Consider the following 72,089-nt stretch of genomic DNA (forward strand, 5'->3'; position numbering starts at 1 on the left):
AAAGTAGCCTCTAAGTCCTATTGGATTCCTACTATGTGTTAAGCATAAAACTAGATGGTTTATCACCTATTTACTAACAAAATATGTGGAGATGGGGTATTACCTCTTTATGTGTGATGAAGATTTAGAAAGTAATTTGTAACATTTACTTTGTAATGTCGTATAACTCTCATTTTGACTATACATCTATAGATCACACATTGACTAATAAAGTGGGTTTCCTTTGATAAGTTGATGTGCATTTGATTACAAATAAAGCAGTTTGAATGTTGTTCAAAAATAGATGTGCAAAGGAAAGAAATAGTGTCCTTGAAAGACAAGGACACTGTCCAGAAAGAACCACTGGGTCACGCAAAGAGTATTATAGATCTTGGAAAGAAACTCTGATGTGGAGAAGAACATTTCAGCTGGTTTTTCTGGGTTAATGAGCCTTGCCTAACACCCTCCTACTGTAGGTGGCCTGAAACCATTGTTACCAGATATCTTCTGGTTGAATGTGCTTCTCATTACCCAGGGAAGTGCCTAAATTGGTGGACATGAAAAATTGGGTCAGTGCACAGTCATAGAATTTAAAATTAGCTTCCTGCCTCATACATAACCTATTTCAGAGTTCTGTTAAGAAAGTTACTTCCTCTGAGTCAGCTGCTAATACTTTGGCAACATCACACTTCTTAACCAGACCCTAAGAGTATAATGACCCACTAATTAGCTCTCCTGGAGAGTGCTTTGGCATTTCAAGTCTGCACCTAGGCATCTTGCTCATGTTGTTTTCTTTGATTGTCTCTAATGATAGAACTAAAATCTAAACATGACAACTAAGTAGGTAGGATTTCAAATCTTACTTTCTTCTTTTTCAGACTTTGTGCCTCAACTTTTATGAGTATATTCATCATTCTGGAGACCTCTAATGATTTGTGGGGAGCACTGAAATGTTAACAGACTTTTCTCTGAATATTTAAAACTGAAAGTATTTCTTTCAGTCTTTCCTTTAATTAACAAAATCTTCTAAACTAATTTCAACACTTAGCATGTTCTAACTATATAATGTTAAATAATGTTTTTGTTCTCATATGTATCTCTTTGAATTTTGAAGCTGATCCCTGTTTTGTATTATCTTTCTAGTTTGTTGTTTTTTTTATGATTCCAAGTTTGCTTTACTTGTGTTTTGTTTAGTGATCACTGCTTGACAAACTGCTCCAAAATGGAAAATACAACTATATTAATATTTACATATATTTTGCTAGTATATATTAATTAAACAGATAACTGAGTTGCATTGTGATATTTTTATAAATGCACGAAATATACTTTTATTACCCATCAATCACATCCTTGCTTTATCCTACCTTGTCTTCTCTACTAGTACCCTTCTTCTTCTCTAATAATCTTCCTTTTATTTTATGTCACTGTTTTTTAAGATTACACATATGATAGAAATTTAAAATATTTGTTTTTTTGAGTCTGGCTTATATTCCTTAAAATGATGATCTCAAAATTCATTTATTTACTTTATCACATTATGTTATTATTTTTTATGAGCTAATAATATTCTGTAATGTATACTATGTGTCTTAGTTACTTTTTACTCATTGCTGAGACAAAACATAAACCATGACATTCCACCCCTGGCCCCCAGGACTCATGTACATCCTTTATACAAAAGACATTTAGTCCACATCCAAGAGTTGCCAAAGTCCTAAGTTTCAGCATTGCTGAACAGTCCAAGTCCCAAGTCTCCTCCATGATAGATCTATGGCAAACTCTTAACTGTAACCCCCTGTACAAATGAAACAAGGTTAAACATTTCTGAAATGCAAAGGCACAAGATAAACATTACCATTCCAAAAGTTACAAACAGGGGAATAGAAAGCATTGGAAACAAAGCAAGTCCAACATCCAGCAGGACAAACATTAAGTCCTAGAGTGCCACACTCAGCATCTGAAGCAATCTGGTTGCAAGCTCAAAAAGGCTTGGGTGATTTCACCCTCAGGACACCTCTGGTGATTTCAACTCCAGCAGCTTTTCTCTTAAATCTTCTCTGCTCGCTTTTTGCAGCTTCCCTTGGATCATCCACATTCCTGGCTTTCCCAAACTTCTGGGGTCTCCACTGCACCTTTGGCTTCACCCTTACATCTTCACAAATTACCCTCTCAGGGGCACACTGCTTGGCCTCCCAGGCCCTTTGCAATAGAGGTGGAAGCCGTTTTACCCTCAGAATTGGTGCATTTTCCTTGCACCTAAAATCAGCACCTTGTGGATGCCGCCAAGGTTTGCTGCTAGCTGAAGCAGTAGCCAGGCTTTTCTCTCTCTTGGCTGTAGGGTTCAGTTGACTGGAATGCAGGGTTCTGTTTACCTGATTGTGATGAAAAGCTTCTCTGTTTTGCTGCCATTCTGGAACCTCATGTGGCCTCTGTCGCCATTCTGGGACCTCATATGGCCTCTGTCGCCATTCTGGAACCTCACTTGGGCTCTTTCGCCATTCTGGGGCTTGGCACTCTGTAGCTTTTTCCTCTGAGCAAAATTTTTCATCTTTTCTGTGAGGCTGCACAGGGCAGGGACCTGCTTCCTTGGATGCCCCGGGGCCATCTTTCTTATCTCTCTGTTTCTCCTCAGGAATTAAAATCTCAACTCTGTCTTTACAATCCACACCCTTCCTGGAATCTTCCTTCTGGCCAAACTCACAGTATTGTACATTATACTGCTGGGTTCTATGTTCTTGATTTGAAACATATGGCTGGCTAAAAGCCGCCAACAATAGCCATGCCACAGCCTAAACATTTGGTTGCTTTTTAATTTCTTTTTCAAGATTAATCAGTCCATTGCCCTTTGTCTCAGTCTCAGGCAAAGTTTCTGGGCAGGAGCAAAATGCAGACAAACTTTCTGCCAAGCCATAACACACATCATGTGGAGTCCAACAACCAATGCAGTCCTTCTTCCCAGCAGAAACCTCACAAGCCTGGTCTTTACCAGGAGGCTTTCTATCAGCCTTCTGATCTCTGGAGCTCTGACCAGAATCTCCTCTACAGAACAGTCTAAGCTTCTCGAGCTCTATGCATCCAGGCGACATGTCCAAACCTTTCCAAACTCTGCCCACAAGCCATTTCCAAAGCCTCTTGAAAAACATGGCCAGGTATAGTCACAGCAAATGGCCCCACTCTCGGTACCAAATTTCTGTCTTAGTTACTTTTTACTCATCGCTGAGACAAAATACCTGAAGCCCAAAGTTGGGAAAGGAAAGGTTTATTTCTTACAGTTTTTGGAGGTTTCAGTCCACACTCAGTTGCCTTCAAGACAGGCGGGCATGGCTGGACCACAGTTCATTCCAGCTGCTGACAGCAAGCTTGAACTAGCAAAGAGAAAAACACACCTTATTCCTGCCATTACATCACATCCTGGCTCCACCCCTAAATGCTTGTAGCACTAACACCATCAATCCAAGCACTAGACAATGAACCATCACAAATATACAATGCAAGCTCATGAGGCCTGGGGGACACAAATATAAACCATGACACTATGCCACATTTTCTTTATCCGTTCATCCTCAGCTGATTTGTTAGCTTTGCTATTATGAATTGTGTCATGATAAACAAGGATGTGCAGGTACCTCTGTAATGTATCAACTTTAAATCTTTGAGATATGTACTGGTGAGCAGTATAGCTATGTTGTATGGTGGTACTAGTTTTAGACTTTTTGAGGAAACCCAAATTAATTTCCGAAGTGGTTTCACTAATTTAAATTCCTACCAACATTTTCTAAGGGTCCCTTTTTCTCCAAAACTTCTTCATATTTTTCTTGTATTTCCAATTTTTATTCTACTAACTCTTGGGCATGGTCTCTTCTGCTATCTGACCCTTAAGTTTTGCAGTTTTCAACCAAATTTTCTGTTATTCTCTTTATTATATAATATCCATGGGAATTTTTATAGTTTTAACAAATTTAGTTATGATAAATATTCTTGTATACCTAAATATTTATCAAGCAGTTCTTACCTTTTTCCCATATTCAGAATTATTATTAGTTATCCACTAGAAATAGTTGCAGAGATGCCAATGCCTTAAGCTCAATATTTATTTTTATTGTAGTTGTGTATTTTTGGGTGTTCCACTTAACAAATGCATTTTGGTGTAGTATTTTATATGGAAAAAAATTTCCCTAAACCTTGTCTTAATGTTCTTGATACAATACAAATTATAAAATCTTTATTTCTTTTCCAAATAAATATGCTTGGAATTCACTGTGTATTGCCATACCAAAATTCAACATCATCCAGTGCTCATTATTCTTCATTTACAATATGACCAATAGTCTTGAACAAGGTTTCTCTTCCAAACTTGTCTTTTCAAAATTCACCCTTCTGATAGTCATAAGAGTAATGATTTAAAAATGTAAGGTTGTTCTTTAAAGCTTTTTAAATGCTACAATATATTATTATGTATAATTTGAAGTGTAATTTTCTTAAACTGCCAGAGATATTCTGGAAGGCTTTTTACAATGCAAATGTTAATAGTGATCATCATCATATTCAAGGCAAAAGCAAAAACAACTGGATGAATTATGGACCTCTTCCCTTGTTGAGCCAGGTTTTTTTCTAGGATTCTTTGTCTAATATTCTTTCAATTTTTTTTTTCTTTTCCTTATCTGAACATGCTTTCGCTGGCTCATTTCCACTATCTGTCCATAAATCATTGGGAATTCTCTACATTGAGCTACATGGTTTCTTATACATTCAGGTGCCTCATTGTTTTTACCTCCTACTAAGACATGGCATTCCAGTTTGTGCCTCATCTTCCCAAATGAACACCTTGCATATGCTCTAAGCTGTTTTAGATGTGCTCAAATCCAATATATCTGTGTATTTCTTTTTTGAAATATCTTTTCGCCACAGGAAATTCCAGAATATCCGCCAGTTCTCCCTTTTCCAGTACACAGTATAATCATTCATGTGCTTGGATTACAGAGAATCTTATGCTTGATTTTCTCTTTGGATGACTCTTAGGATTCAATGTCCTTTCAAACTGTACTACCAACTCTGTCTCTCATTCCTCCTCTTTGTTCTATTTCCATTCCCTTGACATAGTTACCAGCATCACAACATCATAATAGGCCCAAGTTCTTCCTCATGTTCTCTAAGTGCTATCCATTCCTTCACACTTAAACTTCAGATATGTGTTCAAAATGTTATCTATTAACAATCTATCATTAATGGAGATATATTTTATTTTAAGGTTAATTCAATATTATCATACTTTGTTTTAAGGTTAATTACATATCATTTGCAAAGATCCAACTGTATATGTGCCTTTTGCCTTGTTTCATCTCACACCACTTTCTTCCAACTTGTTCTGTGTTCAGCCACATTGTTCGTTCAGTGTTCATTCCATTACACCTTTAGTTGTGTTGTTTCTTTTGCCTGTTCTCTGTCTCTGTCTCTCTTTCTCTCTCTCTCTCTCTCTCTCTCTCTCTCTCTCTCTCTCTTGTCTATGTCTCTGTCTCTCTCTCTCTGTCTCTCTCTCTCTCTCTCTCTCTCTCTCTCTCTCTCTCTCTCTCTCTAACTTCACTTCTAACATAACTTCATACCTTATTTTGAGTTTGCAGGATTACATTACCAGGGAACATTATTTCCTTAAGTAAAAAATTTAATTGAACATTTGCATTGTCTCAGTTGTTTAGTGATTTTCTCACTGAGTAAATTGCATGTTCTGGCAAGGCCTCAATGCACTTATTCTTGTACTAAGGCTTTATAGCCTTAGAATTTCACTTACAAATTGGCTCCTTAAACAAATACTCTTGATGGCCTTGATATTCGCAAATTTATGCTCATGTTTTTGTGCAGTATATGAGTTGGAGGCAGATTAGTGTTACAGTTATTTCTTAATAGTTACATTGCTATGAGGTACATGTTAAGGAGAGGAGAATGTGTTTACTTCCTGTTACTGGGATTTTTAGCTTTATCACTGCTCTCCTTTCTCCAAATATAGTTAATATCATACTGAGTTCATTTTTCAGGTTTCTGCTAAATAGTGAAGCTCTGATGTGATTATCAGTATTACCATCATCATTATTGTCATCATCACCATCATTATCTTGCATGTACAAGACAAAACTATACAATATACAAAACTATACAATATAGTTTTAATACAATAGAAACCTTTGGATAAAATCCAATTAATGTACAACATAAATGAACTACATCCTATTCTAAATTGAGTGCTAACTTTATTCACAAAACTTACTTCATGTAAGTAATAATTGCAATCTGTAAGTCAACAAAAAAATCCAAAATTAACAAAGCATTCAAATTATTTCTTTGTTTTTAAATGAGGATAATACTCAATTTTTTTCTAGGGATTTTGCATCAAAGTACATGTCTATGTAGCCATTTGACAGTCTTGTAATTGAATGGTATTTATAAACAGATCAAGTGATCATTGTGTACTGAGGCCAGAATGTAAGAGACTGCCTTTGAGATCTGATTCTCTCAGGAACGTAATGCATGACTTTAGGAAAGGCATTTCATCTTTAGAACCTTATAAAAAGGGAATAACAATAGAGCTTCCCTCTTGAATTTGCTCCGAAGAAGACAGATCCCTATAAATGAAAGAATTATCTACCCTATAATTTGTCGTAGTAATGTGTTCTTATACAGTATTGCTGAGGACTACTTCAATGATAGTCACAGCTGTTAGACTAATTGTATATTGGAAAAGGCAAAAACCAACGCAAAAAATGGTTTCCCCTTTGCATAGAAGACCATATTAATAGTTAGGATTGGGTTACTGAACACATCTGCTTGCAGTCTCACTGTTTGAATGTTCACTTTGTGTGCTTTGATCCTGTGACATGAAATACCATTTCTAAGATGATAGCGAGTAATCTATTAACTGGTGATAGCATACTGTTTTTTTTTTTGTTTTTTTGCTTTTCTGTAGTTCTGAATTACTTGTACCATTACACTGTTTTGTTTTGTTCTGCTTTTTTCTCTTTTTCCTTTTAAATAAAATATTTAAAAAAAAAAAGAAACACAGAACTGCCCAAGAATCTTTTGAACCTAGATGATATAAAGTATAACAATGTTTTAAATAAAGGAAAGTTACTTATTCTTAACTGTTTTATCTGCAAGATGAATGGCATTAAGACATTTAAAATTATCTTTAATCTACATATTTTATATTTTAGACACATTGCTGAACTGAGCTGAGATCCTTCCCAGTCTTTTATTTCCTGGGTATCATAATCAGATTCTTTATATTTCCTCTCTAGGCCTTAATTTGTCAGCTCTATTTTTATTATTTCCACTTAGCAGATGAATAATTGGATTCAGGGAGCTTAGGAAGCTTGGCAAAATTACTTCTCTCCAAATTGATTATGGAAACTTTGCAAAATTATACTGGCATTTATTTATTTGTTATTATTTGACCAGGATTCAGTGATGGCATCACAGGTGTAAATGAGACAGAACTCTGATTTCCCTAATTTCCAGAACAGGTGTCTTGTACATACTTTTACCCATGAGCCAAGCAGTTTCTTCATAATCAGCCTGGGTTTTCATAATGACTCTTGATCTTTCCCAAAGGGCTTTTGCCTTTTCAATTTATTTTTTCCATTTTAGACAAACAAATTCATTCTCCCCATGCCAGATGTCCATTGCCTTCTGATTCATTTTTCATAGCAATTTCATCTCATCTTCTGGATCTAGGGACTTGACTGATGTGAAAAATCTTTTCATGCAACCATTACTGTAGATACCTTTTGCCCTCTTATGCTGCTTTAACCAATAGAAAATGTTTCCTTGAGATTGAAAACATTATTACAATATGGGTGGCATATAGTTTTTGCCATTGGAGAAGTGAAGTCTCAATTTTGTGGTCCTTAAAATGGCTTTGGTAGGCTCTAGTATGTACCTGTGGTCTTGGCAACCATAGCTCATGTGGGAAAGGCTTGCCATAGTTTTGTGGTTGGACAGTTCCCAGGAGATGGAGGCAGAATGGAAGGCAATCATACAATAACCCCTCCTGTCTAAAGACAGACCACATCCCATCTTGAAAAGATTCCCTATTTTATCCTTTTCTCTACATAAATATTAGACTTCTTCCAGTTGATTGGAACATAAATTGTTTAGATAAGTTATTCTTTAAGTGTGTTCTGGTCACCGGAGAGGATTCTTGAGAACTTTTTAGTGGATCTATGAGATGTAAGGTGAGATTTCTTCATAAAATTCTATTAAAACTATATATTATAACAAATTGGCTACAGAAACAGATTTGCAAATTCAATAGTCATTGAAGCTATAGTATATATTTGCAGAAAGTATAAAACAATATCATTTTTCTCATTAACTTTTTTAAAGAAAAAATAGTTTTTCCATTAAATGCAGTACTTGCATTAATAACTAATGGATTTATTTTGGATATGTTCAATAGATTTGTAACTATTTCAATTTCTAATATGACAAGAGTTATTAGGGTAGAATCTACATAAACAAAAGTTTTTTATCTCCACTATGAGTTTTGAAACTCAAAATGAGATCTGAAATTGAAAATTTGGCAGTCACTAGTTTACATTTTCTTTAGCTAATTTGAAGTAAATATAATTAATGGATTTGAAAACAAAGTTAGAAAGGAATATTTTTGTGTTTATAAATATTCTTATTGGGGAAGTAAATATAAACTTTCTTTGTACTATTTTTATTCAACTGCCAATTATTCTCTGGAAGTCTATTTTAAAATCGAAAAAAAAATTGTTAAAATCAATACATTGTGTCTATAATAAAACCAGGAGAGTGGAGTCACATCTGCTATCCTAGGATCAGTTATCTTTGTAACTCACAAATATAAGAATTGTATTTCTTCAGATCAAAGATACCTTTGGGGCTAAGTGGAATCTGCAGTCTTAACTCAGGAGCTAAACAGAATTTCACAGATTTTTCCATCATATATCTAATGAAGAGTCAAGGCCTAAAGTGCTAATAAAAGTAATGGCAGGACCACAACAATAGCTAAAATATATTTCCATAATATAATAAAAGTTTGTTTTATTTATAATGTAATAAACATTGTGTTTTACTCTTTTCTTTTACTTTTTTTCTTAAATATTTACCAGTCTTGTGTCACAGTTCCTGTTGCTGTCCCTGTATTTCTTTTGAGACAAGGACTTGCTATGTAACCTGCCCTCCTCTGAACTCACTATGCAGTGCGGGTCAGCCTCAAACTTGCCTCGTTCCTTATTCTCGCGCTTCTTTAGTGCTGGGATTGCAGATGTGCTCCATTATGCCTGGTTTTATTGTTTCTAATTTACATTTTGAAATGAGACCACAGAGAAGAAAGAAACATACACAACTAGTAAGTTGTGAAGTATTTGACACTGGTATTTGTAATCCCAAATTTGTAATCCCAAACACAAGAGATACATTTTATTTATTATTTCTCCTTTCCTAAGGTAAATTGGATTACCAAGATGTGTATAAATCCTTACCTTCCTTTTAATAAAATAAATTGATGAATCCTTTCTCCTTTCCAATCTGTGACCTGAATTGTTTCACGAAATGTAGCTCCATGTTATTCTCTGGAATGCTGAGTTTCAATATCAAGAGTACTTACATGTTTCCTATCACCTTTGAAATCCTACCATGGACACCATGTGAATGAATTTAGAAAAACCTGAAGAAACTGAGAGCACAGGAAACTAATCACCTTAGTTAGATCATCTGGGTTCAGTTAATCTCCAGTCTGTCTAGAAGCTGACTTTTGACAAATGCTTGAACACAGGTGAGAGCACCCAACCCTGTTTACATCAGTAGAATTGCCCTGCATAGTCCCACGCAAATGGCAAACAGAGCTAGGAACTGAACAGGTGGTTTTTGTTTTAAATCATTCAATTTTGATATTGATTGTCATGTGGCCTTATTTTTAAATGTACCAAGATAAAATAAAAATAAGTTGATATACAATCAGGAAAAAGTCAACGAAGAATACAGATATCTTGGAACAGGTGGGGAGAAGAGGGCATCCTCACTATTTTCAGATGCGTTTGAGTACAGTTTAATATGTGAGGGAATTGAAAGAAGCATAATTCACAAAGGCCAATGTATGTTACGTTTAGAGGAAGTAATAAAGAACTGAAGGATAGAAAAAAGAGAGAAAAGGAAGAAAAAAGAGAAAATAGATTGAAATGTAAAAAGAAATGCATATTAAATTCTTAGTGATTTTTTTCAGTATATGAAGGACTTGATTCAAGGTTGACAAGTAGGAAATGAAAATTGTCGCCTTGAGAAAAGAAGAAATAGTTAGAAAGAAAGAGCAAATTTGCTGATGTTAGATGTGCTTAGATATGAAACAGCATGAGCCAGGTTTGAAAACATGGCACAGAATAGCAATAGCTTTATGTCCTATATATAAATAACCAAAGAGAAATTTTACTTGGGGATGACAGAGCTTGTGGAAATGGCCTCGAGGCACTTAATGAACAACCCTGCAGTACACAGGCATGACTCCACTCTACCTGAAAACAGATAATTAAAAAGTCTGCACATCTTATGAAAGACAGGAATCTCAATTTTAATTTGTAGATACTTAGGACAAGCTGAATGCCTATGTGCTTATCTTTTATGTTTTATTGCTTCTGTTAATTCAACTAAAACACTCAGGGACAGTTGTCTGTTTTAAATATGCATATGACAGACAAATCTTATGCTCTTCCCATGTTTTGTCTTGGATCTGTTCTGTGATCATAGTTGTACTCTGCTGCTGTATGACAGGAGTACAGAAACGTAGAGTGCTATTAACGGAGAAACATCTGATCACTATGAAAGCGTGATGATCTAAAAGTCTTTGGACTTCTCTGCATGATTAAACATAAGCCTGTGTTAAATTTAACAGATCAGAAAAGAGAAAATGGAAGGAAATTTTGAAGCTAATTTTTTTTTTTCTCTGAGTATATCAATCCTGACTGGTGTCTTCAACAGAAAGTTGCCAGTTTTATTGTTGGAGTCTTGGCCAGTGATAAGATCCTACTCAGCGGAGTCATTTGGCCTTAAGTAGAAGGGACCATGCTCTAAGTCTTTGCATTTCTCCCTTGAGATTGTGGCATAATATATCTTTGGCTATCTTGTTTCTCTTTTCCAATATGTAAGGTATTTGTGTCAGTGTAGACTTGGTTCTCACTTTGAACTTAACTTACTTACCTTGTGTTTTTTGAATGGCACGATCGGAAACTCTGGCCTTTAAATCAAGATTTAATTATGTATTTATTTCTTTAGGTTTTGGCTTATTTTATTTCCTACAAGCTTGCTTATACCCTTTTTTGAGACACAGAATTATGAAGAGTAAAGAGAACACAAACGATTTTGGAAAAAAAACATTCACACTAAGCTTTTTTTTTTTTTTAAATCTAGCTAAGCTTTTATTAAATGACTCCAGTTATTTAATAAAATAATATAAGGGCTTGCACTGCATTTTAAAAGATGGAATTCCAAATCCCTGTGTTACTTTATTGGAAAACACAAAGAATTATGGTTGACATAAAGGCACAGAGATCCCAGTTTCTTTGTAAAAAATGATTCTATCATTCTATTAAAATGTAATACTTAAATACATGCTATATTTTAGTATAAAGCCTAACCTAAAGTGGGTTTGGAGAACCATGTCTGTATTTAGTTATGTACAGTCTAGTTTTAGTACGGTCTTCAGCCAAATTGGATCTAGGAAAGCAGTTAGTTTAAAGTAGATCCTGACATTTTTAAAATGTTATCTTTCCTTATAGGATCAAATAAAGAATTCTTTCAAGAATGAGGGTTATGCGATGATGCAGATAAATGAATAACAGGTTGTCTCAATACTATCAACTTATTCTTAGATGACTTTAATCTTGGTCTCATGGGTTTGCCGTACTTCAGATTATGAGGATAGGGGTCACTCTAGATCCATATTATATAAATTGGGAATATTATTTGATAGTTATACTGTTTAAAGTTTTTTTTAAAGAAAAATTGCTGACCCATCTTATTATTATCAAAAGGCGCCTAAAATTTCTACATGTATTAAACAATATTTCCCACAATATATCCCCATCTTAAAAATTGCTAGAATATTATATAATACATATAGCTTCAAAAGTATTAATTTCCATTATTACAGTGTCAATATAAGTCACTTTTTAAAATTTAATATAAAATTACTACTTTGGGGCAAGAAAATTTTCCTTAATCCTTTTTAGAAAATCTCAAATGTACAAAACATTACCTTAAATGAAAAGCACCAGCTGCCATTCTAGAAACATATATTGCCATAATAAAATTAATTATATCCTTGCAAAAGTACAAGCTGAGGATTTGTGCAAAGTAAGGAAGTAGAAAATTAGGAAATTATAAGATGTGACAGAAACAGCAGTTATATTGGCCATGAGCTGAGGAGCTTTAAGCAGAGATAAACATCATTTTTTAAAATATTTCTGAACCAATTACAAAGAAATATTGGGAAATTGGTGCTGAATGTGAAAATTCCATTGCAATTTATTTTCAGAACTAATTTTATGGCTTCATCAAAGCAGATGAAAAATAATTTTAGCCAATAATTTCTCTTCCTCTGTGTGTCAAAAATCAAGGTCAGTTAACCTGTTACATACCTGTGGCTAAATTTCCATCAGCCCTCCTCCCACACAGAAAAAAGGGAAAGTGGCCGAGGTAGTAACTGGTAGCTTAGGCTTTCTGGTACCTTAGATCCATCATGGATGTATTCATCCTATTCCTTTCTCTCATTTCCATCTGTACTAAATTTCTTTCAAATGGCTAACATACATGCTAGAGGTTAGATCCACATGTCTATGAAAATATGATGCCACTTCTAACTATAGTTCTTATATTTTATTGTAAAAGGAAAGCCTAAACTATAAAACTATCAATAGTCTGTAGATACAACTGCCCTTAAATTTTTCACACTCCTTAACGTATCATCTAGGGTTGCAATTAATACTAAAGGTCCTCATAAAGAAATCCATCAGGTGAGAAAGGAGGTAAATACACAGGTTGAACATATGACCCCAGCTCAAGCAGATATTAATGAATCAGAATGAAATACTATATCACACTTGGGCCTAAGCTTTGAAAATAGTAATCAGCACCTTAAGAGGTAGAATGTAGTTGTTGTCAGGAGCTATTCATTGACATAGCTATGTAATGAACATGCAAGCAAATGTTAGGAAAAAAAATAGAGCCTTCAACAACCTACACAATTTCAGAACAAACAATTTTGACTACTGCCATAATCATAAATTCTTAAAAGTGTTGTAACAGAATTTCTAAGAGAACAAGAGGAAAATAGCAACTAGTAACCTATGTATGAATTAAGTTAGAAATCAAGAAAGGACATTCTGGGACTTTTATAAAACCATGAACTAGGTTTATAAAAAAAAAAAAGTAGAAACAAAACAAAACAAAACAAAATTCCTAGGTTGGAATTCTATAAAAATCATCTGGTGGAGTAAAAACTTTTTTTTCTTTCTTCACTGTCTGCATCTAGGCAAAGTTTGAGGAGGAAGGTAGTGTTAGACAAGCAGAGGAGCAAATTATTTATTAGGTCTCACCGATGTTTCTACTCTGCAATGCATCTCTGTATTGATATTATGAAAGAAATATTTTCTCTTGAGGAAGCATATCTTGCTGATTAAATAAACAGACCTAGATACCACATGGCCTGAGTTCAAACTCTGGTGCTATTATTAGAAACAATGTGACTTGGATGAAATTGTTATCTTTTCTCTCTCTTAGTTCTTCAGTTTTAAAATGGAGATAGTTTTAATCTCAGATTTTTAGTGATATTTTGAAATAAAATGGGAAAATTGTATAAAGTGCTTTAAATTTGGGGATCCACAAAATATTGTGTAAGTGTTGGAAATTACTCAAAGCAAATTTTGTAAGAGATCATAGAAGGTTTGGAAGGTTATATAATAATTAACTAAGGGGTGTGCAGCGATGTGTCTAGCACACTTGTGTTTCTCCAGGGAACTTGTACTATATAGCTCAAGGTGAAAGAATGGATTCACTGTTTCCATAAGAGAAAGACAGTTTTTTGATTCTGTGATTTATTTAGCCCAAAAAAACAGGACTGCAGCATTTTCAAATGATTCATACATTTCTGAATATGAAAATAAACAGCAACATAATGTAGCAATTATTTGTGGGAACATTATCTTAGTTGCTACATAGTTTGTGTGCTTCATTCCAATGTTTTATTCAAAGAAAGAAAGTTCATCACTTTACATTTCTATTTAGTTAAAGAGGTGGGGATTTTCAATTTGGTGTACTAATAACCCTTTGATCTGATTCCAATCACCCTACTAGTTCTGTTGGCCATTTTTCCTCAAATTTGGAAAACACTGATCACTATGATGGGCTACCACAAGTGCTACCTAGTCTGAATCTTAGGCTGTTTTTGTTATGAATTCTTAACTAAAAACATAAGGACATTGTAAAATGCATGTACTATAAACATATATTAGTAAATATTTTTTTAAATTTATTTAAAGAAAAAACAAAACAGAAAAGGAGTAGAAATAATACCTAATTTCAAAAAAAACCCAGTAAATCACTAGTTGATAAATTACATATTGTCCTCTCAAAAATAGTTGTTCAAATTATAAAATTAAATCATACAAACTGGTCATTCTAACAGTGAGACTGCAAACAGTTCTGTTCAGTGATCCAACAAAAATTTAGTAATATGGTTCTCAATCTTATATTCTTAAACATACGTGCAATTATATCCTTTAGAGTGCTTGCTTTTCACCTTTTTTTAATAATAACAATTACACATTTTGGGTTTTATTACTTCTACAGTTATTTCTTTTTACACTGGAGACACACTGTGATATTTATAAATATGATTCTTATTTAAATAAATAAAGTTTTGAAAAGAATAAAAAAATAACCGGACAATTAGATTCATTCACTCTATTACCCACCCTATCCTTAGCATCAGTTGCTGGTCATAGAACTTCTGGAATTTTCTCCAAATTCTAAATTCCTTGTCACTCATTTTGCTTAAGATTTTCTCTTGTTTGCTAGCCTCTCTTGTCCAGGATATAGAACTCAGTTCCCTGTTGTTTTATGTATCACCTTTGGATCAATTTTCGGACTTCTCTATCCAAGATCAGTTCTAAATAGAATTTCCTTGGGCATCGATGAACACTCAGAGAGTCTATTGTATTTAATTTGGTCCAATTTAATTTGATTCTATGCAGTTGAAATACTCTGGACACTGACTTTGAAACTAGCTTGAATTTTGTCACTCTTTGGTCACCAAACAGAGAATGAAAACACATAATAATAGTGAAATGTCACATATTGATATGAATATTCTGTCTCACCTTTTCTCTCAGCTGTAACTTCAAATATACTCCATGTATTCATTTTTCCCCCTAGAACAAGCTGTCAGGCTTTTAAGAGTTTCTGTCACATAAAAGGCAAGGTTCTGGTTTGAGGTTTTACTAGAGATCTGACAACCACTTTGAAAGCAAAACACGGCACAACTTAATGCTATTCATGTACATATGAAACAGTATGTATGTATGGAGTATTTGCTTTAATCTACAGCCAACACATAGTCTTTGTAGAAATTAAACCATATAACTATGCACCAAATCTCATATTAAATTTCACCTTTTAAACTGTACTCTTGCTTTATGGGTAGTGGATGAAAAAATTAACATATGCAGACAATGCCGGTCTGTCCCCATTTCCACATTTGGAATTAGCTTATATTTGACATACAGGTGAAACTGATGCTGTAGCTGCCAAGTATCTGCATCAGTGAGGTCCAATACTTTTGTACAGTCATTTCCCTGGAGACAGGATTTACATAACAACAGACCTACCTAGCTCCATCAAATCTCTATCCCTTCCTGAGGTTAGCAAGAGCCCATTAAGAAACCCCAGTGGCCCTGTGTGATGTTCTGAGTCATCACTTTCTCTCTCTGCTAACTCCTCTGCAGCCTTTCCTCATGCTTGCTGTCTCCCCTGGGGCTGATGCGCATGACCACACTTTGCTAAACATTCTTCACTCACAGAGGCTGCCATGATAGCCAGGGACCAGACTGAGACATCGACTATTGTGGGATGAATGCCACACATTGATGGTGAACTTCTGGAGCTGGTTATTTAGCTACTGTTAACCATCCAGCTGCCAGGACAAAAAGAAAACAAGCAATGCATGATGTTCCATCACACAGTTCTTAGTCAAATCTTTAGGCAATCTTACACTCAAAACTCCTCCCTGGAGAATCACTTTTCATCTTAGTCTCCTTACAGTTCTGATAAGATTTGCATTAAAAAATCAGCTTAAACTTTTTTGGCATGTGTCCTGAAAACACATTTTATTATGGAATGCTCCATCTTCCACAACTCCACAAACCTTTAAACACACAGCTCACATAATACCTATTAAGCATACATAATACTTGTGTACATAATATTTAAATTTTACTAAAAGTGTTTCTTATTAATAATTTGACACACATATCATAGCAGCTAGAAAAGATATTCTAGAAACTGCCAAAGCTTATAACTGAGGAGAGTGATCTTCAACAATTCCAAAATAGTGACTATAATATTGTTGAACATGTTTAATTCAGAAAGAGAACGAAGAACAGCACATGTTGCCTTTCCAGCAAGCCCTAAACACTAAGCATTGTCAATTTCCTGTGTAGAATTGTATCAGAGACTGGCACACTGCATTATTCTTGTTAGTCATATTGCTCATTATCTTCTTTATAGTCAATTTTGATTTCTGATTTTAAAATTTCTCTTCAAATTATTAGAGTTAAGCCAAGGATTTATTGTTTCTGTCCTTAACGTGACCCTTGTGAATCCAGCCATAGACCAACACATCTTGCTGATTCTGGCTTAGTTAGTGGAGTGCAGGGAACACCAGGCTCTCCGCTCCTGCTTGTATCACTTGGCTTCTTCTTAAGGGGGCTTGCATATTTTCAAACTGCTGCATTTGGGAAAAGAGGAGGGGATGCCTTGAGCTCTGAATAACCTGAGAAGCTCAGACACAGACTTCATTGTTCTGAGGAAAGAGTGAGGGGAGATTTTTGTGTGTCTGTAGATATGAGAATCAAACTTAGGGCTTCAAACATACTAGGCAGCTCCACAACTACATTACATCCCAAGTAGGAGATTTTCTTATATTAATTGCATCTTTTTAATTGTCAAATAGTAATTATGTCTATTTATGGTGCACCGTGTCATACTTTTGTCTATGAAAACATTATAGCAAAATTTCAACCAGCTAATTATCTATCATCTTATCAATTTATCATTTTCTTTTTTAAAAATTTTTTAAAGCTAAATTTATTAGTAGATTTTAGATATTCACAATGCTCACATTCATCATAGGTAATGTGTACCTGTACATGATATATCTTGATTCTTCTTTCCCCATTCTCCACCCTTTCTTTTAACCTCTCTTCCACTCCTGATTTACAAAGCTTGTTTTTTCCATTTTATTATTCTTTTCCCATTTTTTTCTTTTCCCTTCCAGCCTTTTCTCCCTTCCTGTCCCTAGTTCCGTATTCATTTTCAACAACTTATTCCTATTTTACATTTCTTATATAGTTTGATTCTTATTTACACTTTCCATTTCTCACAGCAGAGAGACAATTCAATATTTACACATAGGTTCGATTTATTTCACTAAAGAATGTGGTCTCAAGAGCCATCCATTTAGCTGTGCCTCAGGTTTATCCTTCTTTATGACTAAAGAATATTATTTTGTTCAAAAAAATAAAAACCAAATCTTTTTTATCTATTCATTGCTTAGTTGGTGTTTGGGTGGTTTCCAACACTTAGCTATTACAAACTGTGCTTCTATAAGTGGGTGTACATATTTCATTGTGGCAGGATGCTTTAAATACTTTCAAGAAGATATAAATGGAACCTCTAGTCTTATTTTTTAAGGAATCCCACACAGATTTCCAAAATGGTTACACCAATCACAATGCATAAAGGTTCCTTTTTTCCCCCAAGAACATTTGTTATTGATCTATTTCTTTATAATACCCATTCTTTCTAGAGTGAGATGGAATCTTAGCATGCTTTTGATTTGCATCACTTGAGTGACATTTTATCATATCTTTACTTTCCATTTGTACTCCCATTTTTGATCTTTAGAGTGTTTGATTTTTTTAAGATTATATATATATATATATATATGTTTGAATATATACATATATATGTATTTGTGTGTGTGTGTGTGTGTGTGTGTGTGTGTGTGTATCCTTTGTCTAAGGAACAGCTAACTAAATTATTTTCCTACTCTGTGGGTTGCCTTTTTACTACGTTTGTGATTTCTTATGCTGTGCAAAAACTTTTATTATGAGTTTCTACTTGTTAATTCTTTATAGTATTTCCAACACAATCAGAATTTTGTTCATGAAGTCTTTGCCTACAACTGTGTCCTTAATAGCTTTATCTATTCTCTCTCCCAACAGATCTACTGTTTCTGTTTTAATATCTAGATCTTTGAGCAACTCTTAATTTTAATTTAGAGCACATTGAAAAATATATGTCTAGTTTTAGTCTTCAGTATGTGGAAGGCTAGATTTTCCAGCATCATTTATTTAAGAGGCAGTCTTTCTTCCAGTGAAGGTTTTTGATTCTTTTATAAAAGATAAGGTGGTTGAGTCTGTTTGGAGTTGTTCCTGCATCTTCTAATGTGTTTCATTGATACTCAGGCCTGCTATTTTGTTTTGCTGTCTTCTGTTTGTTTTGGCCACTGTCATGCTGTTCGATCACAGCAGCTTTGTAGTATTATTTCAAGTCAGGGATTGTGATGTCCTCTGCCTTGCTTTTGTTGCCCAGAATGGCTTTGCTCTTCTAGGTAGGTCTCTTTCTGTTCCAAATGGGTTTTAGGAATGTATTTTCAAGTTCGGTGAGTTATGCTAATGGTATTTTGACTGGGACGATATTAAATCTACATGGAAATTCTGGGAGTATAGCCATTTTCACCAAATTGGTTCTTGCTACCCCAGACACGGGATATCTCTATTTTCTGATATCATCTTGATGTCATTTTTAGAGTACTGAGTTTCAGTATAAACGTCTTTTACTTCCTTTGTGGGATTGATTCCTACATATTTTCTTTCTTTTCTTCCTTCCTTTTTTCTTTTTCTTTTTGTTTTCTTTCTTTTTTATGCTATTGTGAAAGATGTGGTTTCTCTAATATCTCTATCAGTGAGTTTATTATTTGTGTATAGAAATGCTACTGATTTTTTAAGTGTTGACTTTGTATCCAGCTACACAACTGAATTTGAATGTTAAATTTAGAGATCTTTTATTGGAGTTTTGGGGTTACTCTGTGTAAAGTATCATGTCTATCTGCAAATAATGATAATTTAACTTCTTTGTTTCTTCTATTTATTTTTTATTTCTGTTTCTTGTTTGATTTCTCTGGCTAATGTTTCCATAACTATATTGAATAGGAGTGGCAATAGTGAACAACCTTGTCTTGTTTCTGATTTTAGAGTAAAAGACTTAAGTTTTTGACTAGTATGCTATTTGTATTTAGTATGTTGGTTTGTCATGGATATCTTTTATCAGAAAAGATAAAGGCCATCTATTCCAATTTCCTCTAGTGTTTTATCATGAATAGGTGTTGGACTTTGCCAAATGTTTTTTTTTTGTGTCTCTTGAGATAATCATGTGATTGTTGTCCTTGGCTCTGTTGATATGATGTGTTACATTTATTGGTTTGTTTATGCTGAACCACTCCTGTATCCTTGGAATAAATCTTACTTGGTCTTGGTATATAATCTTTTTCATTACTTGCAACATTCTGCTTGCCAGTAGATTTCTGATAATTTTTATGTCTATGTTTATTCAGGAGCTCTGCCTGTCATACCGTTTTTGGTTGGATCCTTCTTTGGTTTGGTTTTACTGTAATCCTTCCTTACCTTCAGTTAATGACTTTAGGAGTGTTGCTTCTCTTTCAATTTCACTGAAGTGTTTGAGGAGTCATTTCTTTAGAACTTAAGTTTCTTAGAGAATTCAGCAATGAATTTATCAGGATCTGACCTTTTCATTGCTGGTAGGTCTTTAATTATGCTTTTAATTTTGGGTCATTTAGAACTTTTATATCTCCTCAAAATTGAGTAATTTACAATTTTTATAAATTATTGTTTCAATTTTGATAATTCATATGTATCTAGGAATCTCTACATTTTTTACTTTCCCTTGTTATTGGAGTAATTTTCCCAAAGTAGGTATTAAAGATTTTCTGCATTTTTGCAAGATCCATTATGAGTTAATCCTTTTCATTTTGAATTGCATGGATTTGAGCCTTGATTTTCTCTTTTGTGATAGGACTCGTTAAGTGTTTGTCTATTTTATTTAATATTTCAAAGAAGTATCTCTTGATTTCATTTATTCTTGTTACTTTTTAAAAAAATTTCAATTGCATTAATTTGTTTTGTTCTTTATAATCCTCACTCATATGAATTTTGAGCTTGACTTGTTACTCTTTTCCTGAAAGTTTGAGGTTCAAAGTTTATTTCAGCTTGTACTGCTTTTTGATATGAGAATTCATTTCTATATATTTTTCTATTAGGTTTGCTTCCATTGTGTCACAGATATTCTGGTATATTGTATAAGGATTATCATTTAATTGTAGATATTATTCAATTTCTTCTTTAATTTCACATTTGATCCATTGGTTATTCAGTATAGTATTATAAAATTTGCATGTATTTATGAAGTTCTTGTAATTGATTTCTAATTTCAGTGCACTGTGGTCAAATGTTATGCAGGGGATAATTCGATGTCTATGCATTTGCTTTATCATGCTCTATTTGCTAGTACGTGATCTATTTTGTAGAAGATTCCATTCTCAACAGACAAAATGTGTATTCTCAATTTGTGGAGTGGAGCACTGTGTAGACATGTACTAACTATGTATTCCCAGGTTTTGTTCAGTTCTGATTTATTTGTTAATTTTTTTTTTTGTCTAGTCTATTTGTGACATTGGGGTTCTCCATCACATTTGTTTTAGTGCTTGTTTGATTTTTTATATCTACTCATATTCATTTTATATGGTTGGATGTTCCTGTAATTGATGTATATATGATTGTCATCTCTTCTTTTGAAGTTTTCTCTGAAAAATATGTAGTTAACCACTTTCTCTCTTTGATTAGTTTTGACTTGAGGTTCACAATGTCTATACATCAAATACATACCCCTGCTTTTTTTTTGGGGGGGGGGTTCCTGCTCATGTAGTACTGTTTTTCATTCTTAGACTTTCACTCAATGAATTTCTTTCTGAGTTCAATGTTTTTCTCTTTCTTTCAATATGAATGGATTTTTAAATTTTGTATTTTAAAGAGAATAAAACAAAGCAAAGCAATATGAAACAAAACAAAATAGAACAAAGCAGAGAGGAGCAAAATAATGCAAGTGAAACTGGATTTCAGACAAAGACAGCAGGAAATCAATTGGCTACCATAGTGTCTCTTGTTTGATTCAAAATAGTTGTCTACACCTGAACACATAATAAATTAGCATGAATCAACATAGCATAAAAGCATTCAAAATAAAAACATGAGAACCTTAAGGGTTTTCAAGGCCAAACAGTAGTTAATCAGTAATGGCTACCATGTCTCTTGTTTTCTTAAAAATAACTGTTGGTATCCTCATATATATTGAAATCAAATAATTGAAAACAGATTAAAACAAAGATTATTGTTGGATTTCAAAACAATGATAGGAAATCATCAGTGGTTACCATAATGTCTCATTTTCTTCAGTGTAATTGTTCAAATTATCACACATAATAAAATCAATTCTTCTAAATCCTTTAGGTGTAATTCTAGGTATATATAAGCTTATACACATACATCTATTCTTTCTATATTAGAGGGATAAATAAAACAACAAATAAATATCTATAACTAAAAGCCCAAAACAATAACAGTGTAGACTTTCAAAACAAGATGGTAGGAACATAACAAATTTTGTTGTTGTGCAGAATTATCTTCAAAAGTCTTACTCAAATTAGCAGATATAGTCATGAAAAATTGATCTAAACCTACAGATGTTGGTAGTATAATTATCTTAGTAATTTTAAACATATACACATATTTATATCTTACATCTATTCTCTTATTTTACACATATATGCATATATACATACACATATATATATATATATATATATATATATATATATACAAATTTATATCTTACTTCTATTCTCTTATTTTCTCCTTTTGCGTGTCTGTGTTATATTTTACTCTTTGAGAAGTTTTTTTTTACCTATTCACAATATTTACTGAAGATTTTATATCTTATTTACTCTTCCAATTTCTTACAATAGAGAGAAAATACGGTATTTACACATGTGAGTTTGACTTGCTTCACATATGTGATCCCAAGTCACTTTCCTTTACCTATAAAAGCCTCAATGTGATCTTCCTTTATAGCTGAGTAGTATTCCATTGTATAAAAATACCACATCTTTTTTTATCTGTGCCTCAGTTGATGGGCATTTGGTTTGTTTCCAAGATTTAGCGAATCCAAATTGTGCTTCTAAAAACACGGATGTACGTATGTCACTGTGGTAGGACGTTTTCATTTCTTCTGGGAATATGCCTAGAAGTGAGATAGCTCAGTCAAATGAGACTTGTAATCCTAGCTTTTTGAGGAATTTCCGCACTGATTTCCACAGTGCTTGCATTACTCTGGCCAACAACACAGAAGAGTTCCCTTTCCCCCATAGCCTCTCTAGCATTTGTTTTTGGTAGTTTTCTTGATCCTGGCCATTCTTTAAGGAGTGAGATGGAATCTCAGTGTGTTTTTAATTTGCATTTCTGTAATGAACAATGATGTTGAACAGTATTTTATGTATTTATTTGCCATCTGTGTTTCTTCATCTGACAATTGTATATTCATCTCAAATCCCCATTTTTGTATTGGGTCTTTGAATTTTGTGGGGCCTGATTTTTTTTTTTTTAATTCTATGATCTAGATAGAAGTCATTTTTCTGAGGGACAGTTGACTAAGATTTTTTTTTTCCTCAATTCGTGTGTTTTCTTTTCCCTCAGTTGGAGATTTCTTTTGACATTCAAAAACTTGTTATTATGATAAGATCCCAGTTGTTGACTCTGGGAAATATTTCTTGTGCAGTTTGATTTTTTTTGTTCATGAATTCTCTGCCTATACCTATATCTCCAAGATTTCTACCTACTTTTTCTTGCAAGAGATTTAGTGTTCTCTTCAAATATTTAGATATTTGATTTATTTTGATTTTAGTTCACTGTATGGTGATAGGCATGTGTCTAGTTTTAGTTTTCTGCATAGGGAAAGCCAGTTTTTCCATAATCACTTGTTAAAGAGCCTTTTTTTCACCAGTGAACGTGTTTGGAATCTTTGTCAAAAATAAGGTGGCTAAGTGTGTGTGTAGTTGTGGTTCTATCTTCTAATCTATGCCATTGATCTTCCGGTCTGTTTTATTCCAGTACCATGCTGATTTTATTATAGTAGTTTGTAGCATAACTTCAAATCAGTGACTGTGATGTCACCTGCCTTGCCTTTGTTGCCCAGAATTACCTTTGCTAATCTAGGACTCTTCTGGTTCCAGATGAATTTAAGAAAGTTTTCTCTAGATCTGTGAGGTATGCTAATGGCATTTTGATTGGAATTGCATTAAGTCTGTATAAAAATTTTGGGTAAACAGCCATTTTCACAGTATTTGTTCTTCCCATCCATAAACAAGGAATATCTTTCCATTTTCTGAGATCCTCTTCGATTTCTTTTTTCAGAGTACTGTAATTTTCACTGACTAGAATTTTTATTTCTTTTGTTAAATTGATTACTAAGTGTTCCATTTTTTTGGATGGTGTTGTGAAGAGTGTGGTTTCCTTAATTTCTCATTCAGTGGCTTTCTTGTTTGTGTACAGGAATGCTACTGATTTTTGAGTGTTGACTTTGTATACAGCTACATTACTGAATTTTGTTATGACATCAAGAATTCTTTCAATGGATTTTTGGGGGTCTTCTGTGTACAGTATCATGTCCCTTGCAAACAATGATAGTTTAATCTCTTCCTTTCCTATTTTTATTCCTTTTATTTCTTTCTGTTGTGTAATTTCTCTGGCTTATGTTTTCAGCACTGTTTTGAATAGGACTGGTGATAGTGAAGAGCCTTGTTTTAGACTGAAAGATTTCAGTTTTTGACCCTATAATATTATGTTGGTTGTTGATTTGTCACAGATGGCTTTATTTATTTATTTATTTATTTATTTTTAATTTTAAAGATATTGAGATAAAAGAGAATATAACAAAGCAGATCAGAACAGAACAATTTAAGCAATACAGTATTTCACCGCAAGACAACCCAATACAACAGTAGCTACCATAATGTCTCTTTCCTTGAAATAGTTGAGCATACCTTCATACACAATAGTATAAAACATATCAAAATAGTATAAAAACCATTAAAGAGAATGAAAGCATTATAAGGCATTCAGAATCAAATAACAGAAAACAAACAATGGTACTATATTTTCTCATTGTCCATAAAAAATTTCTATATACTACCACACAATAAAATCCAATAAGATACTACATGATAGAACCAATGGAAACAGAAGAACAAACGTATGGTAGGACCTCAAAACAAGCTGATATTTAATCAGCACTGGCTATTATAGTGTCTTGTTTTCTTCAAAATAGCTGTTCATATAATCACAGAAACTAAAATGAAACAACCCAGGATAAAACCATTCCAACCAATGAACAGAAATATTACAAGGCTTCAAAGCAATGCAATGGGGAATCATGATTACCATAAACTTTGTGTACTCTTACAATTTCTTACACTAGAGAGACTATACGGTATTTATACATACGAGTTTGACTTATTTCACTTATTAATATGGTCTCAAGTTGCATTCATTTATTTACAAATATCTCAGTGATCATTCCTTATAGCTGAGTAATACTCCATTGTATAAAAATACCACAACTTTTTTAACCATTCCTCAGTTGTTGGACACTTAGGTTATTTCCAAGATCTGCCTATTACAAGTTATGCTGCTATAAACATGGGTGCACATATATGTAGTATGATGTTTTCAGTTCTGAGAATATGCCTAGAAGTGGAACAGCAGGATCAAATGGGACTTTAAATTCCAGATTTTTGAGAAATCTCCAGACTGCCCTACACAATGGTTGCACCAGTCTATATGCCTACTAACAGTGCAGGAGAGTTCCTTTTCCCCCCACAGCTTTGCCAGCATTTGTTCTTGGTAGTTTTATTGATTCTGGTCATTCTTTCAGGAGTGAGATGGAATCTCAGTGTGGTGTTAAGTTGCATTACTTTAATGACTAATGATGATGAACATTTTTTCATGTATTTATTTGCTATTTATATTTCTTTGTCTGAGAACTGTGTATTCATCTCAGATGCCCATTTTTGGATTGGGTCTTTGAATTTTGAGGGTCTGATTTTTTTAAAACTTTTTCTATGCTTTAGGCAGAAGTCCTATGTCTCAGGGACAGTTTACTAAGATTTTTTTCCCCAGTTTGTGGGTTTTCTTGGACTGTGCTACATATATATCTTTTAACATGCAGAAACTTTTTAATAAGACATGAGCCCAGTTATTGATTCTGGAAGTATTTCTGGGGGGTTTGATTCCTGTTCATGAATTCTCTACCTACCCCTATGTCTTCAAGATTTTTACCTAATTTGTCTTCCTACAGATTGAGTGTTTCTGTTTTACTATTCAGATCTTTGACCCATTTTTATTTTTGTTTAGTACATGGTGATAGGCTTGGGTCTAGTTTTAGATTTTGGCATATGGAGAGTCAGTTTTTCTAGCATGATTAATTAAAGAGATTGTTCTTCCAGTGAACATGTTTGGCCCCTTTGTCAAAGATAAGGTGGTTGAGTGTGTTTGTAGTTGTGGTTGTATCTTCTAATCTATTCCATTGATCTGTTTTGATTCCAATATCATGTTGATTTTATTATAGTTGCTTTGTACTATAACTTCAAGAGAGGGATTGTGATGCCTCCAGCGTTGCCTTTGCTGCTTAGAATTGTCTTTGCTATTCTAGGTCTCTTCTGTTTCCAGATGAATTTTCGAGTGATTTCTCTAGATCTGTTAGGTATGCTGATGATATTTTCATTGGGATTGCACTGAATCTACAGAACAGTTTTGGGAAGAATGGCCATTTTCATAATATTTCTTCTTCCTATCCATGAACAAGGTATGTCTTTCCATTTTCTGAGGTCCTCTTCAATATCTTTTTCGGGTGTCATAATTTTCCCTTTATATACATTTTATGTGTCTCATGAGATTAATTCCTACGCATTTCATTTTTTTGGATGCTAGTGTAAAGGATATGGCTTCTCTTATTTCCCTCTCAATGATTTTGTTGTTAGTGTATAGGAATGCTACTCTTTTTTTGAGTATTGATTTTGTATCCAGCTGTATTGCTGAATTTATTTAATATATCCAGGAGACTTTCAATGCCATTTGGCAGTCTTATATGTAGAATATCATGTCATCTGTAAGTAATGATAATTTAACTTTCTCTTTTCCTATCATTACCCTTTTTATTTCTGTCTTGTCTAATTGTTCTGGCTAGCATTTCCATTACTATGTTAAACAGAAGCAGCAATAAGGGACAGCCTTGACTTGCGCCTGATTTCAAGGTAAAGGATTTCAGTTTTTGGCCACTTAATATGATGCTGGCTGTTGATTTTCCTAGATGGTCCTTATCATATTGTTGTAGAGTCCATCTATTCTAATTTTCTGTAATGTTCTATCATGAATGAATGTTGGACCTTATCAAAAGCTTTCTGTGCATCTATAGAAATTATCTAGTGATTCTTACTTTTGGCTTTATTGATATGCTGGGCTGTAGTTTTACATAATTTTGAACCATCCCTGAATGCCTGGAATGAATCCCACTTAATTGTGGTGTATAATCTTCTTGGTGATTTGCTGCATCCTATTTGCCAATATTTTATTGAGGATTTTTCATTCTGTGTTCATTAGGGAGATGGGCCTGTAAATCCTTTTTTTGGTTGGGTCTTTCTCAGCTTTTGGTACTAGAGTAATATTTGCTTCCAGGAATGACTTAGGAAAAATTGTTTCCATTTAGATTTCATTGAAGGGTTTGAGGAGTGTCAGCATTAAGTCTTCTTTGTAATTCTTATAGAATTCCACAGTAAATCAGTCTGGGCATGGGACTTAATTACATTTTCAATTTTACTAATAGAAATTGGGTTATTCCTCAGTTTTACATCTTCGTGACCCAGCTTTGGTACTTCATATGTTTATAGGCATCAGTCCATTTATTCTGTGTTATCAAACTCGTGAGAGTAGAAGTTTTTGAAATAGGTGTTGACAATCTTCTGTATTTCCACAGAGTCTGTAGTGATTTCACCCTTTTCATTCCTTATTGCATGAATTTGAGCTTTTTCTTTCCTTTTTTAATAAGGATGGCTAGGCGTTTATCAATTTTATTATTCTTCCTTTTTTTAATAAGAGTGGCTAGGGGATTATCAATTTTATTTATTCTTTCAAAGACAAACTCTTTGATTCATTGATTCTTTGGATTATTTTCTTAATTTCTATTGCATTATTTTCTGTTCTGATTTTTATAATTTCCTCCCCTTTGTTTGGCTTTGGACTTGACTTGCTCTTCTTTTTCTAGATGTTTGAGGTGTAGCATCAGGTTGTTTATTTGTATTCATTCTGTTTTCCTGATGTGGGAAGTAAGTGCAATAAATTTTCCCCTGAGGACTGCTTTCATTTCGTCCCACAGATTCTGTTAAGTTCTATTTGTATTTTCATTTGCTTGTAGGTATTGTTTAACTTCTTTAATTTGCCCTGTGACCCATTGGTTGCTCAAGAGTGTATTTTTCAATTTCCATGTGTTTGTGGGGTTTTTGCAGTTTCTTTTATCATTAATTTCTACTTTCATGCCACTATGATCTGATAACATGCATGGGATAATTTCAATTATTTGCATTTATTTACCTATGTTCTGTGCACTAGCATATGGTCTATTTTACAGCACGTCTCATGTACTGCTGAGAAGAATTTGTATGCTGATGTTGTTGGATGAAACACTCTGTATATGTGTATCAAGTCCATTTGTTCACAGGTCTGATTCAGTTCTGTTACTTCTTTGCTGAGTTTCTGTCTTGTCGATCTATCCTTTGGTGCATGGTGTGTTAAGTTCTCCTATTGTAATTGTGTTATTGCTTATTTGATTTTTCATTTCTATTAATAATTTCTTTGCATAATTGGATGCTCTGGAATTTGGTGCATATATATTTAAGATTGTTATCTCTTCCTCTTGAAGTTTTCCCCTAACTAGTATGTAATGGCCTTCTTTATCTTTTTGAGTCATTTTGGTTTGAATTTCACATTGTCTGAAAACAGAATAGCTACTCCTGTTTTTTTGGGGGGGGTATCCTATTGCATGGAGTATTGTTTTCCATCCTTTGTCTTTCAGTCTGTGAGTATTCTTTTGGTTTAGATGGGTTTCTTGTTGGCAGCACATGGTTGGATGTTGTTTCTTGATCCATTCGGCCAGTCTGTTTCTTTTAATTGGTAAATTGAAACCATCTACATTAATGGTTACAAATGTTATATATTGGTTTATTGTTCACATGTTATCTTTCTGCTGTTGCATCTCTTTATCTTTTCATTCTGTTTAATTGTCTGCCTTGTTTAGTGTTTTTTTCCTATGTGTATCTAAACTGTTTTTCAATATTTTTTCAGGGTTGTTTTGGTGATCATGAAGTTCTTCAGCTGTTCTCATTGTGGAAGTATCTTATTTCTCCATCCATTTTCTAGGACAGTTTTTCAGGATACATCATTCTAGGTTGGAATCATTTTCCTTTAGGATATGGAATACACTCCATGCTCTTCTTGATTTCCCTGTTTGTGTTGAGAAGTCTGCTGTGATTCTGATAGGTTTTCCTTTACAGGAGTTCTATCTTTTGTCTCTAATAGCTTTTAATATTATATTCTTACATTGGATTTCTGGGATGGTGATTATTATATGTGTGAGTGTAGTTTTATTTTGGTTATGGCTATTTGGAGTTCTGTATACTTCACTAAGCCTAATGTCAGTTTCCATTCTCATGTTTGGCAAATTTTCAGCTATAACTTCTGTAAATAACCTCTTGATATTATTTGTGTTGTCCCTTTCTTTTTTATTTATCCCTATCAATCTTGTTGTTTTCTTTGCATCATGTTGAAGATGTTGAATTGTTATTTCCTGACTCCTTGTTATTTTTAAAAGACTTTTCCTCTTGTTTAGTAGCTGCAATTTTGTCTTCAGTGTCTGAAATTCAATCTTCAGTTTTGTTGAGGTGTTTTTGACAATTTTCAATGAAATTTTTGATTTTCTGTATATTTCTTTGAATCTGCTTCATGTATTCCATTTTTCTGTTATATTGTTCATCTATGGATTCTAACTTTTTGTTTCGTTCCTCTAATTTTTAAACTGTTTCTTCTTTAGGTGTGTTCAGCAACTTTTTCATTTATTTTCTCATTTCTCATTTCTCATTTCTCATTTTATGTAATTAAGTTCCATGCCCAGACTGATTTACTGTGGAATTCTATAAGAAATACATTTGTTTTACTTGGGAGATTTCTATTTTGAATTCATTTAAAGCTTTCCAGATTTACTGCTTTATTTCAGTTGCTATTATTTCAGGCATTTTAGGTGTATGGCATATATTTTCTTCCATGTACATGGCTCCTAGGATTTCTTAGGATGAGCTGGAGGTTTGAGATTGCATTTTGGTCTTTTGTTTTATCAATTTTGTATATTTCCATGTTTCAAGTTTTGTTCCAAGGCTTCCTCTGGGAGTGTTGGAAATTGTCTCCTATGCCCTCGGCTCCTGGGACTAAACAGAGGTTGTTGAGTGTGCTCCAGTCCAGCCCAGAGGACCTCTCATGCCAGCTCTAGTGTTCCAGGAAGCTGGGCATGCACCTAACCACTGTGGATGATGGTCCAAAGCTCTCCCCCAGCAAGGGCCAATGTGGTGGAACTTACTTCACATGCCTCAACTCCCCTAATTGAAGCAGGTGGCTGGGTGTAATAGGGCCACAAAATCTCCCCAGCCCAATATGGTGTTGCTGGAAGCTGGGCGGGTCCTTGACTGCTATGAGTGATGATTTTAAACTCTCCCAGGACCCCCACCAGCGTGCAGGAACTCACCTCCTCTGGCAGCCCAGTTCCCTGGATTCCAGAAGACCTTTATCATACTGAGGTAAAAACCATTTATTCTGATTTTATATAGGGTTTTTATCATGACTGAGTGTTGAACTTTATCAAAGGCTCTTTTTTGCAGCTATTAAGATGATCATATGATCTTGTCTTTGACTGTATTTATATATTACCCCTATTGATTTGTGTTGTTGAACCACCCCTACATTCCTATGATGAATCCCACTTGGTCATGATGTATAATCTTCTTGATGACTTGCTCTATTCTGTTTTCTAGTATTTTATTGAGAATTTTTGCATCTATGATTATTAGGGAGATTGTCCTGTAGTTCACCTTTTTGGTTGGGTCTTTCTCTGGTTTTGGTATAGGGTAATACTTGCTTTCAGAAATGAGTCAGGGAGAATTGCTTTCCTTTCAATTTCCTTGAAGAGTTTGAGGCATTAAGTCTTCCTTGAATTCCTTGTAGAATTCTTCAGTGAATCTATCAAGACCTAGGGTTTTCTTTGTTGGTAAGGCTCCAATTACTTTTCAATTTCATCAACTGAAATTGGATTATTCAGCAGTTTTACATTTTCTTGATTCAGCTTTGATAGTTCATATGTTTCTAAGAATCTGTCCATTTCTTCTGTGTTATCAAACCTATGAGAGTAGAGGTTTTTGAAATAGACTGTGATGATATTCTGTATTTTCATAGGCTGTGTAGTGATTTTACCCTTTTCATTCCTTATTGCACGAGTTTTAGCTTTGTCTTTCCTTTTTTAAAGGTTGATGAGGGCCTTATTAATTTTATATATTCTTTCAAAGAACCAACTCTTTGATTTGATAATTATTTTCTCAGTCTCTATTGTATTGATTTAAACTCTGAATTTTATAATTTCCTCCCGTTTTGTCTTTGCACTTGACCTGCACTTCCTTTTCTAGATGTTTGAAGTGCTGAATCAGATTATTTGTTTGTATGCATTCTGTTTTCCTGATGTGGCCATTCAGTGCAATAAATTTCCCTCCGTGAATTGTTTTTATTGTATCTCACATGTTCTGGTAAATTGCATTTCTATTTTCATTTACTTGTAAGAATTGTTTAATTTTGTATTTAATTTCTTCATGTAGTCATTGATTGTTCAGAAGTATGTTATTTAATTTCCATGTGTTGATGGAGTTTTTGCAGTTTCCTTTGTCATTAATTTATAGTTTCATGTCAATGTCATCAGATAACATACATGGGATAATTTAAATTTTTGAATTTACTGATGCATTTTATGTGGGCTACTACATGGTCTATTGTAAAGAATGTCCTACGTGCAGCTAAGAGTAATGTATATTTTGATGTTGTTTGGTGGAACACTGTATCCATCTAGTAAGTCAATTTGTTCACCTGTTTAACTCAATTTTGTTGTTTCTTTGCAAACTTTCTGTCCAGTTGAATTGTATCTTTTTGTTAAAGGGGTGTTAAGGTTTCCTGTTAAAATTGTACTATTCATTATTTTATTTTTCATTTATACTTATATTTGTTTTATATAGCTGGAAGCTCCCACATTTGATGAATATAATTTTAGGATTGTTATCGCTTACCCTTGAAGTTTTCCCTTAACTAGTATATAGTGACCTTCTTTATGGCTTCTGATCATTCTTGGTTTGAAATTCATTTTGTCTGCAAACAATATAGCTACCCCTCCTTTTTGGGGGGTGGTGGTTCTTGCTGCATGAAGTATTGTTTTCCATTATTTGACTTTCAGTCTATTAATTTCTTTTGAGATTATATGGGTTTCTTGTACAAAGTGTATGGTTGGATGTTGTTTCTTATTTTATTCTCCCTGCCTGTTTCTTTCAATTGGTGAAGTGAGGCTACTTTATATTAATGATTATAACTGATATATATTGGCTCATTTTGTCATGTTGCCTTTCTGCTCTTAGTTCTTTACTTTTCTTCTCTCAATTGTCTGTCCTGCTTAGTGACTTTTTTCTGTTGGTGTTATCAGAGTCATAGTTATTTTTATGTCTCTCTAGAATGTCTTTCAGTATTTTTTTCAGGGTTGGTTAGGTGGTCATGAAGTTCTTGAACTCTTCTGTATCAAGAAAGTATCTTATTTCTCTATGAGTTTTAAAGAACGGTTTTTCAGGGTACATCAGTATGGGTTGGAAGTTGTTTTCCTTTAGAATTTGAAAGACTTCACTCCATGCACTTCTTGACTTCACTCTTTGTATTGAGAAGTCTGATGAGTTTTCCTTCATAGGTAATCCTTCCCTTCTCTCTAGCAGTTTTTAATATTCTGTTCTTATGATGAATTTCCGGGATGTTGATTATTATACGTTCGGGTGTAGATTTATTTTGGTTATGGGTAATTGGCATTCTATATGTTGCATTTATCTGTATATCTGTTTTCTGTCCCATGTTTGGGAAATTTTCTGCTATAAATTTTGCAGATAGTCTTTTGATATCATATTGTTGTCACTTTGTTTTTCATTTACACCTATGCATCTTATATTATTTTTTGTTGCATCATCTTGCAACTTTTGAATAGCTATTTCCTGATGCCTTGCTATTTTGAAAAGATCTTTCCTTTCTTTTTCACTAACTGCAACCTTATCTTGTAGGCCTGAAAGTCTTTCTTCACATTCATTCAGGCAGTTGGAACTTTTGATTTCCTGAATATCTCCTTAAATCTGTTTCATGCATTCTATTGCTTTGTTATATTTGTGCAACGTTTCCATCTTTTTACAGTGCTCCTCCGTTTTTTAAACTATGTCTTCTTTAGATGTGTTCAGTATTTCTTGCATTATGTTTATCATTTCTGCTTTTACCTGGGAGATTAATTCTGATCTGAGTTCCTTTACAGCATCATAGAGTTGCTTCTTTCTTCATTTACATCATTTTAGAAGTTTCAGGTGTATGGCTTACACTTTCTTCTATGTCCATGCCTCCTAGGCTTGTTTGTGGTGGGCTACAAGTTTAAGGTTGCATTTTGCATATCATTTTGTCATTTTCCCATATTCCCTGAGTCCCTAGTGGCAATAAAAGGCTCCTTACATGGGGATATGTGCACTGGGTTGACCTTGAGCACTCCCCAGTGGCTCACTGAAGCTCCTTATCTGTTGGAGGTCACTGGTTAGGGCCCTATGAGGCTCTGAATGGCATACTAATGTTGAATGGTATGTGGAGTATACTGGGCAGGCCTTTCACTCATACCACATCATGCACCAAAACTCCTCAGCTTCTTGGTATCTCTGTGTGGGGCCCTACCTTGTTCCAAGCAAAGACTCACTATTGCACAGCTAGGTAGAGTTCACTGTGGTGGGCTTCAGCTCACATAGAATGGCTGCCAGTTACTTGAAGGTCACTGGGTGGGGTGCATCCAGGACCCCAGTGATGACCCAAAGGTTCTGGACTTTTTGGGGAAGGTGAACAGGGCCCTACCAGATTTTGAGCAAAGTTCCATGGCTGCACAGCTAGGTAGGGATTGTTGTGTAGGGTTGCAGATCACATGTGTCAGCTCCCAGTATCTGGAGGTCTTTGGGCAGAGCCCCTGTGTTTTTTCTGTGTAGGATATTGTTGGATATTGTTTTATGATCCACTCTGCCAGTCTATTTCTTTTGATTGGTGAATTGGGACCATTTACATTGATGGTTATAACTGATGTGTCCTTATTATATTATCTTTCCATTGTTGTTTCCTTGTTTTTCCCTTCTGTTTGTTTACTCTGCCTGGTGGCTTCTTTTCATTGGTGTTCTTGGTTGTCTTCTTCATTGTCTCTCTCTAAAATATCCTTTAGAATATTTTGCAGTTAGTTTGGCATCCATGAATTTCTTCAAGTGTTCTTTGTCATGTAAGTTTCTTATTTTTCCATTTATTTTCAAGGATAATTTTGCAGGGTATATCAGTTTGGATTGGAGGATTTCTTCCTTTCAGGAACTGAAACCCTTCACTCCAAATTGTCCTTGACTTCAGGTTTTGTATTGAGAAGATGTATGTGATTCTGATGGGCTTTCCTTTGTCTGTGATTTGTTTCTTTTCTCTAACAGATTTTAATATTCTGTTATTTTGCTGAATTTATGGAATCTTGATTATTATACACTTTGGTGTAGATTTATTTTGTTCAAGGCTAGATGGAGCTCTCTGTGCCTCACTTATTTTTATGTGAAATTGTTTTTTTCACATTTGGAAGTTTTCTACGACTACTTTTTGGCAACAGCTTTCTTATGGCATTTATACTGTTTCTCACTTTCTCATTGACTGTGTTCAGTCTTGTGGGTTTTTTTTAAATCATCTTGCAGCTGTTTGCCTTTGCATCATCTTGCAGCTGTTGGTCTCTTGATACTTTTAAGATATATTTATTTATGTGGTTATTAACCACAATCCTATTTTCTAGGTCAAATATTTGTACTGACCTTCACTCAATAAATTTCTTATACTTTCAATGAAATAATTAATCTCCTAGATATCTTTTGGAAAATATTTCATGGATTCCAAATCTTTTCTATTTTGGACATTCATGTTTTCAATAATTTTTTCTGTTCTCTTCTTTTTGATTTTTTAATCTGTGTGTACTTTAGATTAATTAAATAAGCCAATCCTTTAATCATTTTTTTTACCTGAGCAGTTATTTTTTTTATAGCCTCACTCATTTATTTACATGCTTTACCTGATATCATTTTAGAAGGTTCAGGTTGTCGCCACTGATTTCCTCTGCTGTTGTCCTGTGGACTTGCCTGGGTGTGTTGGAGGTCAGAGTTGCATGTTGCTTCTGCATCTTGTAATTTTCCATTTTTCTAATTTTGTTTTGTTTTCTGTGTTGATGTTTGTAAATTTTTTCTAGTGAATAATTTTGTCTCGGCTATTGTGGCTTCCTTAGCAAATACATATTCTGTACAGAAGTCTTCTAAGTGTAGGTGCTTGTTAGTTTTTGTGTATTCCAAATATTCTACTTTCACAATTTATTAAGAATGAAATGTTGCTTTCTATTTGGCTCAGCACTCAGTTCTTTGATACTGGATTGTGATGATGTTATGTCACCAGACTATCAGCATGTTGTCATACAAGAGAGAGCAACTGGTTACAAAAGGTATTACAATCTGGCAAAAGCAGTACAATCAGGGATAACCATAGCATTAAGCACAGCTTAGAAACCGACATACTGTGGTTTCTATTAATTTGGTATCTTTAATCATGGGGGAAAGATTTACTGTTGTATCGCAAAATCAGGAACTTGTACACAGAGTTTCTCATTAGTAGAGTGATTTTACTCTGTGGTGTGGAAATTTAAGTGGGATAGGGGACAAAATAGAGAGATGAGTGAAGATAAGTACAGTAGAAGCAAGGTTGAAGAACAAAGGATGTTCATGCAAACATTGGGGGAAAGTACAGAAGAGAGCATAAGAGAAAGAATGAAGGAAAGAGCAAAAGTTTATCAAAATGAACCAAAAAAGATGAGAGACAATATTCAGTCACGTGAAAATATTATGGATTCCAGAGATATAGGAGAAGAAAAAAGATAAACAGAATAAATAAAGGTATAAATCTAAACTATCAAGGAGACAAAAAAAACCAATTTCTGACAGTGAAAGGACAATAAAACACATAAAGAAAAAGCAATAATAAAATTCCTCTGATGACTACAGCTTTGTAGAATTATCCAAGCCAGAGCCCAAAACTACTGGATAGCCTCACCAATCACACAACAGGATTAGTGCTGTATGTGGGCTAATTCTGGCCTCTGTATGTGGGGCCAGTGACCAGTCTTTAGTGAGCTGCTTTCTGGATGGCCTATCTGTCTTCCCATTGTCACTTCCCAACTTGCCTTAATGACTGGTCACAAGGCTAGGGAGTGCTAGTTTCCAACTCCTTGTCCCCACAGTTCCAGGGTGCTTATACTGCTGGTTGCAAGTGGGAGGGAGTGTTGACTTGGCCCAAGTGTGTTTGCACTGCTAGTCACAGGGCAGGGGAGTAGTGATTTCCAACTACTTGCCCCCAACCACCCTACCCAAGGCTGCTTTCTTTGCTGGTTACTGTTGTGTCTGTGGTCCAACTTCCTCTCTCATGATGAGAGGGTACTCCATGCCACTGCAGGTCTCTAGTTTTGTTATTATTAAAGGTTCCAGTTAATCATGATGGTGTAGCAGAGAAAAAGAAAAAGTAAATACAAAAAACAGGAAACTCATCATGCAGGGAGAAGTCACCTGCCCCTGTGTGTGCCAGTCCAATTTGTTGCCAGGCATTAGAGTCCTCTGTTTTCATGGAATGACAAGAGATGAGGAGCCTTATTTTCAGATCTATCTTTTGTGGATTGAGTTTGCCACACATTTGTAGTCTCTCCATTTGTGAGTGAGTGAGTGTGTGTGTGTGTGTGTGTGTGTGTGTGTGTGTTTTCCCAGGAATAGTGATTCCTGATCCACTGGAAAGTGGCAAACCCACGGGCAGCCCTGTGGACTGGATATTAAAGTCCTATCCCTGTATTCTGTTTGATCTACAAACTTTTCATTTTAGATTGATTTTGGCATCAGGATATATGCTCCTCCCTTTCTTTCAATTTCCTATGTCCTTTAGTTAATTTTCTCTGCATAGCTCCAATGTGGCTCAGGCTCTATTCAGCCACATTGAATACATTGTCATCCTTTTTCATTTGTTAAGGAAGACATGAAAATTCACTGATTTTTCATTTTTGAAATGTACTATATGTTTACTGAGAACAGCATACCATATAATAGAGCACTATGGCTCAGTACAGAGAGATTCAATAGAGCCACTGTTGATAGCTCAAGGAAGTCTCTCCTCCAGGGAAATGACTGACAGGGCAGAATCACATTTCAGATTCAGAGGAGGGGAGAATCTTCATGTTCTCACCTCATCTTCTCTCTTCGGATAACCTATAGCTTGCTACACAAAGAAAGACAAAAATAAAAACAAAAGTCCAAAAACCTATAAACAACCAAATCTAACTGAATCTTCAAAATTTAAACTTTGTGCTTAACAACCTTCTTATTGTGCCTTAATGTTTGAAGGCAATGAAAATGTAGAAAACTCTACTTCTAACAGCTTGTGAGGCCCACTCGTAGGAGGTCACACCTCCTTTTTGAACACTCCTGCTATTTATGAGTTAATATCAGTTTTAACTCAATGAAAAGGTGAACTACTCAGCCCTGACTAAGGTGAGACAAGTGAGCTACCTGATTGTATGCAACATACAAGAGAGTGCCAGAAATATCACTAATTAATGTAAACACAATTTTAGTGTGATTTTTTTAAAGCAGAATTAAATGCTAACATTTAAAATACTTATCAGGAGATCACAGCTTTAGTTCAGTGGCATAATTGCCCCCTTGGCAAGTGCAAGGTCATGAGTTCAATTCCTAGTACAAAAAATTGAATAAAATGCACTCGTCTTTTCAAAAGATAAAAGATAGCAGAAGAGTAAACAGCAGAGTAAACAGCCTCTCTGAGCGACACAGTCCTGACCCTGGAATATGGAATCATGGATACAGGAAGAATCTAAAGTGAGAATTGAAGCCCACAGAAATAGTAAAAAGAACAATTAAACAAAGAAGAAGTCAATGCTGGCAGCATATTCACACAGAAGCAGACTCACTGTGTGAGAGGAGCTGCTGGAACCTGTGCATGCATGGTTATGGTGATGGTGGTTGCTGGCAACCCTAGAAGCCTCTACAACTAGATGTAGTAGTGGAGGGGAGCAGCTGATGCAGAGGACTGCGCTGGCTGGTGGTGAGTGCAGAGGACTCAGTCTCACATGGGAAAGAATAATTGTCTAGGAGTCATTTTGGAGTTGGGGTGGACAAGTGTGGAATCAGAACTACTGGCTCCTTCCTCTAGCAGCTCCTAGCTGGGTGCAGATAGGTAGAAACTGCTCAGAATGAACCCCGCAACTGTGCCTACTCCAGAGGGCCATCACAGAGGTTCCAGCCACCTGTAGCCATCTCCTTCAGGAGGCAGGAGCTGGCACTTCCCTTGTGCACACTCGACCAGCCCTTGGGGAGCCAGTACAGGTTGGTAAAAGAAGCAGAGAGTCCAAATCAGCGCACCCAATGGCCACCATCAGATTCCGGTAGCCACCACTGGTCAGGAGAACCAGTCTCATCTTAGAGAAATTGTAGCCAATGCAAGAAGTACCTGGGACCCCACTACCCACTTGTCCAAAAGAACTCAGGAATATGTCAAGATGAAGAAGCAAAAGGCAGTGTCTGGCCTCCAACCTAAGCAGAGCAAGTCTAGGTGATGTAAACACAGAAGAGATAGGGAGTCACACAGCAGAAATTTCTGAGCTATCATTGATGACAACTGAGCTAAAGAAACAACTCCATGAGGCTATAAAAGAATTAGAACAGATAGTATCTCAGGCAAAAGAAGAAATGAAAAAAATTGCTAAGCACTCCTTAAGAAGAAATAGATAAAAAAAGAGGAGCATAGAAAAATGAGGGAAACTATGAATGAACAATATAAACATGATTTACGATAGATGAAACTGATTCAAAGAGTTATCCAGGAAATTAAAAACTCCATTGAAACCTGGCAAACCACTTGAAAGAAACTGAAGATAGACTTTCTAACCTTGATTAGAAGACAGGTTTGCAGCTTGCAATCACAATACAAAAGTTCCCTTAAAAATAACAATGTATTACTTCCATTGCTTTGTTTTCATTGGTTTTATTCTGTATTATTTTGTTTGATTTTATTATGCCTGACGATGTAGGTAGATATTTTGAAGATAATAAGAGTCATGAAAGCAATTATTGATATCCTTTTATCTTGTTATGAATTCTTGTACCATATAGACTGTTTTGTTTTGAGTGGCTGTATTCTGTTTTATTTTATTTTTATTCTCTTCAAAATAAATAAATAAATAAATAAATATTTTTGAAAAGTTATCAGTCATACTGAATTTTCTTTTTTGCCCAAGATCTCACATTACAAGATACAGCAATACTGGATGAAACAGAAACATAAAAATGATAGCAAAGAATTAGATCAGCAATGATAAATAATAGACAATCTTCATTAGACTACCTAAAGTTCTTCAAGCTTAGCAAATTTCAAGAAGCTCTATTAACATCACAAATAGCTACTGAGCAAAACTTACAAATAATATTGTCCTGATTTTTTAAAAGTAAAATCAACACTCAAAACTTCCCTAAGCAGAGGTAGTAGACAGGGTCAGGAAAGGAAGATGTATTGATTGGACAAAAGTTATTATCTTCCATGTTAGCCTTTAAATTTCACAATGATTTCAGAATTAAATATATTTTATTACCATTTGATTGCTGAAGGGACCAAGCTTTGATGAAAACAGCCAAACTAAAAATTATATAGGATTCTCTAAAATTTGGATAGAGCTTGTGAGCACCAAAAAGCTTCACTTCTTCTTCCACTGTTTTGTGTGTACCTTGGCCTTTTAATTTATAAAGTAGCAACAACATGATTTCCCACAATTTTTATTAGCACATACTGTTAGTAAATGTACTTTGCAGACTACAGAAACATCAAGTTTGTCCTTCGTTGCCTGTTTGGTGAATACCAAGAAGTCAATTATTTTTTAATCTGACATACTGCAGGGGAGGGGGAATGAAAAATCCCATTTGTGTCAGTTATGCTTGATATTTCACATAGCTACAGATTCTGAATATTTGAATTGAGTGTTATTTGAATTGAGTAATTCATTTTATATTCACGTTCAACTCAGTTTTTATTTCATGTTGCAAATGAAACTATAGCTATCTTGTTTCTTGGTATACACTGTCTGGATTTGGTTATACAAGCAAACAAAAATCTTCTCTGAGTCATCATCCTGTAATACTACAGATTTAGTCCATGAGTCCAAAATAAATTGAATGTTAGCAAATTATTTCTTTTTCTTCCATTTATTTTTCTTTTTGATTCTTCAGTTTACCAATATAACAAAATTTCTGCTGGTGGGATGATTCTCGGCATTCCTTAGGAGTATCTTTTGAAAGTCTCTAGACTTTATGACGATTGAAAATCTCATCCTAGTTTCAAGACAAAGAATGCTGTTTCCCAAATCGATGGGAAATTCATGTACATGACACGGTTCTAATGGCTGTGCATGATTATGTGCATAACTTTGTGGACTAGAATTGTTGTCGTGTTGTGTTGAGAAGCTCTTTGGCAATTTAGATATGCTTGAGGAAGCCAAAGCAAAGTTGGAGTATTTTGATGGATTCTTAGTTTTCAAAAATAACATAACCCTTGACCAAACTGTCTGATGAAGACAAGAAAATATAAGAAGATCTGGAATTTTCTTGCAATTATTTTGTTCTGAATTGTGCCTGAGTAGGAGGATGTATGGAAAAGAGAGTTAAGCATGAGCATTAGCAGCAGATGACAAATTTTTGTTGTAAATTCTTTATTCATTTTCAGGAAAGTTTATTGAAATTTTGGACAAGAAATTTTACCTCTCTGAAGCTTGCTGTATTCTCATGAAATATACAGTTTTGGTATCTAACAAACAATGTTGTTGAGGGAACTGTATGATTTTAAAAAGATCAATAAAGAATGGTTGGCGATGCCTCTCCCAGTCTACCACAGATCGTGCTCCGGTTGCCCGACTGGCTTTCCCATTATATCCCTTTATAGATTCCACCTCTGGTAGGTAAGCCTTATGTGATGCAAAATAATTCAAGAAAGATTGGGCATAAGGTTCTGGAGAGAGATAAGAAAGACTCTGAAAAAATAGAAATCAAAGTTATTTTTTAAGTAGGTGAGAAACGATCATCTGGTATCGGAGTCTGAAGAATGTGATGAGACTGGATGGAGCTAAGAATGTAATAAAAAGAAGTTCTTGAAGAGTATGAAATTAAGGACTGGTTCCTTATTTTATTTTATTTCATTTTAATTTATTTTGGACTAGGGTGCTTTAAAGTTTTGTATATGAATTTGGGAAAGAATCTAAAATTACTAAAATGCAAAATGATTATTTGTATAATGTCATTATTACTGAACATGGCACCTAGAGAATTTTGAATAACTTAGACATTTTTAAAAATGAGGATGATGATGAAGATGATAATTATAATTATAGTCATTATACCTCATGTAAAATTCCAACACAAGCTTTTTCTCAACAGTCACACTTTTGGGTGTATCATCAGAGACTTTTCTTGATCACATTCAGATAAAAAAAATGTTTTGTTTTCTCTTTCTAATGTGGATCATCCCAGGAAATATTTGTCATTAGAAAAAATATATTGGGAGAGTTTAATATTCTTAATGACATTTAAAATTTGGAATGGATTGAAAGTGTAGTCTCTGAACGTCAACCATGGAAAAATTAGAGAAATAGATGAGGAACTTGTGGGGAGATGAGAGGTCAAGTATATGTGTGGGACTGGGTATGCACAGGATGCTCATTTGCTCTGTGTGTGTGTGTGTGTGTGTGTGTGTGTGTGTGTGTGTGTGTGTCTGTGCGTGTGTCTGTGTGTCTGCGATAGAGTAGGGCAGAAATCTGAAGCATTCATAATCTAGGCATTCATGAACCTAATGTTTAATGTAAATTTGGTTGCTCTTTCAGTTTAGGAAATTCCCCCAAGAAATTGCCATGGTCAGGCTGTTGGAGTTTGGTGCTTGATATAAAAACAGTCAAAATGGATGCAGAGTACAAATACTGTGAAATAAATATAGAGCACAGAAAATGGAGAGGTAACATTTTACAAATAGTAAAGGGATTTAGGGAAAGAGAAAGAAAGAAGTGGAAGCACAAAGGGCAAGGTGTGATACATACAGGAGCTGACTCCCTATAATGACCATATTTACTATAAAAACTTACCATATTCACTATGTAAATTGTCATGTCTCCCAAAGAAGAAAAAAATGAGTAAAATATTGATAAAAACAATTCTTCTATAATCAGTAGTTTAGTCTCTTTCTTTCAAATACTGAAACTGATAAATTACACTACAGAAACTATGTCTTCGTGTTACTTTTATTTCCTCTAAAAATTTTAAGGTCATCTCCTGAGTGACAGAGTTGCCTATAAGACAGACAAGCACAGTCCTGGTTCTACTCTTGCATCTTGGGCCCATCCCTGCCCCTCAGCTGGGATGCAGACAAAGGTTGATATCTGATGTGTTGCCATATACATTATTATGGAGCTGTAATTCCAGGCAAAAATGACTGGAAGTCAGAAGTTACAAATACTTTGAAAAAAGGAAAGAGTACAATAGATTAATGCTCAAAATAAAAACATTATGAATACTCAGAAAGTGATATATGAATTCAGGAAGAAATGTCTTTAAATTAGAAATAAGTAGAAATACTGTGCCATCAGGTAACAAATAAAATAAAATATTCAATAGAAAGTTTAAGTACAGAAAAGACACATCTGAAACATAGATTAGCAGGTTGAGATATGTGCTGAATAAAACATTTTAGAAGAGGGCAGAACACGAAGAAAATAATGTACAGAAAGAACATCAAGGACTAGTTGACAGTGTTCCAGAAAGTGTCAAGAAACAATTATTTTTAGTGACTTGGTTATAACCAATAAAACATGGCAAAGCTGACACTACATATATGTGAGTTTAGATCAGAAGAGGCCTTTCAGCCTCTCTTTTGATGTCTTGAAATATCTAAATGCTGAATATTCACTTTTGAAATTCAGGCACCGTCTGAGAGACACTTAAGCCCCATTTAACAGTTCTGGTCAACAGCCTTCGACTGAAACAAGATTTTCTGGGTGAATCCCCTGAAGGTACCAGACTTATGAGTGAAAGCATCTTGGAAGTGTACCCCTCTGTCACAGATCTTTCAGTCACCAGCTAGTAATAGTCATCCCCAGGCATTTGAGTCATTTTCATTAGACATTACAGGGTAGACATTTTCATTAGACATTACTGTGCCTTTTTCTGAATTCATGACCTACAGAATATACAAACGTTCAATTTTAAGTAAAATTTTTGCCATATTTTAGGAATATTTGTTACATAGTAAGAGATAATGAAAACAGTAGGATATTTATTTATTTATTTATTTATTTTGTCTTTTTATTTATTTATTTTTGAGACAGGGTCTCTCTTTGTAGTGCAGGCTGGCCTTGAACTCACTATGTAGCCTAGATTGGCCTTGAACTCCCAGAGATCCCCTGCCTGAGCCCCTTGAATGCTGGGATTACAGATATTCACCACTACACCCAGTCAATGGTGTGTTGGTTAAAAAGAGGCACTTTAAAACCGACTGAAAGAAACTCAAGTAAGTTTATGCTATCTCATTCATATATTCAGTATTTCCTAAACATTGTTTAATAATTAGCTTGAGGAGTATAATCCAAATGTTTAAGAATAAAACAGTGTACAAGATATACACCATGATTGAACTAAAATTACTGTCTTTTTTATAAATACTTGGAAGAATAGAGAGTGTATGCTCACTTTGGAGGCTTTTAGGGCATGTGTGCATCCGTGCACACACACACACACAGAAACCCAAATACATACTACATATACAAAGAGTAGTACAAAATAAATATTTAGTTAAAACAATATGGATGCAATATAGATGCAAAAAATAGTGAAAATGTATGACAAGATATAAATATTGGGGTACCTCTCTAGTCTCGCAGAGATTCTACTTGGTAGTTCATCTTTTTAAATATTAATATTGTTTTATAAAAGAGCTAATCATAATTATATACTTATGCTGACCTCTGTGTGTGCATATAAAGTCACAGAATATCTCTATCTAAGCCCATATTATTTCATTCACTAGATGAAGTTTTTTTCTTTGAATAATACAAGCTTCCTTAATCAAGAGTTACTAATGATACCAATAATTCTAATAAAAAGAATTTATTTCTTTTTTTAAAGAAACAGCATAAAAGAAGGAACAGCATGATTGAGATCAAGTAGCTGAAGGACTCTGGAAACAGCTCTTTTAAAACTACTAAGATTTAAGACATTCTGGAGCTGAGGTTTACCTTTGAACTTGCTGAGTTCCATTCCGTCATTTTACAAATGGAGCCACTGAGCTCAAACAGGCAGTGGAACTAGATGGGTCTTGCTGCCAGCACCATTGTCAGGCAAGGTAAACTCTATGGGGTCAGCTGAGGTCCTATGCAACCCAGAGGAAGCCTGGCATGAATTTCAAATTCTCTTGTCAATGTTGGCACAAGTTCTGATATCCATATGCCTGTACATACATAGAAGCTGAGGCAGAGAAACTCATGAGAATTGCCAGGGCCTGAGAATCCTGAAAACAGTTGCTATATCCTGTTGCCATGACAACCCACTCAGGAAAGAATGTAGGTGCCAGACTTAGATTATATTTTTTTCTCTTTGGCTCCCAGAGGGACACCAGAATGAGTTGATAACTCTTTTATTGCTACCTAGAGAGAAGACTTTCCTGCCCTGTGTAGCTTCCCATAACAGACCAACACTCCAGGGATAGCGACTCGCTCAACTGTGCCTAGTTTTGTTTCCTTTGGAGACAGAAGTTTCTGATGATTGCAATTGTATGAATAATAAGTGACTTGTACAAGCTCACAAAGCTATGAATTTTTTTTATTTCTTTAGCCTGAACTTCCTCTGCATTTACGAGCCCCCCTCTGTTTTATTTCCACCCTGCTTGTTTTTCATCAGAGCATCTGCTCCTTCCTGCATAGGAAATGTTCTCACTGTTCAAATGGTTGGACTATGAATCACATATTAAACATGAGGGACTTTTCTGAATGGTGCCCAAAAATGCCTTAATTAAAAGAAAGAGAGTTTTGGTGAGTGGGAGCAAGTTGGAGTGTTTATAGCCATATCAAGTACTAATTTCTCCCTAGGTGCTGCTCTCCATGAGACAGGAAGTCATTATCTAAATTCAGGATATACAACAGATACATCACTCTCCAAAGTGTGTATGTATGCTGCTTCCAGAACCTGGGTACCTGGATGTTGAAAAAAGATAATGATCAAAACATGCCTTGTACTTCTGGTGTGTCAAGAATATTCCCAGCACTTCTGTGTTTGAATCACTAAATCTTCCCAATGAAGTAGATAATAGAGAAGAAAAATGATTTTCCCATGGAACAAACTAAATCACATGGATAAGAAAAGTGACTTTCCTAAAATAATGCTAGGATTCAAATCAAGGAAGAGAGAGTATTCTCTTACACTCCAAGCCACTGTACCTCTGCTAAAATGTAAATCTCCACCCAGCAGCCACTAAAGGTACATTACACACTTTCATGATCTCTTGCTTAGTAGGCTACTATTTTTTATATTATGCTGTATTTCAAATCCCTTTAGCCACAGCCTTTTGCTCCATATTCTACATTGCTGCTTCAGTGAAGGTATTTGCTTTTGACCAGAAATTCCAGCATTCAGATGCTATCACTCTGTCACTCATATTTGTTTTATTTTTACATTTTCTCTGTTGCAGCAAATATGATTCTTCAAAATGCATATTAGTCCTTTTCACTCCTGTTTTAACTCCCTGCATTGTGTCCTTATCTTCCTCTGCATCTCACATCTTTTGTGAGCCCCCCTGTGTCTCTTGCAGACACTTACCTCATTTAGGTTTGGCCTCATTATGTCTGTTTGTTCTAACTTAATTGTTACCTAATTCAATACAGAATTTATAATTTTTATCATTGCTTTTCCACATCCTAAAACATTTACTTTTGCATGGAAAATATACAAAAAGGCAAAGAAACTTAAACTGTTTATTAAGTAAGATAGTTAAGCCTACATCTCCATGTTTAGAAACTTCTGTGATATGTTCACTGTTGTATTTTAACTTTTTGTGTGGAATTTTCAAGATAAATTATATATCATTTTCACAGAACAATTAAAAACATGATTCTCTCAAACATAATTATATTACTGTGGAGAAAGATTCTTTTTTCAATCGCAAAGACTTTCAGTCTTCACCCAGAAATAATTGTCACAAGAATGATTTTGTGTTTGAAAATTAATACCCTCCTATTCTGTAAGGGCCAAAAATCATGTTAATTCTACTAAATGAACACTGTCATAGTCACTTTTAATGTACATGATCCATTAATGTCATTTGCCATAATGCACCTCATTAGAAAACATTGTTTCATTGTCCCAGGAATAATAGACCACATTTGTTGAGCATGCAGTGCTGAAAACCATGTGTTAGATGACATAGTGAAAAATAAAGAAAATTTCCTCGATGTCCTAAGGATTTCCTAATTTCAGTTGATAACACCTTCCTCTATCTGGCCATGTAATCTTGAGTCTTTCATCTTCTTTCTCAATTTCCTCATTAAAATCTGTTCAGTAGTTTAAATAACTATCGCATCCTAACCTCTTTGTACTGCCTTCACAGTGTTCTATCAAAAATAAATATTACAATGTCATTTATTTACTGAAACTCTTTTCAATACACTTTATGATCCAACTTTCACATTTAAGGCTTTCTATTTTGTAATAATCATTGTAGACTGTTTAGTGGAGTTCACGTGCTATTCAATAATCATTAGGTATGTTAATTAATTAATCCTAACAATAGTCCTGTGAAGGAAGTATGATTTAAGTATACCTTACTATCAACTTTCAAAACTTCTCATTTTTACTATATGTTGTATATAAGTGGTTTGGTTTATAGTTCAGGTGATTTCATAGATTTTATTTTCTTTTTTTTATGCCTTCCATTGCTTCCCACTTTATCATCTAGATCATGAGTTCTTCATTTTTTAAAACTCATTGTAATGTACCATTTTCTTCAGAAAAGTCTTTGCACCCTCACTGCCCTATGGAGGCAAAAAGCTCATTTTGGGTTTTCATTAACACCCTGTTTAAAATCTGAGCATTGCACTCACTGTGCTGAATTGCTATTGCATATTTATGGACATATAATTAGCTTCAGCATTCAAGGGTAAGGACTATGTTTATTTTCTGTTTTTGCATCCTACCAATTTCCAGGGAATATTTAACAAATATCTTAAAATGAAAGCCATGCTTCTTTAAAGAATAATAATAAAAAAATAAACATGACTCATTGTTAATGTGAGTAATCCTTAAGCATTCACATGAGCATCAAATTTTTCTGAAGTTTTCTTTCTCGTCCTGAGCAATGGGTATATAGGTATTGTGTCTTTATTCTCAGTATGCTTTATATATCAAAGTACTTTATAATACAGTCATCATATATATTCCACAAGCAGTGGGAAGTATATTTTAAGATATTCTGTTACAAATAGAACTTCAGGCAGAAAAGATAAGGAGATGATGCTAAATTCTTGTGACAAACTAAAGAAAGCTGAGATTCTTAATGAAGTAACATTCCAAAGAAACAAAGTAAGAGAGAATGATAACAATATAATAAGTTAGGGCAAATCCCACTTGGGTGAGAGTGTCATGTTCTTCATAGAGTTATGATGGGCAAAAATAGAAATATTTACAGACAACAAGGAAAGAAAGTATGAAAAACTGTTCAGTTGAAAGACTGAGAAATCAGAAAGATCAGGTAAAATGTGTTACAATCTGGAGACAGGTGATAGCTGAAAGTATATGACCAGTGAGCTATTTGGAGGGGAGGAGAGAATCTAAAACAAGAACTTAAAGGCCTCTGAACAAGACATGGTTAGTGAGTCTGGTATCAAGGGGAATCAGGAAAGGGTCAGTGTTTTCATTTCATGGCAAAAGATCCAGAGAGCACTCAGCTCTTTATTGAGTTTCAGCATAAGGAGAAATACTCAAGGATGCAAGCCTTTCACCACATTTGTTTTACCTGTCATTTTATTTTCTCTTGAGAATTGACATAAATGGAGATCTGAATGAATTTGAAATTTGTTATTTTATAATGTAAATGCCAAGCCCTCTTAATAGTTTTGAAAAATCGTCAGATCTGTTAAAGATCCATTCAACACATTTTATCATGTGCCTCTTCATAATTTTCATCTACACAGTATTACTTATATTACCTTGGCCTTAAATAGAAATGGAGAATTTTGATTTTCACTAATATCAATTTGGATATTTTCATATGAAAAGACATACTTCTAAATCCTCTATATAGCTAATATCTAATCTTCAAGCTATAAGCAAAGACTTGTTTAGTAGTCAACAAATATTTATTAAAATCTATTATCTTCTAACACTCTCCTAGTTGCTGAGGGTACACAATGCACAGAGTAGATTCCAGGTTCTGACCACACAAACTTATATTCTTGTGGGAGGAAGCAGGCTATGAGCAAAATAAATTACTGCAACATAACATGTAGTGTGTCAATGTGTTCACAAGGTGCATAAAATGTTGTTAAGAAGGTCAGAGAAGGAATCACTGAGAGATGACTCATCAAATGCATGGATGATAAAGATGTGTGTGGGAAGCAAACCTGCAGCAGAGCAAACAGCAAGGACAGTAATCCAGCATTTGAAAGCAGCTTGGAGGTCAGGTATCTGGAGAGCAAACACAAAGATGGGGTTGGAAACCGAGGAGAAGAGAGTGAGCAAGGAGATGAGAAGGATCCCAGCACCTTAAAAGTTCTCTCTTAAAATAAATTGCCCTCATACTCTGGGTGAGACGTACGCTTTGGAGAGGTTCTAAGCAGAGAGATGACATGATAGCTAGGTCAGTACAGGAAACCAGGGTAGAAGGAATAGGTAGGAGCTGCTGGCAACTTAGATCAGGGAAAGAGCAATTCCAATTGAAAAATGTGATTCTTTTGGAGTAAAAGATTTGGGTTGTGATATGAATATGAAATTGCTTATGTATTTTATGTATTGCATATGTATTTTTGAAGCTTGCTTCCTTTTAATATCCCATGCCATGATGAATACACTTGTTGAAAAGAAGTCACTGTACACTAAATTGTTCTGTGTTGTTTTTTGTTAGATGTCTGTAATAAAATTCTTACTATTGGCAATGTTACACTGGTATTTTTGGGTGTCAGATCAATGTCTCACTTTATTAAGTAACTTAAAACACAAAAATCTCATCCATTTGAAATACCCTTGGAATTGGAATTATCACTAAAAAGTGAAGTACAGCATCAGGGGCAGTTTAATAAGTCATGGGTCTGGGGTAGCACAGGTACTTGATAATTAAACATGGTAAAACATCTAACTAGCATGTGAAAGGCTGAAGGTTTGATTTATAGCAAGAAAGATATTAAAATGAAACAAAATAAAAATCCTATAAAACCTAATATTTTCAGATAGAATTGCTTACTGATACATCCATAGTTTCAACAGGTATTTCCCTTGCATTGAAAATTTCTTCAAATTAACTGGAAGGCCAGATGATCCTCGATATACCTGCATCCCTTTTTAGGTTAAATTCCACATTAAATTTTATAAATTGAATACTAATCTCAGTTAAAAATTATATCTCAGTGGTTCTCGTAGTAATTAAGGAAAAGTGATATGAGATTTTACTTCTTACCAAAAGTTTAATTTTTAGTCATCTAGTAATAACTAAAACTATGTAACCAACGAATTTCCAACTCAGTGGTGTGCAACAGTCCTCATGCCCCTACTGGATCTGATGTTCCTTTATAGTCTCTATTATATCTGTAGTTCTGCTGATAGAGGCAAGCAAAGTTGACCTGCTCTAGGGCTGAAGCAGCAGGGAGGAAGGGAATGACTGTCAGGAAATGGAGAGTGATGAGTGGAGCGAGGGACGTGAATATTTTCTAGGTCACACTCCCAGCGTCAGGTCTCCAATCATGCCCACTTCAGCACATTTAGCTACTGAACTCACGAATGGATGAATCCATGTATGAGGCAGATGAAGCGGGTAATGATTCCATGAGCCACTCATTCTCCAAGCAGATAAGACTTTTGGGGGCATTTTAGAACTAAGTTATAACACAGGCCTTAGCCATGTGATTCTATTTCATTTTGCAAACCTCCCAAAGAACTGAGACACACTGTTTTCCTTGAACCAGAGGGTTAGCCAAGGTATGCTTTTCTCAGAGTGATGGCGGAAGTACAGGAGAGAATGAGCAATGGGAAAAGTACACCTCAAGCAGTAAGTAGTGTGTTATAGCTGGACATATGGATATTCTTCCTTGGGCAAGCTGAAAAAATTTCAGTATTTTCTGAGGAGAGTGGTTAAATGGATTCATACTGGAATTTAAATTATATAAATACACATTTAAATACAGGGTATTAAAACCAAAATTGGTAAATATCCAATATTCAATATTTTCTTACTATTCTCTACATTCTCCTTATGTAAGATCTTGAGATAATTCATATCTACATGGCAGGGGTATTATACTATGTTACTGTGCAACACTTCTCACCTCTCAATTTATGAACATCTAATTAGCAGCTTAAAACCAGCCATGGGTATTTATACAATGGAAAAGGGCAAATGTGACAAACCAAAATATGCTAATTTATGTTGTTTAACAATGGCTTCTCCAAAAATGCTGTTAAATAAGTGGAGCACCATTTTCAAGTATACCGTTCACTCTGGGTTTTCATTTGATTCAGGTCTCTAAATGTTTTGGCCACAAACAGTAGTGTGGAAATGCACTAACTGGAAGAGACTGCAGAATTTCATAATTCACGTGCATCTGAAGGAGAACTGAAAAATTGAAGCTAATAGTTTAATGTATCACTTTTGGGAAAAAGTACACAGGGCATATAAATAGAAAAATCGGTTTGTTGTGATATGCATTGCTGAATGAATAATTAAATTTAATTTTAGTTTTTCTCAAAAGTAACCAACCTTATCATTTCAAACATTTCTCAGAAAACAAATATATAACAGTGAAGGAAAATTTAAAAACAGATTCTTGTATATCTGTATTTATAAATGTTTGTCTATTGTGGTGAACTATGAGATAAATTCACATGTCTATGTTATAAGCTAACATAGACTAGAACAAGTTGCTTGATGGTGAATATTAAACACTAAAAAGTGAAATACATCATAAAAATTTGTTTAATTTGAATCTATCAGATTACACCTAAACCATGATTCTTTCAGAATACTGCAAAATTGGCATGGTCTCTGTGCAAAAATCTCAAGTTTTAACACTAGAAATGTTATGAGGTTTTCTTCCTTTACATGCAGATTTGTCTTTTAATTGAAAGTAGCACTCCCAGCTGTACTGAAAAGGCTTTCTGAACAAAGGGAGGAGGACATCTTAAAGACTGCACTGAAGTCAGGACAAACCATAATTTACATTTCAGAACATGAACGCCCTAGGGAAGCCTTCTTCCCCTGCTTCCTGAAACTCTGATTGACACTTCAATAGGACTTTACTAAATTTGAGGTTGGTCCCAGGAAACCCATCCTCCTGGTTACCAATAACTGTAATTTTAGGTGTCTGATCTGAGAAAATAATGACTATGAGAACAGGACTTTTGAAAAGTCAAGATCACTCTGACAGTCTGATGAGTGAGAAAAACAAATACAAAATAAAACAGGAAAACAATAACATAGATATTAAGGACTTGTGGATTTTTCATTACAGTGAACAAAGGTACAGTATTTCTATTTAAGTAAATTCTGCTTTGATGGTTATCAATAAGATGGCAAAAAGAAGTATATATACATGTATATATGTGTATGTATGTGCACATATTTCACAGATTTCTCGTACTCAACACAAATCTCATCTACTACCAAGAAGATTATTGTAATTGGTTTAGATTTCAAACACTATGATATTGGTCTTTTGGATATAAACTTTTTAGAAATTCTTTATTATAAAATTAGAAGACAGAAATTGAGTTACCTCATTGCTGTCTTCAATTCCTCCTTCCCAACATACCACAAAAATCAGAATCACTTTCTACCTGCTTCTCAGATTTCCAAGTCTTGTAGCTGAACACTGGTGGCCTCACTTTATCTGCCATATTGGTTTATACTCCCCACATCTCACACAGTCCCCCTTCACACCGAGCCAGAGCTCTTCTCCTTCCTCCCTTTTTCTTGTTTGTCTCCCTTTTCCTCTTTGCCCCTTACGTTGATCATAGGTTGTTATATTAATCCATCAGATGATATTAAAGTTTGGGGCCTTCAAAAAGTTAGTAGGTCATGTGGTAGCTCTCTCATGCTGGGAATGAGTGCATTTATAAATAGAAATATAAGAAACAGAAAGATGCTGTGCTCCTGTTACCATGTAAAACGATACTCCTCTATACGGAAGGTCTTCATCAGACATCACATCCCCTTGTGACTTGATTTTGTCCTTTCCAGCTTCTAAAAGTGTAATGTTTTCATAAAGCAGCCCACAGCACTAAGTTAATGTGTTAAACCATTATTTTTCAGTTTATTCCAACAAATACATGTCACAACAGATTGAATGCAGAAGCAGATATGACAAACAAATTGAAGCCAGAAATTAAAGCAAAATTTACAAGCTGTAGAGCAATGTCTTTTATTTTTTTTTTTACTAAATTTATTTGGGTTTGGGAAAATATATTTTGTGCTTGTTGGCTAGTTTGTGTGTTTGTTTTAGTATTGAGTACTGAATATAGGACCTTTGCACTAAACTACACTGCTTTTGATTTACTTATTCTGTAAATTTTGAGACAGTCTCCAAGATTTTCATTTGAACAGAATTTGTGATTTTAATGCCTCTGCCTCCCAAGGTGCTACAATTATTAGCATGAGTCACCACAACTAGATAATGATTTTTAATGTTCAATTTTTTGTTAAAATTTAATAGACATGATAAATCTTCCTTGAATTTATTAGTTTACAAATACTTTCAAAACTTTTTACTTCTAAGTTTAACTTTCTTATTATTAACAGCTATAACCCACATGAACAAATAATCTTTATGTCTCTAATTTTTTTCTAATGGTACTGGGCTCAAATACAAGGACTCCTGCATGCTAGGCAACTATTTTGCCCTTGTGCAATGCAGTCCTAAGCCTTAATACTTTCTAAAAGTATAAAGAGGCTTTAAGAACAAAACACTTGAAAACCACTATTTTGGAAAAAAAAATGTTATTAAATACACGTATTTTGAATATTTTCTCCCAGTTTGTGATATGCTTTTATTTTCTCAATGGTACTAAGAAACCATATTTTAAACCAATCAATGACATTTAACAAAAACAGTTTAAAAACTTTATGCCTCATGGAGCAAAGTTATTTTGCTATACTAGTCAAAAACTTTTACAAGTTTAGTTCCTACATGCAGACTCTTGTCTCAGTTTTAGTGTTGTTTGTGATGTGGAGGGAGTCAAGGTTCATTTTAATTATAGAATTAAACCAGGGCTGGATATTCTAGTGCCATTTGCAGAAAATTATAAAGATATAATTTGTCAGGATGGAATCAGGATTTACCTGACTTTTCATACAGTAAATGCATGTTTTTTATTTTTTCTTCTCTTTTATTAAAGCATTTATATAAATCTGGCATTAGAAGTATTGAATTCACTAAAATTAATTAATCTAGTAATAAAAGTAATTAATAAAATTAATTAATCCAGTGGGTTTTTTTGTTTGTTTGTTTGTTTGTTTGTTTGTTTTTGAGGCATTCTCACTGTGTAATTCAGGCTGGCCTTGACTTCACTATAGCCCAGGCTGGCATCAAACTCGCAGCAATCCTCTTGCCTGATCCTTCTGGGACAAAAGGCATATGCCAACATGACTGGCTGCAAGTCTAAAAGTTTTTGCTGTGAAATATTTTTTGTAGCTCAGGGCATCAAATTCAGGGCCTTGTAAGTGCTAAGCAAGAGTCTACTACTCACCTATATCCAGCCAGCGTACAATCAATTTTGGTAATTTCTTCAATAAGTTCTAGGCTGTCATTTTTTTTTTCTTTTTGGGTTAGTTTGCTTTTTATTTCTTTCTGTTTTTATTTTCTTCTTTTGTTTTTGTAGAGCCAGAGATTGCACAGGGACCTTGTTCACGCTAAACACAGACTCTACCATTGAGTTCTACCCTCAACCCTATGTGTTATTTGCTATAAACAGTGTTACTCTACACAGTTTGCCTCTTTTAGCCAAATTGTTAAATGAGCAGACACATCATTCGTTCTTTATGTAGCCTTACCAACATTTTATTTTTTACAGGATGTATAAATTCTACCCTTTCACTTCTGACATTTATAGTTTAACATAAGCTTTGGGAGATTGTCTTTTTATGAATATTTCTAGTAATTCCTGATACTAAGATATTAAAATATTCTATTTCCATAGGGAACTTCTCTGTCCATTTAGTCCCCTCAATTGCTTTCTTTTTTATTTTAAAGTTCTTTTTTGGTTTACATTTAGAATTGTTATGTTCTGGATGGATTGGATATTTATAATTATATATTGACCGTTTGGATTACTTTTAATATTCTTTACATGATTTTACCATCATTAGTATTGTTTGTAATGTTTTTTGGATATTAATAGTATTGTTTGTAATACTGACATGCTCTGCTGTGAATGTAGTCCAAGCAATCTATCTATGCTTACTTTTGTTTTTGTGGTATTTCTCTTATTTTGTATTCATTTTTTACTGATAATTTATATATAGGTCATGGACATAGCACCCTGATTTGTATCTGGTCACTAGCCTCTTCTTTTTTCTTTCTTTTTTTTTTTTTTTTTTTCTTTTGGCACCAGGGATTGAAATCACAACCTGTGCTTGCCAGCCTGGCCTCTTATCTGCCTCTGCTACTCTGGTCTCTTTCCAGGACGCCATGAGGTAATCATTTGGTTCCATCCCATCCTTCTGCTCTGATGTTCCTGCCTTGTAACTAGCTAATTGTGAGTTAAACACCCTCCAATTATGAGCCAATCAGCCATTTCCTGCTTTAAGTTGTTGCTATTGAATATTTGATCCCATCAACAGGAAAACTGGTTAACACATTCTCTGATAAGCTTTTATATATAACTTTACATGATCACGAATTTGCCTTTAGAATATATAATTACTTCTTTCCCTGATTCTGGCCACAAACTGAATTAGACAAGAACAGAATCAAATTTCTCTGTAAAGCCAACAATGCATCTGAACATTGAATTTGATGGGTTGTATGTGTATGTTTGAGTTATTTCTATGATCTCACTTTTCTCCTTTTTAATCATTTTTTCTTTGTTCCAGCTCTATTGTGGACTAGATTTTTAAAATATAATTCATTTATTAACTTTTAATTCATACTATATATTTGTTCATTAGTTATTTATTTTAATTTTCATGCTAATGTTTGCAGCATATATCATTAACTTATCACAGTCATAATTACAGCATATGCTTTAAATTTTCCACAATCTTCACTGTTAATTGTTTATATTCTATATTCCTCTGGTAATTACATACCACATTTCCTTGTTTTTTCTCATATTCAATAATTCTTTACTTAATACTGAGAGTTATTTATGATACATTATAAGAGTCTATTATGTCATTTTAAGTGGCGATGCACATTGGTTGTTACAGATAATAAATATGCTTACAGTGTTTATTATTGTTTTTCTGAGATTTAGCTTTCTTCTCTATTAACAACTACTATATATACATAACAATGCTAATTTTGGTTTCGTGCTAGTGTCCTATACTATGCTTTGGCATGTGTCAGTCATTGGAAAGATGTGGCCCTTCTGATGTCTCAGATGAATGGCTAAATTCTGTCCATTCCGGCTGATCTAGACCTTTAATATCATACGGAATTTTATGATCTCTCTACCATCAGTGTCCATGTCTTAGCCACCACCACTTATTATCTGCTTACAATAGGAGAAGCCCTGGGCTAGGAGGCAGACTTGTCTGGCATTTTCTAACTACATCTCCCACTTGTTTAATACTCTGTGCCACAGCTCTCAACTTGTTCACCAACCCAGAACTTCTTTGTTTATTTGGTTAGTCAAGATCTATGTTCTGCTTGCACTACATTTTATCAAGACTGTGCCCTTGGTAGGAAAATGAGCTAATACTAGAAATATTCTAAGTCTTTTCCTAGGGTCCACTCTACTGTACGGCTTGCAGCATTTTATAGGACTTTAGGCATCACCACCTGCTTTGCTTTGCCACTGCACAATTTTCAGTCATATACATTTTTATTGATTATTTTTCTTTTGTATATAGCCATCATTGAGAAGTACATTTTGGAATTATTCATCAAATTTATCTTGCCAGTTTTCTATTGATGATCCATTTTTTCATTCCAAATTGTATAAATGTATTTTTTCACAAGAGCTTACTTTTCGTTGCTTCTAAGGAGTCACCCCCATTTTAAATATATTCACCCTATATTTCCTTATTAACAATTATCATAGGCACACTATCTGCAGGTGAATTATTTAATTATTTCCATTATATTACTTGCATACTCATTATATTGATATTGCCCTTACTGCCTACCCATGCAGTTCTTTTTTTTATTATTATTTTCAAAAAAAGATTAAGATAAAAAGAGGACATAACAACACAGGTCAGAACAGAACAATTTAAGCAACATAATGTTTCACCACAAGACAATCCGACATAATAGTTGCTACCATTAGTGTCTCTTTCCTTGAAATATTTTTTCATACCCTATAGCATCAAACATAACAAAGGAATGTAAAACCATTCAAGAGAATGAAAGTATTACAGGGTATTCAGTACCATCTATCAGGAAATGAACAATGGTTTATATATTATCTCCTTGTCTATAAAAATCTTGTTTACACTATCATAATCCCATACAACATGATAAAACCATTGGAGACAGAAGAACAAAAGCTTGGTGGGACTTCAAAACAAGATGATATTAAATCATCACTAGCTATTATAATGTCTTGTTTTCTTCAAAATAGTGTTCATACCATCACAGAATATAATAGAATATAATCAAACAACCCAGAATAAAACCATTCCAACTAATGAATGAAAACATTGTAAGGCTCCAAAGCAATATAACGGGGAATCATGATTACCACATACTTTTATGTATTCTTACCATTTCTTACACTAGGGAAAATATTTGGTATTTAGACATGTGAGTTTGATTTATTTCACTTATGAGAATGGTCTCAAGATGCATCCATTTGTTTTTAAATACCTCAGTGGGATCATTCTTTATAGCTGAATAGTAGTCCATTGTATAAAAATACCACATCATTTTTATCCATTCCTCAGTTGATGGACACTTAGGTTGTTTCCAAGATTTGGCTATTACAAATTGTGTTGCTATAATCATAGGTGCAAATATATCACCATGGTATGAAGTTTTCAGTTTTTCTGAGAATATGCCTAGAAGTGGAATAGCTGGAACAAATGGGACTTCCAATCCCAGGTTTTTGAGAAATCTCCAAACTGACCTCCACAGTGGTTGCACCAGTCTACCTTCCCAACAACAATGAAGGAGAGTTCCTTTTTCCCCACAGCCTCTCCAGCATTTGTTGTTGGTAGTTTTCTTGATCCTGGCCATTCTTTCTGGAATGAAATGGAATCTAAGTGTGGTTTTTAATTTGCATTACTTTAATGAGTAATGATGATGAACATTTTTCCATGTATTTTTTTTTTTGCCATTTGTATTTCTTCATCTGAGAACTGTGTATTCATTTCAGATGCCCGTTTTTGGATTCTATCTTTGAATTTTTTGAGGGTCTGATTTTTTAAAACTCTTTATATGCTTTAGACAGAAGACCTATGTGTCAGAGACAGTTTACTAAGATTTTTTCCTGGTTTGTGGGTTTTCTTTCGACTGTGCTAGAGATTTCTTTTAACATACAGAAACTTTTTAGTAAGAGGCCATCTCATTTATTGATTCTAGGAAGTATTTCCTGGGTGGTTTGATTCCTGTTCATGAATTCTCTACCTACCCCTATGTCTTCAAGGATTTCACCCCAATTTTCTTCCAACAGATTTAGTGTTTCTGTTTTAATATTCAGATATTTGATCGGTTTAGATTTTTGTTTAGTACATGGTGATAGGCTTGGGTCTAGTTTTAGATTTTGGCATATGGAGGGTCAGTTTTTCTAGCAGGATTAATTAAAGAGATTGTTGTTCTTCCAGTGAATATGTTTGGCCCCTTTATCAAAGATAAGGTGGTTGAGTGTGTTTGTAGTTGTGGTTGTATCTTCTAATCTATTCCATTCATCTGCAGATCTGTTTTGATTCCAATACCATGCTGATTTTATTGCACTTGCTTTGTACTATAACTTCAAGTCAGGGATTGTGATGCCTCCAGCGTTGCCTTTGCTGCTTAGAATTGTCTTTGCTATTCTAGATCTCTTCTGTTTCCAGATGAATTTTAGGAGTGATTTCTCTAGATCTGTTAGGTATGTTGATGGCATTTTCATTGGTATTGCATTGAATCTATAGAACAGTTTTGGGGAGAATGGCCATTTTCATAATATTTATTCTTCCTATCCATGAACAAAGGATGTCTTTCCATTTTCTGAGGTCCTCTTCAATTTCTTTTTCAGGGTATCATAATTTTCCCTTTATATATATTTTATGTATTTCATGAGATTAATTCTTAAGTATTTCATTTTTTGGATGCTAGTGTAAAGGATATGTTTTTGTTGTTAGTGTATAGGAATGCTACTCTTTTTTGAGTACTGAGTTTGTATTCAGCTACATTGCTGAATTTATTTATTATATCCAGGAGACTTTCAATGCCATTTTGGCAGTCTTATTTGTAGAATATCACACCATCTGTAAATAATTACAATTTAACTTTCTCTTTTCCTATCCTCATTTCTTTTATTTCTCTCTGTCTTGTCTGATTGCTCTGGCTAGTATTTCCAGTACTATGGTGAATAGAAGCAGTGACATCCTTGTCTTGTTTCTTATTTTAAAGTAAAGGCATTCATTTTTTGGCCACTTAATATGATTGCTGGATATTGGTTTGTCATAGATGGCTCTTATCGTATTGAGATAAAGACCATCTCTTCCAATTTTCTCTAAGGTTCTTATCATGAATGAAATGTTGGACCTCATCAAAAGCTTTCTCTGCATCTATAGAAATTATCATGTGATTCTTACTTTTGGCTTAATTGATATGGTGGATTACATTTATTGTTTTATATATGTTGAACCATCCCTGCCTGACTCATATGAATTCCACTTCATCATGGTGTATAATCTTCTTGATGATTTGCTGCATCCCCTTTGCCAGTATTTTATTGAAGATTTTTTGCATCTGTGTTCATTAGGGAGATGGGCCTGTAATTCTCTTTTTTAACTGAGTCTTTCTCACGTTTTGGTACTAGAGTAATTTTTTGCTTCCAAGAACGACTTAGGAAGAATTTCTTCCCTTTAGATTTCACTGAAAATTTTGAGAAGTGTCACCATTAAGTCTTCTTTGTATTTCTTATAGATTTCCACAGTAAATCTGTCTGAGCCTAGGCTCTTCTGTGTAGATAGGGACTTAATTACACTTTCAATTTCATTAATAGAAATTGGGTTAGTCAGCAGTTTTATATCTTCTTGACCTACCTTTGGTGCTTCATTAGTTTCTAGGAATCTGTCCATTTCTTCTACCAAACCTATGAGAGTAGAGGTTTTCAAAATAGGTGTTGATGATCTTCTGTATTTCTACAGAGTCTGTAGTGATTTCACCTTTTTCATTCCTTATTGCATGAATTTGAGCTTTTTCTTCCCTTTTTAAAATAAGGTTGGCTAGGGGCTAGCCAATTTTATTTATTCTTTTAAAGATGAACTCTTTGATTCATTGATTCTTTGGACTGTTTTCTGAGTCTCTATTGCATTAATTTCTGCTCTGATTTTTATAATTTTCTCCCTTCTTTTGGCTTTGGGCTTGACTTGCTCTTCGTTTGCTAGATGTTTGAGGTGTAGCATCAAGTTATTTATTTGTATTCATTCTGTTTTCCTGATGTGGGATCCCAGTGCAATAAATTTTCCTTTGAGGACAGCTTTCCCACAGATTCCAGTAAGTTGTATTTGTATTTTCATTTGCTTTTAGGTACTGTTTAATTTCTTCTTTAATTTTCCCTGTGACCCACCGATTACTCAAGAGTGTGTTATTCAGTTTCCATGTGTTTGTGGGATTTTTGCATTATCTTGTCATTAATTTCTAGTTTCATGGCACTATGATAACATGCATGGAATAATTTCAACTATTTGCATTTATTTAAATATGTTCTATGGGCTAGTATATGTTCTATTTTAGAAAATTTCCCATTTACTACTGAGAAGAATGTGTATTCTGATGTTGTTGCATGGAACACTCTGCATATGTCTATCAAATGCATTTGTTCACAGGTGTGATTCAGTTCTGTTATTTGTTTGCTGATTTTCTGTCTTTTGATCTATCTCTTGGTGTCAATGGTGTATTAAGGTCTCCTGTTATAATTGTGTTATTGCTAATTTGGTTCTTCATTTCTATTAATACTTGTTTTATATAACGGGGCTTTCTGGAATTTGGTGCATATATATATTTAAGATTGTTATCTCTTTCTCTTAAAGTTTTCCCCTAACTAGTATGTAGTGGCCTTATTTACCTTTTTGAATCATTTTTGGTTTGAAGTTCACATTGTCTGAAAACAGAATAGCTACCCCTGCTTTTTTGGGAGGAGGATCTTGTTGCATGGAGTACTGTTTTCCATCCTTTTTGACTTTCAGTCTATGAGCTTCCTTTTGGGTTAGATGGGTTTCTTTTAGGCAGCATATGCTTGGATGCTATTTCTGCCATTTGCCAGTCTGTTTCTTTTAATTGGTGCATTGAGACCATTTACATTGATGATTATAACTGTTATATATTGATTTATTGTTAACATGTTGTCTTTCCTCTGTTGCATTTTATCTTTCTGTTCTGTTTAATTATCTGCTTTGCTTAGTGATTTTTTTTTCCTAGTATCTAAACTGTCTTTCAGTATGTTTTACAGGGTGATCTTGAAGCTCTTCATTGTTCTTTGTCATGAAAGCATCTTATTTCCCTATCCATTTTTAAGGACACTTTTTCAGGGCACATCGGTCTAAGTTGGAAATCATTTTATGATCTGGAATACACTTCATGCTCTTCTTGACTTTATTTTTTGTGCTGAGATGTCTGCTGTGATTCTGATAGTTTTTTTTTTTATAGGTGATCTTTCTTTTCTTCTGACAGCTTTTAATATTCTATTCTTATGCTAGATTTCTTGAATGGTGATTATTATATGTCTGGATGTCGTTTTATTTTGGTTATGGCCATTTGGAATTTTATATGCTTCACTGATCCTCATGTCAGTTTCCATTCTCATGTTTAGGAAATTATCAGCTATTATTTCTCTAAATATCCTGATGACATTTATGTTGTCCCATCCTTTTCTTTTATCCTTATCAATCATATGTTGTTTTTCTTTGCATCACCTTGCAGCTGTTGAATTGTTATTTCCTGATTCCTTCTTATTTTTAAAAAGATCTTTCCTTTCCTGTTCACTAGCTGCAATCTTGTCTTCAAGGTCTGAAATTCTATCTTCACTTTCATTGAGGCAGTTTTTACAACTTTCAATTGAATTTTTGATTTCCTGTATATCTCTTTGTATCCACTTTATGTATTCTGTTTGTTTCTTATATTGTTCATCTAGGGATCCTATTTTCTTGTTTAGTCCCTGCAATTTTTTAACTGTGTCTTCTTTAGAGAAGACACAGCATCTCTTCCACTTCTTTTATCATTTCTTCTTTTAGCTGGGAGATTATTTCTAGTTTGAATTCCTTTAAAGCTTCTCAGAGTTGTTTCTTTATTTTAGTTGCTATTATATCAGTTGTTTTAGGTGTATGGCATATATTTTCTTCTATGTAGATAGCTCCTAATGCTTCTTTGGATGCGCTGGAGGTTTGAGATTGTAATTTGGTCTTTTGTTTTGTCATTTTCCTATATTTCTGTGTTTCAAGTGTTATTCCAATGCTTCCTCTGGGCCTGTTGGAAATCCTCTTCTTTGTCCTCAGCTTTTGGGACTGTAGCTGCCTAAATCCCTGGAATGAGAGAGGGTCACTGGGGTTGCGGCTGGCAGGCCCAAGACCCGTGGGACCATTGGAGTGTGGCAGGAAGTTGTGAAGTTCCTTGGCTGGTGGGAGCAATGATCCCAAACTTCTGGACTAGGGATGGTTCAGAGACACTCACCTCAGACCACCCAGTTTCCAGATTGAGGGCGCAGTCATGTCCGATTTCCCAGAGCCAGGCAAGAATGGCAGAAAGCCAGGAAGTTGGTGCAGGCAGGCCCAAGACCTGCTGGGCTGGTCCAGTGTGGCAGGAAGCTGTGAAGTTCCCCTCTATTCATGCAGTTCTGTCTTTAGTCATTTTCCAAAACGGGTAGAACATGGTTCTCATGAATGCTCACTAGAAGGTCACTTCTAGATATTAAAATTCTTTGTTTACTTTTATAGAACACTGCTGTCATTTTGACCACTGTTCTTATTATCACCACCTTGACTGATTTGAGGCTGAATGGAACACGGATTTGCAAGCTGCTTGCTGAGCTACTCAGGAGTGACTCACACCCTGCGCCTTGTCTCCTCTACATGGGAAACAAGAGTGGAGCTTCAGCATCCTTTTCTGCAACCTTTATCACAGTTTGTTCTGGGCTGTTTTTCTGCCAATCTATCTTGTCCTTTCAAAGTGCCACTTTTTAGCATATCTTAAACATTTATACTTCTCCTAGGGTGTGCCCCAAGGGATCCAAGATAAAAAGACAGGAAATGTGCTAAGCAGCATTTCTTTACCCTAAAAACAGGTTTTTATATGTATAAACAAAATGCATATCACTGACCAGTGAGGATGAAGATGCTTTATTTTATTTTATTTATTTATTTATTTATTTATTTATTTAATCACCTCAGTCTCCAACAGTGGTAGAGTTACATATGTCAGTGCCCCTATGCTTGGCTACGAAGATATTTTCTAATTGGAGTAGATCACAAATCAGCTAACAGTCACAAGGATACCCACATGAATGTTTTATGTCCAGCATATAGGTGAGTTTCTTTCCATGTTATAATTGCTGTTGACTAACCTTAATATTTACTTGTTATACTACAAGGTACAGCAGTACAGTAAGATTTTTTTTGTCAAAAAACACAAAGAACTAAAAATAGCTTAATATAGTAGCTTAATATAAAAGCCTTGAGTTCAATTCCCAGTATTTAAGAAATAAGAAAGAAAAAATAAAACATCTTCATCATAATTTGTCACTGATATATGTGTTGCATATATATATATACCTCAAGGTCACCTAAATGCTATTGATTTTGGGGGCAATTGGAAGTATCTGCTGATCATCTTTTCATCCATCAACAGCAAATTACCTAGTTAACTCAGAGAGCACAGCTCATAAAGTTAATAGTAAAATCAGCACGCTCACATGCAGCACAAACACACATACACAAAAGGGTTAATGAGTTGATATGTCAGAGTCCTAGGAAACCAAAGAAAAAACCTGAAACTGTTGTTCATATCTATAGAAATGAAAGCTTGAGTTCTTTGGAGCACAGGAGGTGGTAAAAAGGGCCTTCAAATTGTAGGCTTGGCGATTTCCTTCAAATGCCTCATCCGCAGCTGTCTTTCAGAAGCTCAGCTGTGTTCTGTAATGGCTTTTAAAAGGTAATACCCTCCTGTAAATTCTTTACCCCTCTTTTAAGGCAACTATTTCTGAAAGTAAAACAAAATAGGTCATTGAGGTGGGCAAAAATTCAATATCTAATACATGAAAAAAAAGATTTTAAATTTGGAAAGTTAATCCCAATTTCAGGACTGTTTTTAGGGACAAAACATGACCAGTAAATTCACATGGCAGCTTCATGGTACTTGGATTTATGCAGTGAAAACAGGTACCAGGAACATAAAACTTTCTCTCTCTCTCTCTCTCTCTCTCTCTCTCTCTCTATATATATATATATATATATATATATATATATATCAATCTGAAATCTTAATTGCATCTAAATTTAGTTTAACTAATTTTTTCCAAGCAATAGTTCTTAAAGTACAGATGAGTGGCACATGAATTACCTGAATTCTTAGAAATGTCTATCTGAATTAGAAATGGAGTCAGAAACTCCAGGTGGAGTAATGGGCATTCTCCATAGGATTCTGAGATGTATTCTAGTATGAGAATCACCATTGAGAAGAATGTCTCCAGGAAGAACCACATAGGAAGTCAGAGACACCCTACATTCACTTTAAACTTTCTCCATTTATTTTATGTATATTTATCTTGATAATCAAATAATGCTCCTCTAAAACAGTAAGGAGAGAAAGAAAGGCATAGAGAACTAGGAATAAGGGTAAGGCTAACTCTTCTGGGGGTTTTGATCTCCTTATAAGTGAAAGATAAAGGTGGGAGAATCTCCCTGGCTGTTCCTGTGCATTTCCCTACCTGATTCTGTGTTATCCTTAGGTACAAATTATCCTTCATTTCCTTTTACCCATATGCCTGTCTTTTGGTTTATTCTGAAGTCTGCTTGCTCCTTTTACTTACCTCTCAATATGATTCTCCGAATGTAAGCAAACCTGAATCCGCCGGATATATGTCACAGGAATGGAAGCTAACACTGTACTGCTCCCGGTTTTCTCTTATTAAACATTAGACTACATCCTTGGTTGTACCTGATAAAACTACCGCTTCAGGAATGTAAAAAATGAGACTGACAGAGTTTCCCAAGGTGAAACGATTTTCTAATGTTTGATCTGGAAACCAAATCCATTTTTACCTGCCTGCAATTTTTTTGTCCTGTTTTGTCCCATACTGTCTCATAGGTGCTAGCCTCCTCTTTTGTCTGTAAGGATTATCTTTATTTCTGATTTGAAGTGACAAGAATTCAGGGCTCTACAACTATAGGTGCTTCTGATTCTGCTTAGGTCTATTTATAAATGAAACAAAGCCAAATAATTTGTGTTTCAGAGACAGATCATGGAAAAAAATGTAAAACATTTTTTATTCACTTAATATTTCTTTTTTTTTTTTTTTTTTTTTTTTTTTTTTTTTTTTTTTTTTTTTTTTTTTTTGTCTTTTTCGTTTTTATCGGTACCAAGGATTGAACTCACGACCGCCTGCTTGCATGGCAGGTTCTTATGCCACTGAGCTAAATTCCCAGCCTCCAATATTTCTTTCCCTTCTTTCATATTCTCTCTGTCTTTCTTTTTCATCTGTAATTTAAAAGTGCCCTTGGGAAATGTCATTGAAGATGAAGGAAGGAGAGAAAGATGGGGTTTGTCTTGGGGTATTTTGCAGGTCAAATGTAAAACAAAAAAAGAAAAGTGAAACATATAAAAAGAAATAATTTTTTTCTGCTTCAATCAATCCATGGGGAACACAAAAATTAATATTTTACTCTAAAATAAGAAGTAAAAGAAAGACTGTATTCTGATATCTTTATCACTCATGAGATAGCAGTCTGTGGAGATGAGCTTGAAGTTATAACAGGAAGAATCTGAGTACAATTAAGTCAGGAAGGAGGGACTGAGTTGCTAGTTACACTTTACCAGGAAAAATTACTATGACTTTTAGAATGATCTTCCCTGATTTTTAATCAAGACTCTTTAATTCTTGTACTTTCTAGAGGCCTCTCCTGAATGTAGACCTTCCCTAGATGACATTTGCGCTTCTCTCAGAATAAAGGACTCAGAGAATGTGGATAGGGTCCTCCCACATGATGTGGTCCATCAAGAACCTAGATTCTATTCCTACCACTGCAATTTTGGACAAATAAACTGATAACTAAGATCTATGGTTTCATTTGCAACATAACGGCAATTTAATTTCTTCATATGATAAAATTGTCTTAGATAATGACTTACACAGTACGTGAGCTCCAGAGCTATGTTTATATCGAACATCTTGCTGAAACCCTGCTGACCATTTGCTTAGTGCAGAACCCTACGGGGCTACACATGTCAAATGGTCATGTAACTAGCTCTGTACTAGTTTCCCCAAAGTGATTCATTCCTGAAAACCTGAGGGATGATACAATCCAAGAAGCCACAGGTGACAGCAAGCACAAGTTGAGACATGACTCTCAGTGTCTTACTAAACCTTGTATTACTCTGTATAGATCTGCTGTGAGCAGGTTAACAAAACTGTAAAACATATATTTTCTTGTGGATACATTAAAGTATGTCCAAATTTTTTATTGATTTTCCTAATCATTGCCTTTTAAGCAAAGATTAAATAAGATTATAAATTTAGAATATGTGATCTATTATAAATTCAATCAGTGTTTCTTAAAGTTGTATTCTTGAAATATCCCAAAGGAGAAACACAATTGAATTCTCTTGCAATTGAATCCTCAGATCCTATTTCTGACCCTGCGAAACAAAAGCTTTATGCCCAGAAAATTGGCATGTGCATTTTTACCAAGTTTTACAAGAAATTCTTAGGCGTTCAAAGCTTGAAATGACAAAATAAACACACATTATCTATCAGTATTCTCCTGTATCTCAATATAATTTTGACATATAATATGTGCTGGGCTAAAGCCCCAGTATTATCCAACATGTGTGAAGTTCGCAATGGCAAACATTTGTTTTCCTTACATGAGCAGTTATTGCAGTGACAACTTATTACAGTGTCGCTCATGGTTCATTAAGCATTTTTTAATATACTGAGCACTTCCCGGGCATCTCATTTTATTCCAGGCTAACTTGTAACATTGCAACTTTTGTCCCATTTTATAAGAGAGAACAGTTAAGGGAATTGACGCTAAATAGCTGTCCCATGATAGAACACCGGCTTTCTGTGGAGGCTGAAATCACTATCTACATGTCTGAATAGGTAAAAGATCACTAAGGAAGGAAATTCACCCCTATGTTTATTTTGTCTTTTCAGAATCTAGGTGGCTTGGCCTTCTTATCAAAAAAATTTGTGGCTGAAGAAGAATCCTTTGGAAGACTTATGTGACAGAGAATACTAATGTTAAGCTAGAGGTCACCAGAGATAGTGATGTAAGAAGCATTGTTTTTTGACTGAAACTAAGCTCACACTCTCTAGTGAGTTATTTGTTAATGATGTTTTTTTTTTTTTATTAACTGGTTAAAACTATTTCAAACATGCAAAATGTAAATGATGCAGATACAAAATAATTGTGGTAGAGATATGAAATATAAAGCTACAGGAGGCATCTAGCATGTTGAATTCCCACTTACAAGGAATGAGGATTTCTATTGTCCCATACCCACACCAGCATTTGCTGTTGTCAGTGCTTGGCACCGTAGTCCTTGTAAGTCTTTGTACAGGTGTGTAATAATATCTCATTATTGTTGCAACTTATAATTCCTTAAGTAAACTTTTTTTCATATGTTTTTAACCATTTATATGCCTTCTTTTATTAGCTAAGACTTCTCTTTTTGTATATTGTCTATTTTCTTATTGTTGGGTTTTAAAAGTTCCTTGTACATTTTATACAATGTATGTTTTGCAAATGTGTTTTCTCTAAATGTAGATTATTATGTGTCAAACCTCTGGTTTTATTCTTCTTTAATATTGTGCTGACTACTCTAGTTCTTTTGACATTCTGTATAAAAATCAGTAGTTTATCAAAATCTTGACACTACTAGTGCATTTAATCATGCACACAGACTATACATTTCTTTAGATTTGATTTGATTTGATTTCTTACATCAGCCTTGTATTTTCTTTATATACTTGCTATATATTTCACAAAATATATAATTTCTATTTTTATGTATTTATATTTCTTCCTTTTCTTTTCTTTGCTAACATGGTTCAGGATTTCACTTTTCTTCAGCTATTTTTCCTATTACTTCTATACCAAATTTATAAATATTTTAACACATTGCTGTAAAAATTTTTTATATCACAATATCTGTGGTTCTGCTTCCATTAAACTCAGTCATCTTTGCTTGTTTATTTCATACTTTTTGTTGTAATCTGAGCTTTAGATACAAGTATAAGTAAATCCTGGGGTAAATATTATTTTTAATGGGAGCTATGCTCATTCCAGTGTTAGGAAGGTAAAGGGATGAATTAGTGCCTTTTATATTTTTATGTTTAGGGCTGGGATTGAACTGTGTGTGGTTTCCATATTTACAACTCACAGCAAATTTCAGAATTCTTGTTTTTATGTATGCCTCTTCTTAATGATAAATATACATCACTATGAAGGGTCTCCTGTTTTAGTGCTTCCTACTTCCTCTACCTTCCCCAAAGCTTACCTGAAAAGTCATAGATGGTTTAAAAGAGGCAGGTGTGAAAATTAGGTCTCTATTTTGGAAACATCCAGATTTCAGTCTCTCTCAAAATCCCACAAGATCACCAGAACTTTTATGCATTTTATTTCCCTATTGAATTTTATGAAGCATCATTCATGATCATAGTGTTGTAAGTACTTATTTATGTACAATTAACTGATTTCATATTTACAGGAAAACAGATATTTAAGACATGTAGGTAGATGGTGGAGTGGTCAATAGCAGAGAAACAGACTTTCCAAGATTTATTGTCTAGACACTAGAATGTATATGAGAGAGAGAGAACAAAGAGAGAATGGGTCCCCAGGACCTAGCAAGAATCTGAAGCAAAAATTGAAGCCTACAACAAGTGTGAAGAATGAAATTTCAATAAGCGAGAAGGAGGTGGCAAGTGGAGCTTTACCCTGAGCCCTGACGCATTGTATAGGAGTAGGGGCTTGAACCTGCAGACGTGTGATAACTACTTGTAACCCCACAGACCTCCACTTATCAGTGCACAAGTGGAATGGAGCAGTAAATGCAATGTAATGCAGTCACTTAGAGTGAGTTCTTAGAGTTCACATTTTTCAAGCAGAGGGTGATGCACCACTTGCCATCTCAGTGAGGGCCCAACTGAGCTCAACATGAGCAGATATGGGCTGGTTACATCAAGAAGCTCCCAGGTCAAAGTTAGGTGGAACTGACTTCAAGTGGGCAGGGGGTCAAGGAGCCAACTTCAGGATGGCAGGCTGAATAAATCAGATTCCAACTCACAGCCAGAAAGCACCCTGAATTTCAGTGTAACTAAAGGTGCAGGCTTCCTGGGATTATCCAATACACCACTGTAAGTCTATGAAAGGTTTGCTGGGATTTATCAGTATGGATCTGCTCACTCTGTCTGTGAGTGACAGCAGAGATGAGCCTGGAAATGTACATTATATTTCTTCTTTTTATTGTTTTTATTTTTATGTGAATGCAAAAATTATTTCTAGTTTGTTGTTGTTTTTGTTGCTGTTCTTGTTTTTATTTCTTTCTTCTCTCTTCCATTCCTAACTTTTCCACCAGTTCCTTAAAGTTCGTGTAATTTTTATTTGTCCTCCAGTCTTGCTTCTAATCTCTGCTTTTATTTTTCTAATTTTTTCCTCATGACACTTTTAAGTTTTCTTCCCTGAGGGTAGAATCACCATAGTAAGGCCATATTTACTGTATACATTTTTCAAGTTTGTTTTATATTAATATAAAACCAGAAACTTAGTTCATATTGTTAAAGGTTACAAATTACTAGTTACCACAGTTTGTCTTTTTCTGGGCTATGTTTAATGTTATTGTTACTACATTAGCTAAGGAGACATGTGCAAATCATTTATTTTTCCTGGTATACAAAGACTGGTAGGGATAAGGGTCATAGAAATAATATATGCCAATGCCAAAGAAACAGAGGCTAGGCCAAATAGGAAGCAACTTATTATTTCCAATAAACTGAAGAAATAAGATCTTGCAACAGACTCAAAACCCAACATCCAAGTACATTTGAAGATAACTCTGAGAAGTAGTCATTTCCTAAATGTTCCAAATACTGGCAATAAAACTACTTACTGTAAGCAGTTTTCAAGCACTAACTCAGGACTTAAACTAAAAAATAAGGAAAAAAAAAAAAAGAAAATCAGCAGACACATTCAAAAAGCAATCCCAGACTTCCAGCTCACCAAAGCAAACGTGGGAGCAATGAAGTGAAACCCACCTGGACTCTCTGAAGTGGTAACCGTGAAAATAACAAAGCAGATGAGTAACACTCTAGAAAAATTCAAGCCAGAAATAATAGTTTAGATAATTACAGAGATGGTGACTATAATGAAATTCATGATTAGTGACTCTAGAGCAGGTATAGATAAAAAAGAAAATTGGAAGACCATTAGAAAATGATGAAAATCATGAATGCCTAGAAAGAAATGGAATCCATGAAATACATTCATATAAATATCCAATAGATTAAAACTTCTGTTGCTAGTATAAGAAATAGAATGAGTCAATGTGAGGACAGAATCTCAGATATAGAAGGCCAGATTGTGCTTAGTAATTATGAAGACTTCTCAATTTGAAGTCTTTCATTGCATTCATTCTTTTGTTTTTACTGTTTCTGTTCTATGCTGTTCTGTTCGATTCGTATTATGTCTGAAGGTGGTATCTGCAGCTATTTTGAAGACAACAGAGGCATAGTGGTATCTATTGCTGATTTTTTAGGGGTTGGAAGTCCTGTATCCCTTATTCTGGTTTATTTTGATTTATTTTATTGTTTTATTTTTCTTGGTTTTATTTTTTTTTTATAAAAAAGTAGCAGGAGACCACAAGAAATCAATTCAGTGGATATTAGATAATGCAAAGAAGAATAATATATGATTGATTGAAATCAACAAAAAAGCAGGAGATAGTGTTGCACATGTCATGGCAGAAAACTCCCCTGGTAGGAGAAAAAGAATTTCACACACAATTAAGTGAATCATATAGAACTCCAGTTAGCCATGATAAAAAATGTATAGCAAGACATATAATGGTAAAAATTCCAGAAATTCAACACAAGAACAGAATATTAGAAGCTACTAGAGAAAAGAAACAAATATCCTATAAGAATCATAATCATGGCAGATTTCTCAGCACAAACTTTTAAGTTCAGAAAACCTTGGAGTGAAGTATTTGAAGTATTAAAACCAAATAACCTCTAACTCAGCTTGATGTACCCTGCAAAACTCTTTCAAAATTGATGGAGAAATAAGATATTTCCATGACAAAGAACAACTGAGGATATCCATAAACACTAAACCATCACTCCAAAATATTGTGGACACTCTAGAAAGATAACAGATTTACAACTCTTTAAACTCCAGCAGAATGAATCACTAGGTGAGGCAAGTAATTAAACAGAAGGAAAAAAAGAGGGCCAACAACAGGAAAATAACATGACAAAAGCAAGTCAGTTCATATCACATATAACTATCAATATTAATGGCCTCAATTTATCAATCAAAATACATAATGAATCAAAAAAGATCCAACAATAGGTTGCATATGAGAAATACATTTAATTCAAAAAAGAAAATCATAGATTAAAAGTTAAAGGATGGAAAGCATATTGCATGTGACAGCAATCCAGAAAAAAATCAGGTATAGCTATTCTATTTGCATACAAAGTGGATTTCAAGCCAATATTGTTGAGAAACAAAGATCATTATAAAAATATTTAAGAGATGAATCCAGCAAGAAGACAAAACAAGCACAAAATATATGCACCAAAGACCAGCACAACAATAGTTAGCACACAACTATAGAAAGCAAAATTAATGGACATGAAAAATCAAATAAGCACTAATACAATTCTAATGGGGACCTTGATACCTTACTGACACTAATAGATTAACTAGACAAAAAATTCTACAAAGGAATATTAGAAGTGAAACAAATTTTGGAACAAATGGACTTAGTAGATGCCTACAAGTTTCAACCCTACAATATCAGTTGTGCATGGAATATTCTCAAATAGAACACATCTTGACTCATACAACATGCTTAAGTAAGAGCAAAAGAACTGAAATTATCCCACGCATATCATGGGATCAGAGTGCAGTGAAATTGGAAATCAACAGCAAAAAACCCCACAAGAACTTCATAAGCACATGGAAATTAAATAACACCATTGTGAACTACCAAAGGGGTCACATATGAAATAGAAGAAAATAGACAGTTTCTATGATTAATAATGGCAATACAATATATCAAAACTATAAGATGCATTAAAAATAGCCCTATGAGGAAGAGAAAGATGAAATAAACCTGGCAAATCCTTTACCTAACCTTGTCCAATA

Source organism: Cavia porcellus, unplaced genomic scaffold (genome assembly GCF_034190915.1).
Source record: "Cavia porcellus strain 051 isolate PalLab524CR breed Dunkin Hartley unplaced genomic scaffold, mCavPor4.1 scaffold_13, whole genome shotgun sequence".
In the NCBI taxonomy this organism is placed as follows: Eukaryota; Metazoa; Chordata; class Mammalia; order Rodentia; family Caviidae; genus Cavia; species Cavia porcellus.